The sequence below is a fragment of the Dermacentor andersoni genome, chromosome 2 (assembly GCF_023375885.2).
Source record: "Dermacentor andersoni chromosome 2, qqDerAnde1_hic_scaffold, whole genome shotgun sequence".
Classification (NCBI taxonomy): Eukaryota; Metazoa; Arthropoda; class Arachnida; order Ixodida; family Ixodidae; genus Dermacentor; species Dermacentor andersoni.
The window spans coordinates 112389395-112452220 of NC_092815.1; the positions used below are offsets into that span (position 1 = coordinate 112389395).

At 47.6% G+C, this 62826-nt stretch overlaps 2 protein-coding genes across 3 annotated transcripts in view; one reads left to right on the forward strand and one right to left on the reverse strand.

Annotated features, from left to right (window-relative positions):
• nolo (no long nerve cord) overlaps positions 1-11195 on the forward strand; it is a 264081-nt gene extending 252886 nt beyond the window's left edge. The window contains exons 20-23 of one of the 2 annotated variants that reach the window (XM_055076569.2): positions 768-920; positions 1263-1445; positions 2277-2427; positions 3450-11195. In XM_055076569.2, coding sequence (XP_054932544.1) covers positions 768-920; positions 1263-1445; positions 2277-2427; positions 3450-3562 — 600 coding nt within the window. In that variant the 3' untranslated portion in view covers positions 3563-11195. The remainder of the gene's footprint in view (positions 1-767; positions 921-1262; positions 1446-2276; positions 2428-3449) is intronic. The other variant, XM_050188130.3, reaches the window with a different exon arrangement.
• Positions 11196-25548: 14353 nt separating this feature from the next.
• LOC126541372 (cathepsin B-like) lies at positions 25549-60209 on the reverse strand. The gene is made up of 8 exons (XM_050188124.3): positions 59826-60209; positions 58780-58914; positions 41337-41546; positions 38462-38577; positions 34106-34338; positions 29513-29629; positions 26819-26947; positions 25549-25650 (listed from the first exon to the last, which is right to left on the reverse strand). Exons 1-8 carry the CDS (start codon positions 59919-59921, stop codon positions 25559-25561), a joined length of 1128 nt encoding a protein of 375 aa, XP_050044081.2. The 5' UTR covers positions 59922-60209; the 3' UTR covers positions 25549-25558.
• Positions 60210-62826: the final 2617 nt, after the last annotated feature.

Below are 62826 nucleotides of genomic sequence, written 5' to 3' on the forward strand. Positions count from 1 at the left end.
AAAGCCGCCGATGAAGAACACGGATGCGAACACAGCTCGCAGCAGTGGGTTCGGCTGTCCTCCGTCCTTGTTTTATTGCGTTGCACATTGTTTGCAGGTAAATGATCTGTTCAATTGCGACACATCGGATTTCTCGAAACGGGCGAGAGTGTTGTTGCTTATACCTCATTACAGACTATCATCATTTATATCTGTTCTGCTATACCTGCAACCACCAACACCGTATACTGTCACGGCAAGCTGCTTACTTTGCCGCATTTAGGTGTTTTAACGGCAAAGCATGGTAATTGTCCTCAGGGTGCAGAGAGGTGGAAAAAAATGAAAGATGGAGACCATGGTTGTCCGGCTCCAAATGAAATCTTGGGATGTGGTACTTTAGCCACATGAGCGACGCAAAAGTGTTTATGCGGGTAGTGAGGTCAACCAGTCATGAGCCATCTCATAACGTATAAATCTTGAGCACATTCGCACGGGAATGTTATAAGAAGACATAGCTTGATGAAAGCGTCTCCCAGTGATCCAGCTTATTAAATGAAGCCTGAGGAAGTTCGAGAAAGAAGTGTTATTAAGGATTTGGCATGCTAATATTAGAAATGTAGATAATACGGCAGGAATGCGGAAATATTGGCGAAAATGCAGCTTATTACGATTATTATATTTGTAATGTTCCTGCTTCTTTTTTCGTTTTTTTTTTATTAACATCAATTAGTCCGTGGTCATTGGAAAAGGATGCTTAACCGTGAACTGCTCTATACGCTTCGTTGCAGGTACGTGTGGCACAATGCATGGTTCGCCTGCACAATGTATCGAAGACCGTGGACAACACGCTGTGCGTGGACGCCGGCATGGAGGCGCCACTGATAATCCAGAGCTGCGGTACCGACAGCTGTCCGCGTTGGGTAACGGACCCCTGGACGGAGGTAAGTGTTTCGCTCCAGAATAGGTACCAGGGCTGAAACCGTCCGACGCGTTTCGAAACGACTGACGAGACATTGCAAGTGAGACAGCAGCAACTCAACAGCAGGACGTCCTTCCAGAGACATCGATTGTGGCATCGTAAAGCGCGGATTAAAGATGCTGGAAGTCAGCGGTGTCCCTTGAGAGAAATACTTCATTTAGTACGTAAACTTAAAGCACTGTCCTGGTGGTTGCCTTTCGCGGTTTCAGATAACGTTGCTTTCTAACACGAAACGTTAGCGACGTGCCCGTAAAGCAGAACAATGACGCTGTTATTTTAACATATATGTTCTTTTCGCGTGCAGTGCACGAAGGGACATTGCCTGGGCCTCAGCCGTGCAGTCCAAGAGCGGCCGGTGAGCTGTCGACTGGCCAACGACACCATTGTGGAGGACAAGCACTGCGACGTTTCCATTAGGCCTCAGGATCAGCAGGAGTGCTTCAGCGAACTCTGCAGAGGCGTCTGGAAGGTCGGCGAGTGGTCGGAGGTAAAGTGACTCGCCAGTTACCTCGATGCGGAGGCGGTCGACAATAGTCGAACAAGGGCTGCCTCAGCTAGAGCCAACGTTTCGTCAAGGGCGCTTTCAACGAATTCCCCCTTTGAAACGTTGACTGCAGTTTGATGTACCTCTTGTTCCACGACCATTGATCACTTAATGTATTCATTTTTCTGTGAGCCTCTATTTCGTTTGGATCCCAATGTTTGCGGTAATACGTGCTTTCATTGTAAATTCAATTTGTTAAATATCCATTGTCAGTCAACTTTCTTTCTGTTAGGTCATGCTTTTAAGAGAACCACTGCTACAAGTCAATATCGATTAAACTATTGGGCTTAACATCCACGTGCTGAATATTAGGTTATTAGGGACGCCATATATAGAGTGAGGAGTTCCGGGTTAATTATGGCCACTGTGGTTCTTTAACGTACACTTAACGCAAGCTGTATGAGCTATTTCCTTCTTCGTTTACGTCAAAATGTGGCCGTCGAAGCGCGGGTCAATATGTAAATAGACGGAGAACAAGCGCATTGATGGTTGTTTAACGAATCGAAGCTGTTTTAGTTTATGGCCAGGGATTGTGTGACCTTTTTTTTTCCTTACATTAACATGTACCTAAGGCGATGTATGCATAATTCCCACCTAATGGTGGAATGCGAGAACCATGGTTTCCTCATTTTGATGCTTGTAAAACAGGTGGAAGACCAACGTGGTGAAAATTGCTCCATCTCATAGCACGCACGTTGTTTAGGGACATTGAGCCTCATAAATCAATCTGCCGCAACGTTTGTCATTGGCTGTATTGTTGTTCTATTTTCCCAGTGCACAGCGACATGCGGAGAGAGTGGTTTCCGCACGCGTATTCTGCGCTGCGTGTGGTACGGCACAGACCGGCCCGCCGGAGACTCGTGTCGGAGTCACGACCGACCCGAAGTGCTCCAAGGATGCAAGGCTCCACCGTGCGACGCAGCCAGTGAGTGGCGCTTAGTACTTATGACTTAGCTGATTTGGAATACGTGTCATGTTTCATCAATGGCGTGGGGAGAAGCAGGGCTCCAGCGAGTTCTATTAGCCACTTGAGCTGTGTTCGCACAGTTGGACGGATCACTAATTGAGTCCGCAACCAAGAGTGACGCGCCTGAGCTGGTACGAATAGCGGCTTGCCTGCGGTGAAAATTACAAGAAAAGTACATGCAATGAAAAAAAAAGACCAAAGCAAAAAAAAAAAAAAAAAAAAACTGGCTGTAAACTGGAGTGCTATTCGGCAGCGCATTGTTGACGGGTTTTCGGCTGACGTGATGTGCCATGGCGAGTGGAAGATGATTAACAGACCCACGGCGCACTAGAATTATAGCTCTCTGTAGACAGTGCATACTACACCTTTTCTCCGTTCTGAACACGCCGTACTGTCAAGGCCGATGAATCAGTGGGGCTGCAAGCGCGTTTGTGCCGTGTGCCGTAGTCCGATGGTTCAAGACAACTTTCAGCGGCTGGTTGCTGATAGTCGTGCTTTTCGCTGAGCAGCTGACTTATTTACTTTAACCTTTGAGCAACGATTCCACCGTACGCTATACGAGCGTCATAGTTACGAAGGATACACGCGAAGGTGTGCCTCATTCGAGTGACCCGTCGTTCACTATACAGCAACTGTCATCGCCTGCATGGAGCGCAGCTCGACTAGCTGTGGCCTGCAAATATGGCACCGCTTGCCGAGAAAGATTTGTGTTGACCCAGCGACTACCACTATATGCCGCGAACGCACGCTGCCGCACAGCGCTCCCGTGCTCTAAAGACAGATGGGCTTGGGTGCGCTTGGGGTCTCTGTGAACGTTCGAAAACGCAGCCAAACCTTAACTTACAATGCCTCTGACGTAAAGAAGTCGCCAACGCTCCCTTTGTTGTTAGAGTGCTTAGGCATGCGTGTCACTGATATTTTATTCACGTGTTTTCTCTCTTCTCTCGTTCTTTTTCTTCGTTGCCTCGCCCCCTCCCAAGCAGGGCAAAACTGCGAAGATCACTCACGCAACTGCCAAATGATCCGCCAGTTTCGCATGTGTCACATGAAGAACTACCACGACCTTTGCTGCGCCACCTGCGAGCGCAGCTAGAAGCTTCTTCTACCGGTTCCGCCTTGGGACGGCTGCCGCGCTTCCGATGCCGGCTCCGCCAGCGCCTTGGCCTTGTCGAAGCAGTTGGCCAAAGCGTCGCCGTCCGACACAGCTTGGTCAACCACCGAGACCGACCGCAGCGGCTCTGTCGTCGTCGTCGTCGTCGTCGTCGCGTTTATTTTTGTCCCTCCAGCTGCCGCCGACAGATGATGAGGCCAGCTGAGATGTTGCGTCCGTTGGTGATGTTTCGTGGAAGGCTTCCCCAGTGTGTGGTCCGTGAGGGAAGCTTTAAGACGTGGTGCGACGATATAAGGCGCTGCAGGTTTCAGAACGCGTTCGCAGCAGCGCGCGCTATAGCGATGGCTGCGCGATGTTTGTCTGTCGCGTAGAGAAGTTTTGTTGTGCTTTCGTGACCCGCGCACGACGGATGCGGTGGTGACGGGATGCCCGAAACCGTGTTGACAACTGGGCTGTCATTCCCGTCTGTCGAACCATCGCCGTCTCCCTGTGAATCAGCTGAAGGAGAGATTCTACGGCGCAGTGTGTCCTCTTACAGCACTGTGCTGTAGACAGTCACATCTTTCGCACTGAGTAAGTGTAATGTTCGCCTTGTAGCAATGTTTATAGTCTCAAGCTGAAGAAGAAAATGCCGCCGAAAACGAGTAACTAAAGCTTTAAGAGTGCTTGTTAGGGCTAATTAGTTGACATATTCAGGAAAACGCCGGGGCGTAGTCGAGTGTCAGATCCGTCAACCCCTTCGGGGAGAATTCGCTGCCTAGGCGGACTCGAGTAGCCGGAGATCTTGCAGGCGTTAGCATTAAACAGCCTTACTTTTTTATATATCTTTTTGTTGGTGGTTTCGTTCAGGTGTGCCGCCATTACGGCCGCCCACTTAAAATGTCACGCGCAAATGCTAAGGTCACTAGACCATCTAGATGTGACTGCCTGTTTTTCAGAACAATGTGAGAAGCACCGAATCAGCCGAACTCTCCCCGTTTGACTACAGACATCTGATGCTCGTTTATAGGCAACATGCGCATGGTCTCCTGACAGATGATTGTACGTCGAAAGGATGGGCGGGGCGAGCAATCACGACAACAAACTCGGAGTATCATTAGAACGAGGTTTCTCAATATGATATGTAGAATGACTTGGGCGTTGTCTTATGGCGCAAGTTACATTTGTCTTGCAAAAAATGTGGCACCACTGCGGTACAGACACATTATTTAGCTGCAATTTTTTTCTTTTTGTTGTCATTTATTATACTATTTGTACAAATACCAATTATTGCATCTTTGAAAGTTGTCTGACAACTAGCGATAGCGGGGATGGCGAAATGACGAGCAGCGAGTCAATTCTGCGGTTAGTTAGGTATAGTACATATATGTGGCACCCCTGCGAATAGCTCTTCGCATAGTCCCCATCCCGTAAACTTGGAAGTCGGGACGCAATGCCAAGTTAATTTTTTTTAAATTTCTTCTATCATGACATCCAGTTGGCGTGCAGCCTACCGGAGAGAGAGAACCATGCCGCTTTGTGAGCGGTATACTTCTTCAGAATGAGGCAAATTCGAAACGTTGCCACTGGTGCTGTACTTCGTATTAAGTTCATCCTACCGAAATGTTTCCGTATGCCAGCCAAACATTTCACCTTTTTACGTCTTACTCACTGATTGTTTATGGAATTCACCAATATTCCACGCGAAGTTCACATGATTTCTTATGAATGGTGCGAACAACAATACGTGGAATTGCATGGCCGCATGCAAAACGTTTCAGTAAGGCGGTATGTATTCTCACCTCTCAGTCGAAGTTGTCAGTGCTGCGTATACGTTTGTGCCATAGGCGAGATGTACTGCGTTTTATGTGCGAAGTCTTGCTGTGTTGAACAACCAATGTGAAGAGATAACTACATTTTGTTTTGCATAAGTGCACTGCCATAACATTCCTTGGAATAGAATACACTGAAGTCACTGCAATCAAGCTATGTTTGGCAAAGAACGGGAAACAAGCTAACAGTTCTGATTACAGGTTAGCGCTCTGTTTTCCATGTTTACAGATGTCTAATACTGTATTGGTGATGATTTTTGGTCAAAACAGCAATTTTGTGCTCATGAGGCCCGCCTAGCTTAATAGCGTTATTAAGGAGGGAACGCTTTCCCATTTCCTCGCGTCAATGTTAGATCGTAAATGCTTTGTGGGACTTCAAGCACAAGGCTTGGAAGTGCCGTTATTGCTGAGTGAATTATGTTCTAGTTGATGTTAATCGCTATCTCGTTCAACTGAACGAGTTTCAAGGTAGGCGCATGTCATTGTTTACACCGAAAAATTACATCACTGCAATAATACAATGTTTTGTTCTGTATAAAGTGATTTCATGATGATTTTATATTTTCTCGAATATAGCACATCTAATGCATTGTACTATAGTGTAGCGCAACTGAAGAATCATTACCCCTGTTCGGAAAGCTGGTGTTGAATTTTGCATACTTGTATGTTTGTTGAATGTTACGTCCCCTGTCGGACGACATTACTCCTCGACAAGAAAACGGGTTTATGTGACACGAAGACATTTCGAAACGCTTCGAACTTTCGTGTCCCCTACGCTGCATTTTTGTTTGGTCATGCATCCTGGTTTTGTCATTTTCCTGTTCTGTCTTCCGTTCCGATTCGTCATTGTATTTTTTTCCTCGTACACACCGAGAAGGCGATGCTCTCGTCTGAAGGATTGTGTTTTACTTGAAATGGAAAAAAAGTATAAAGAGTGTGTTCAAGTTACTGCGACTGGCCCTGTATCGCGCGGCATAAACTTCCATCTGTCCTGTGAATTAGGCCGTTAAAATCAAGCTTAACATTGACCAAGTTGATACTTGCTCTTGAAGTTGCTTTGTTTTTATTGACCTGCTGCAAGATCGGTCACATGTCGAGCTGCATCAAGCGGGCAATACATTTTCTCGTTCGAATGACGCCCACGTTTGTCGCACCACCGTTGGAAACCTATTTCTTTGGTAGTACAGCTTCAAATATTCCGCTGAAAGTGGTTTAAGCCATTTAAATGTTTATTTTATGAGTGCAAGTATGTGAGCCTCGTCGTACTTGTAGTGATGAGGTTTCGAGGATCAAGCGCGACTCGCGGCGAGAAAATACAAAGCGGAAATGTGCGCGATGACCACGAAGGATCGATTTGAGGAAAGCGAACTTCTCAGGCTCTCAACTACGGTCAGTGTGATATTGAGGAAACAGACTGATATTGGCCCTTGGTCACATTTATTGTGACTTCAACACATATGCTCTGCATCCTGCTACCGTGTATTTCTATAGAATAAATAATTAGGCCTCAAATGGCTCTACTTTCCTCTCGTGCTTAGCCACATGGACCTGAAATGGTCTTAGACACGTGAACGAAAATATGAGCAGATTTTTGGAAAATACATCTATGATGGCTAGCACTGCACCATCCGTTCATGGAATTTTCTTACGTTCCGCGCCGCCTTGCGTACTTTCACTTCGAACAAATCTATGTGGTGCCTACTGTGTATAGCTGTATACAGTAGTACATTCATATTGTTACCTGTCTCTGTAGGGCACTCTAGATCATTTTAGCTAGCTGTCTCTCAAGGTTGTGTCAAATATTTGAGAATGAAAGCTTCGTGAACATTAACAGTTGGTTGTCACCTAAAGTAAATGAAAATGGCATACGTTTCCGGAGACACTCAGTCAAAAAATGTCATTAAAATTACATTTGTCCGTCTTTTCGTTCATTATGGTTGTTCGTACGCTTCACTCGGAAAAATGTCGAAGGGCAGGGCACAAATATTTCGCCGTACACTACTTTGCTCCATGTAAAGATTTGACACTTGAAGGAACCATGAAGGGCTGAGTGGTATGACTATTTAGGTGGAATGAAACAGGCATATCGGTGAAACCACGAAAGTTACCTTGAATCACGAATGATGCTAGGTCGGTGGTCATGCGTTTCTTTTTCTCTCAGAACTCACCTAATAACGTTGCCCCCCCCCCCCTTTTTTTTTTCTTATTCTGGCAAGTGCTTCCAACTTGTCATGAGTTGGGTACGTAGCATGTCATTCCTGCAGCTGCTTCAGGAGGTACGTGATACCCTAATGTTCCTGTAGAACATTCCGCGTTGACGTTGCTCTTGCGGGAACTAGAGGAAGATAAACTAAATCGCCAAGATCGCTGGACATGAGCCTACATTCCATTTGTGCGTCGCTTCTCTTGCGAGAACTAAACGTGCGGTCGACAAACCTTCGGTCATGTTATGAGAGAGTGCTTTGCACGAACAGCTCTGTCCTCGTGTTGCTACTTTTGCTTAGGAGCAGAAGGCCATTCGGAGGAAGGCTTTCGTTTTGCTCTATGACAACACGTGTGCGTTATAAGAACGCGTTCTTCTCGTGGTGACTCTGGTGGCTGCATGTAATCCTTGGCGCGAAATTGGAGAACGCGCGAAGCTTCCTTAATTATACAGCTTTAGTGCCTCATTGAGAAACATTAGTTTACCAAACATACAAAACAGACACTCATCGCTGGGTAACAGAGCATGCGCGGTGCAGGGAAAGCAACTTAGCCCCAGTCGGACACCCACAACGTTTCAAATTCGAAAGAACAACAAATTGCGTTCGCTGAACACCAGCGTTGGATTGCGTTCCACACCCGAAGCAAATATATTGTGCCAGCAAATTGGTGCGTAATATTGACACCATTACATTTGTCACGGCTTGTTTTGGCATCTCCGTTATGCAGTATGACTTTGGTAACTGCACTGAGATATGAGCTCTTAATGTTTTCTTCAGCTTCGGTCAGTTCCATTAAGTCGTGGAACTTGCGATACGGGACGAAAAAGGGTGTTGCGAAAAAGTGAGAAGCTTATCTCAGTTGAGTGTCGCGAGCATGTCCTGCGTCTCTCGGGAACTGGGTAGCTTCTGGATCTACAAACCTTTTGACCCAAAATTCATTTGCCATCAGAAAAGAAAAAGTCTAGAAGAGAAAGACGGTAAAACCATTAAAAACGTTCAGTTGCACGGGTTACTGCGCAGTTGAATGCATGCCATCCATAAGAACAAAAATTATATACGCACTGTTCAAGCTCAAATTGAGGACTTTTTATTTTGCTTGGCCAGTTACAGCCGGCAGAGGTGCAGGGTGTGGGTCATTTGAGGCATCTGCGACTTGAGACAGGGTATACATATCATTTTCGGTTTACGTGCACTTCATTTAGATGCGCAAGTACCCGCATTCACGACTACTGTGCGACACTTGAGCCATGGTTTGTATATATGCATTTCTCGGTCGATTGGGGCTGTATGAAATTCGTAGCAAAATTCTCGAAGGGGACTGAAAACTTGTGTTTCATTTCTAGGACCTAGTGGAAAAGAAACGTAGACGAGAGATTAATGGTGATTTTCTCGGCAACGCAGCAACAGATTGATCCGTTTTTACCCCGGAATGTGCTGACTAACGTAAAGCTGAAACAAAGTGATAGTAATTTGCCCAAGGTACAGTGTTTCGTTTTTATATCCTGCTTTGTGAGTTACATATTAACTAGTTTTTTTTTTTCGTGCACCTGCGAATAACTGAGCACACCGTGCGGCCACCAAACCATTCAACGCATGTCGAATAGATTCATGGCACTCAGCTGGTGATTGCTCCCTTTGGTATTACTTTAAGGAAATTTGGCGCCAAGGAAAGAAAAACAATAAGCTCTGGTTCTTTGGATGCTTGAAGTATTTGTGGCTGCTCACGTATCGCAAAGGATGTGTAGTCGGCTCATTGTGTGAGGCGTCATTTATTGCCAAGAACATCAGTGAATTGACTCTGTGAGGTAGCATTTTCTTATATGTATGTTTCAGAATGGGCGTTAGTGCAGTAGCTGTTTGTCCATATGGTTAACGCGTCACTGAAACCCACACGGAATGCACGCTTAGGCATGTTCCTGTGCCGCAGTACCTTGCGGGAAGTGGCACGCACGATTCAGAAAAAGCGCATGCAAAGCACTATTAACAGTGTGAGTGGATCTCTACTTTCGTTAATTTCTTGCTTCTGCGCGCACGTTTTGCCAAGGCTAACTCTCGTGACTTATAGGATGAGATGACAACGCTTAGTAAACTAATCAATGGGCGAGTGAGTAAGCTTTCTAGCGCTCCCACCAACAATTCAAAACAGCAGAGCGCTCCCGTCGACGACACGACGCAACGGTTAAGATACGTGGCGTTATCATCTACGTTTAGCTAAGCGAAAGGAACAAACACGATGAGCATGATGTATTGCTGTCAGAACGACAGAAAGCTGAGCTAGTTGGTAAGGATTCATTATGCAAAAAAGAAGTGAGGCGTGCAGACAGGACACAAGAGTAGAGAAGTGGACAACACGAACGCCGTTCGTGTTGTCCACTTCTCTACTCTTGTGTCCTGTCTGCACGCCTCACTTCCTTTTTGCGTATTGCTGTCAATAGAATTAAACTGGGAACGTTCAAAACGTGTTTCCTTCATCTGTATAGAGGGAGGAACGTAGCACATGAAGCAGGGCCAATGTGTTCCCCAATGTTTACCACATGGGTAAAGTTTTCTGTGGCGCAAAAAAAAAAAAAAAGGAAGAGAAAGAAATAAGAAAAGCGTGTGAACGGGATGTCAGGATTTGTTTTAGTTCAAACTCACGCCTGCGGGAAATTATTTGTGCACATTCATTATTTCAATACGGAGAGTCATGACCCGCGTTTCCCCGAACGTATCAGTGTATATTTATTTTGTTTGCCTTTGCTGCATAGACAAAGCCCGAGATATTAGAATAACAGAAAGTTGAGAAAATCGGTGTGGGAGACAGGAAGCATACAAAATACTAGCACGAGACGAAGTCGGCCCTCTCAGCCTTTCTGTAGTTTTTGGGTTCAATTTCTAGCATACTCAGAGCGCCTGCTACTTATTTTCCAAATTATCTGACCAATCCCACATCTTTGCCAAATGCGTTTGCATCGTCCTTTTCACTCCCTGTGTGTCGTGTTTTTGTACGCGTACCTTTTTCAAATCACGCTTAAGATTTAGTATTTTCTTTTTGCATTTGCCAGAAAGTATCACGAAGTGTTTGAGAAACAACTCGTGCTTTCTTTTTTTTCTCCTATCTCGCAATTCTGCGCATTTCTCTTTAGTTATATTTTCGAATTTTGTGCTCTGCCACCTTTATTACTCATTAGAGTCAGACTGTTGTAGATAATATTTAATAGCATATGCTCTCGCCACGCTCATTGTCACTTCTTTCCCAGCTGTCGCTCGGTCTTCAAGCGAACACTGGCACCAAATTTGACTTGACGCTTCTGAGTTACAAATGGATATCATGTTGTCAAGCACGATGGATTGTCTCCACTGGACAAATGTCGTGGCACCCACTATGTTAAGCAGCTATCACGCGTCAGCTGTGTAGTGCTCTGTAACATAAAACTCACGTGTGTTCACTTGAAAGTATATGAAGAGCCGCCTGTTGAAAAGGCGTCACAGAGAGCTATTCCCCCGAGGTGTGTATGAAAGTTCACTACAAGAGCAATAAGTTTTTTTGTGTGTGTGTATGTGTCTGTGTGACATGTTATTTATGATCTCGTAGTGCCAATAAATTATGACCTAGAAAAACTGAGTTGTCTTGCGTCTTACAGCATGCGGGCGTAAAACTGCAGAAAACTGTACCGATACGTATTATTTACAGAGTGATATACAACGAAGACCTGCATTACTCATGAGTCCTGAACAGTCTTCTGCAATTATGTGGCAAACCGGATGACATGTGATGCTAAAATTTTAGCTTTGTGCCCAACAGATGCGAAAACTGTGTGTTACGTTTATTATTATTATTATTATTATTATTATTATTATTATTATTATTATTATTACTACTATTATTATTATTATTGTTGTACATAACAGCAAGTATTACAATGGAGGGAGTGTAAAATATGGAAGGAGCAAGTTGGCAATTTTCATCAAGAAGCGCCCAACTCCTGTCTACTCCTTAGGAAGAAGGGGCTACAAGAACAAGTTGATGATAGGAAGGGGAGTAAACATAAAAAAAAAACAAGATGACGGGTCATCAAGACTGAAATAAAGCAAGGACAAGAGAGAGAGATAGCAGAGAGAGGAAAGGCAGGGAGGTCAACCAGACGAGCGTCCGGTTTGCTACCCTACACTGGGGGAAGGAAAAGGGGGAACAAAAAGAGGAAAGCGAGATAGGGGGAACACTGTCTGCGCACGCAGCAAAGCGCCTGGAAATCAGTCAAGTCAAAGCAAGTGCTCCGTCGATACGTTAGGCTGCCGTCAATCTTGGTGGTTCATAGCTGGTGATACACGTTGAAGTCACCAGTAAAGACCAAGGATCCGGTGGGCATCATCAGTACGTTGCAGTGCGTGGCAGTATATTTATAAGCTAAACCCCAGCCGTTCTGACTTCAGTGCGAATATAATGATGTGGGTGAGCCATGATGCTTACGCAAGAGTAGCCAGTACCGAATTGAGAGCATCCAGCACTTGCATTGCACTTCGCGCTGACGGAGTGTGCAGGTTATTTAAGAGCATTCGAAAAGTATTCATCAGAGACCGGAGCATCAAACGACTTGCCGGTCTTCTACCCGCCGTGGTTGCTCAGTAGCTATGGTGTTAAGCTGCTGAGCACGAGGTCGCGGGATCGAATCCCGGCCACGGCGGCCGCATTTCGATGGGGGCGAAATGCGAAAACACCCGTGTACTTAGATTTAGGTGCACGTTAGAGAACCCCAGGTGGTCGAAATTTCCGGAGTCCCCCACTACGGCATGCCTCATAATCAGAAAGTGGTTTTGGCACGTAAAACCCCATAATTTAATTTTTTTTAATTTTTGCCGGTCTTCTTCGGGCAATTTTTCAGGAACCCGCGCTGTTCGCTCTACAGCCGCGCGCAGCTGTATCACTCGACGTGGCTCCGGCTCCGGCTGTGACGTCGGCTGCGGTATCGCCTCCAGCTGTGGCATCTCCTCCGGCTGTGGCATCGGCTGTGCTACCGACTGTGGCATCGGCTGCGGCATCAGCTGTGGCTTCAGTTGTGACTTCCGCTGTTGTTCTGGCTTTGGCTGTTGCTTTAATAGTGAGAACCAAGTTGTGTTGTTCTCCGCCATGGCCTTGTCAGATTTAGATTTAATTGCCCCAAGCCTAGGGGGCAGAGGAGGAGGTGTTGTCGGATGGGGCGTACTCTTCACAGAGGTATCAGCGTTCTTTGAAGTCCGGCGGCGTCGGGAGCGTCGCTTTCTAACGACCGCTACAGTTTCCCGACGAGACGAATGGTCTCTCGCCATCTGCTTCAAGATCGCCTTTTCCTTCTTCATTTTGGGGCAGTCCTTCGAGGAAGCATCATGGGACCCAAAACAATTGGTGCACTTGAGAACCGTGGCTGCACAAGTCTGCAGCGTGGGGCTCGCTGCAGCGTGAGCAAACTCTAGTGTTCTCGCACACGGCGCTCACGTGTCCCAGCCTCATACAATTGCGGCATTGCAGTGGCCTTGGGATGAATGGTCCCACAGGGTGTCTAAAGTGGCCCACCTTGACGTGCGAAGGGAGAGTCTCGCCCTTGAATGTAATTTTCACACAGCGGGATGTGCCGAGGCGATACACATGTGTTATGTCGACGCCATCAACGGCAAGCTTCACTAGAATCGGCAAGTCGGCGCTGGAGATGGAGACGTCCACGTCGTAGATGACACCAGTAGTTGAACCACTGTTCTGGGGGATGTACGAGCGGAGATTAACGCTACATAGTTCTGCAACTTTAGTCAAATTTCTCAGCGCAGTCTCATGTGTGACGTTGATAGCCAATACATTTTCTCGTGTGTTGACTCTAATGTCTGCTATCTGTCTTGTGCAGTACGGTACGCGGTGCACTCGATGATATGGGTTGCGCATGCAGGGAGTGCACTGAAACAGGTAAATGAGCCATCGACAGGTATTTGTTGTAAAAGGAAATTCTGCGCATGTACGTGCAGAAAAAAGCAAGACCTGTGGACATGTTCTGCGCCACTCGCAAGTCACACATTTACACTGCTCTACGCATAACCATTCAATGTACCTTTCTCAAAGCGCAAAGAGGCATACAACAGGCACGCCACACGAAGCAGTAAGTGAAAATACAAACCATACTATTGATGAAATGATCGCATTACATGGACGACCCTGTTCTGCGAATTATTCTCTCGTTTTTCTAGCTGCGGGAAAAGAATACTGTATGTATGGCCTCGTGTAATGAAATGGTTATTTTCTTCCAGGTGGTTTTTTTTTTTTTTTTTTTGCTGTTTACGCGTCGCAAAAGGTGATGCTGGATAAAGCTTCTTCAAAGTGCTCTATGCTGGCAGATTCTCGCAGGACATCATATGGAACGAAACCTATTATGACGTCACATTTTGCAGCAACAAGTCTCTAGCCCAAAAGGCGAAGTGGTGACAGCGACAGCAAATAACTAGGCTATTACACGAATTAAGGCCCATAGTTTCGTTGGCAGTATACATTGCATGTCAACATTCTCTTACTAACTAAATAAGAGAGGAGTCACGTGCCGAAAGACAAGCACGAATAGACTTCATTCGATGACCGCATGCACCCGTGGTCCGAACGCTGGCTTGATGAGGAGCGCCGACAAGTGGGCAACGCCGGCGCTTGTCACGAAGCGAAGGTCCCATGTTTCCACACCCTTTGCCACTTCATGTGCGCTACGTCACCAGAAACTGAACCGATCACGTGACCTCCAACACTGGGCATCAAACTAAACAGACTTCTCCGTTCACCCTCGCACGCTCGCCTTGCACCCTGACTTCTGCGGTAGATCGTGCGACCTCCGAGATACGGCGTGCGGGCGGAACAGATTCGGCGGACTGCGTAGCGCATACTGCGCGTGCGATGACGCTGCATAGACAGCACGCAATGGAAAAAGCATGCCTCGACTGTCCGAATGATTCCAGCAAAAAAATAAAAAAGAACAAGAAACTAAGCAGTGCCACGCTTGACTGATGCTTCGAAATACCGGGATGAAATTATAGATGCACGTTGTTAAGAACGGCCCGCTGAGGTGCAAGTTTTGCCAGCCAGTTGCGACAGCGGCGTCAACTTTTCCTGGAACGTCACCGCAACCCTCTAGCCACACGGCGTCACTAAGTCTACTGTGTACGCAGGACAATGCACCACGTCCACCACTCTGCGTCGCGGGATTGCCGAGATGAGTTCGACAAACCAGGCTTTATGACTGAACACGCCACCGCCGATCTGGTCTGCCGCGAGCGGGGGAGTTTCCGAGGGAACGTCTTCGGAGGCCCCTTCCCACGCGCCTTTCAAAACGCAAGACAATGGAGCACCGGCGGCCGCGCTGCGGGGGTCAGCTCGGGGAATAAGATGCGCCTTTCCTGACGTAAGCCCCGAGTTCTGCGAAGACCGTCTGACGTCGGTGGGGACCGTGAACATGTGCGGAAGTGTGTGTGTGTGTGTAAGCCCTCCCGCAGAGAGGCGGCTGTTCTACTGGTCGAATGTTGCCCTCACCTAGGGATCGAGGGAGGACCGAGTGTTTATAAATCGCTGTTGGGCGGCTGCTCAGTGTACTTTCTCTCGCAGTCATGCTAGACTGATGAACTGCAACGTCCTTATGTAAATACTGTAAATAAACCCATATTTCTCGTTCTCGATGAGAAGCAGTCCTTCCCTTCAACAATGTCCTCAGCGTGGATAAGTTGGACGACGGCATGGGCCAGCTACCACCTAATTCATGCCCGACTCCAATCTTGACAACTGGTTACGAGTGGTGGGATTGACCTCCCAATCCTTACAATATGCACGTGTACAGAGAGACGCGCGTAGACATATATATATATATATATATATATATATATATATATATATATAACCACAAACACCCAGGCATGCCCTGGCGCACACAAGCACATGCAGGCTCTTACACTTCAGAAGCCTGTATATATTGTAAGTGGGAATGAGCCATCTTCGTCTCATTTCATTCATTCATTTTCATTTCCTTAGAGACCAACAACGGTATTACATCTTGACTGACACGCTTCAGAGACGAACGGTAAGCCGGCTAACGCATAGTCATGTCACCGGTAGTTACGATAACTGCCATCAGGTGCAACAACGTCTGGGAGCGCGAAAGCAGGCGTTGTTAGCTCACACGTACATGCGTATTCTCCGGGTTACTCTTCAACAGGTAAGAATTCTCCAACGTGTCCAATGAAAGGAACGCAAGTTCAGCCTAAAGCTTACTATAGAAAGGACAGACGCACGCCACGAGAGCGTGCATCTTTTCAACGACCGAACGACTACGTACACAGCAATCATGCCCAGTCGAGTCCTAAAACTTGCTTTATAGTGCACACACATTTAACCCGTAAGTGGAACACTTTGTAACTTATACGTAAAATTTGTTTAGCCTTTTTCCCACGCTTGCTATAGTAGTTGCAGAGAAGGGTCGAGCTTTTACCACATAAAAGTGGGAAATGTAGAATAAATGAATAAAAAGATCCGCCTCAATTCCACCATGTGAAAGTGGATGTATAGCGAGGCTGCTGCCGACGTTCGCCAAGCACAACCGACGTCAGACAAGCGCCACCACCACGAGCGACGTATGTCACACGCGCACGCACGTGTGCGAAAGTGCAGCATACATCTTCATTCTTCTAGGCCTTCCGACAAGAGCAAGTGCCTTATTGAATTGCGTGAATTTTTCAAAGTAAATTGTGCCAGAAAATTCGTATAGTATGACCTACACACAAGCTGTAGGCGTGATAGCTTCGGTTTGTAATTCGAATATGTGAGAAAACACAATTGTGTTACGTGGAAAATAAAAGACAAAACCCTTTTCCAGCTGGCGTTTGAGGTCTGTCTGAGTGGCCGCTGCCGTTAGGTGGCGGTACTGCTTTTGAGTGAGCGACAGAAAGCATCCCGAGAGCACAGGCAGGCAAAGAACACGCAGTTGCCGCAGGATGAAGTATAAATGGCTTATATACCGTGAGAAAAAATCTATCGTTCAAAAACTGGCGCAAGCAAAGTTAAAAGGCGAAAGTGAACGTTGGTTGACAAAAAATACGTGAGAAAAAGAAGGCCCCACCTAGAATATTTTGGAACCACATAAAGTTATTAGGCAGGAAGTCTGGAACAACACAACATATCCTAGACGAAGATGGAAACGGACTGGAAGAGGACGCGACATTAAGTTACATCCGAAAAATGACAGCCGAATGTTTCCAAGGCAATGACGAGGTTGTAGTTGAGGAAAAAAAGAGCATGAAAGAGAACCAGATGGAAGAGGATCTGGTGCTGACATATTTCTACTGGAAGAAAGCCTAAAAAAATTATGAAGCGCACAGCTACAGGACTAGACGTGGTTCCCGTTAGGCTCTTCAATGAACTAGGCCTAAAAAGTAAGGAAGCTCTGTTGAAAGCAGTAGAAAAAAATCTAAAATATGGGCGAATACCAGACAGTTGGCGACAAAGTAGAATGAATTTAATTTATAAAGGTTAGGGGGGGGGGGGAATAGATCTCACTCGCATAGACCGCTGACCATTACATCGGTAGTATACAGGTTAGCAATGCAGGCAGTTAAGTTAAGTCTGCAAGCTTTGGCAGAGAATACTGGCCTTTGAGGAGAACTTCAAAATGGCTTCAGAATAGGTAAGTGTTTGGATGATAACTTATTTGTCCTTACTCAGTGCATTGAAATATCGAGAGTAGAAAGGAGACCATTATATGTGGCCTTTTTTAGACATTACATCAGCGTACGACAACGCCGACCGCAACATCTTGTGGAATATTCTGGAAAGGGAAGGCTTAGGCGACAATCGTCTGCAGCTTTTGAGAAAGATTTATCCAGAAAATACCGTTTGCGTTGAATGGGAAGGGATTAGGAGCGAGGAGAAAGTTGATATTCACAAGGAAGTGAGGCAGGGGTGCCGTTTATCCCGACTGCTGTTTATGATGTACATGGTGAGGATGGAAAGGGTGCTAGAAGGAAGTAATATTGGGTTTAATCTCTCATACAAACAGGCGGGTGCCGTAGTAGAGGCTACCAGGTTTGTTTTATGCGGACGGCATTGTGTTGCTAGCTAGCAAGAAAAGTGACATGCAACGTCTGGCTAATATCTGTGGACAGGAAGGCGATAAGTTACGTCTGAAATTTAGCGTTAAAAAACCAGGTGTTATGGTATTCAGTGAAAACAGCCAACAGACAGTGACAATATAGGGCCAGGAAGTACCTCGCGTAAAAGAATATAAATACCTTGGTATATGTATAAACGAAGGCAATAGATATATGGAAACACAGGAAAAAACAATAACAGTAAAGGGGAAGAGAAGTGCGGCCATAATGAAACACAGAGCGCTATGGGGATACATAGGTACGAGGTCAGTGGGACGCCTCCCATTGGGCGCTCACGGGAAGACTACAAATGAAGCTGCGCAGGGTGATATGGGCTGGACTAGTTTTGATGTGAGGGAAGCTCACAGTAAAATTGAGTATGAAGAACGACTGAGGAATATGGAAGAAAGTGAATGGGGCTGGGATAACGTTGATGTCTCTGTACAGGAAAAACATTGATTCACAGTGGAGAAAAAGAACTAGGAAGCTTACCAGCAAGTAGGCGACCTGTAGGGTAGGCAACACAGCAACAAAGAACGTCAAGCGGAAAGTCAGAGAGGTTGAAATAATCTCATGGGTGGCGGCAATGGAAAAGAAACCTGCCATGAGTAACTACTTAAGAGGAAAAAACGACATCAGGAAAGAAGCAATTTACGATAACTCAAAGGGAAGCTCACTACTTTTCGAAGCGAGATCAGGATGCCTTAGAACACGCCCCTATAAAGGGAGATAAAAGAAGGAAGAAGGAGCATGTGCTTGCTGTGCTAAAGCTATAATGAAACGATGGAGCATGTTTTTTTAGAATGTGAAGATGTCTTCCCAGCTATCGATTTAAGATTCACTGGCCTCCTTAAAGCCCTTGTTTTCAGCGAGAGCAGAAGGAACGTAAACATGTCCACAATAGAGATTAGTAAGATGCGATTGGAAGATTGGTGGAAGTATGGAAACGACAAACAACGGAGGCGTACAAAAACAAAGTTCACAATAGAGGTTCCGAAACTTTGGTTATGGGAATTCATCGTGTTTCTTTCTTCTTTCCTTTTTTTCTTTTTTAACATAGGTAGGAAATTAGGCAATAAAATAACAAGAGCTTGGTGGCGCAACCCACCACCCCGTGCAAAGGGGATGTTCATAACATCCATCCATCCATCCATCCAGCACGAGCCCACGAAAAATTCCAACCAATTAGAGGCTGACTGCTTTGCTGCAAAAAATAACGCGCGCTAGTGGGAGCCTTACTCATGCGCTTATATACGCGCCAATTTCGGATTGTTTTGATTCTAACCTAGGTATTTTCGACTAGTGTTCAATTTGTTTTTTTTTTTCTTCTTCATTTTTGCTGTATTGGGCTAAGAGACTCTCGGCCGATCCCTGAGAGTGGTCATATGCCACTGACGCTTAAGGCTTTACATCTAGAGATCTGCACTTCTCGCGCAGCGCAATGTTCATCCTACGATGGCTGATACTTCCTTCAGCCCCTGTCGCAGCTCTTTTACCCTGACGTAAATGGTTTTAAGTTTAAGGTAATTCCATGCGATGCTTCGTCATGTTTTCGCATGATTGTCAGTGTCATCAAAAACTCTCCTTTTAAACACACTTATTGTTAATGGCCGTGCAACTATGTAGATGTAGCGGGTAGGATTTAGTGGCTCATACCCACTCTGGGTAATTGGCCAAAAGCTGGATAGTTCAAAATAAAAGGAAGAAGGAACGTAAAAGAATTCAAACAAAATTTGAGAATAGGTAGATTAGAATAAAGAGATAGGTTGTAGAGAATGATTTTATAAAAATTAAGGACGAAATGAAAGCAAAAATACAAGTACTGGTGAAAACAAATTGGTGAAAAGAAAATTAAACATTGGCGTCTAAATGTATACTTTGAATTTCATTGGCCCTACAAGAAAATTCTGAATGGTTGCGCAAACCTTCGCTTCGCTGTGCTCAAAAGTCTAAGAAGGCGGAACGGTGCTTCTAGGTTCTTAATATTTAAATGAGAAAATGTTTTCAAGCATTTCGAAAACTATTTGTTGTCTCAGCTTGGCCACAAAACGAACATGTCGGTCAAAATGCCAGGCCAGTTTTGTGCGAGTAAAAAAAATTCAAATGATATTCGAGAGGGTATAACCTGGTAATTACGACTTCAAGTGTTCGCGTTTGACAGAGTGTAGTGTTCCGAGGACGTGACAAGTGTTTGAAATATGGGAATTTTGTTGGAGACGGGCAGTACGATTCACGCAGCATTGGTTGTCTCCGAAATAGTGTCCCTATGCTAATAGCTAATGACTGCCGGATTTGAATAACCGGTCCATTCAGCACACGTTCACCGCTGAATCTGACAGTTCATTCACCTACACGCCATTATTCCCAGAGACCCGAACCGACGTACTGAAATCTAAATAAGTATATTCGCGCTCCTATGTTTTCTTCTTCGAACGCTCCAGCAGTAATCAGGCATCATCAGTGACCAGGTACTGGCATTCCCATTCCGCGTGACATCAGTCGTAGTGCAATCCACGCGGACAACAAAGAAGACGAATGACTGCTAGATTCAGATGAAGCAGCAAGCAAGCTAGCAAACGAAACCGTCGGCCACCATGAGACGCACCGCCAGCCATGCTTCGTCAACGTTTGAAGAAATGCTCGAGAATCGGGGACCCAAGCTTGACGTTGCCACCACCAGACGGTTGAGCTCATTGACGGACACTCCGGGGGGCCTCGTTGTTCCAGCTTCAAGGGCGCCGCCGTTGAGCAAGATACGCAGCACTTCTCGTAGCGCGCTTTCTCAAAGGGGCGCATCTCCAGGTAGTCTGATTCCTTGGGGTTCCGTTGATGCGACCATGGCCACCCCATCTTTGGCTCCCAGCCATGCGCCTTACGCCTCGACGTCGGTCGCTCATGTGTCGACTTCGGCTCATGAAAGAAGCCCAGCATCGCGACACGCCAGCCAAGAGCAATTCAAAACGGCGGCACCAAGACCGGTAATTTATTCACTAAGAAGCCAGAAGTTCTCGTCGAGATCATTGCCGGAAGTGAACGTGGATGCGCAAAAATTTGTAAGCTGCGGTGTGGAAGGTCGTTCTATGGACTGTGTTCGTGTAGAAAACAGCAACAAAAGCACGGTCCAGGTTCCAGACGAAGAGCATGGTAGAATGGCTGCCACTGAGTACGCACTAGCGCCGAACTATGCGCGTTCTGACTTCGATGGATCTCCTTCGAGCACAGGCGTCGCTGCGTCAAGTTCAGGAGTAGTCGTGCATCAAGAGTACAGTGGTACGACAGCAGCGTCAAGCCTGGAAGCCTCGGCTAGTCTCCAAAACGGCGGCCGACAGCGGCAGGAAGTGACAAGAGAGAAACCTCTAATTTTCCCGCAGCCTCGTTCGAGGGAAATCTTCGTAATTCAGGGCCATAGCGAGTCAGCTAGCAGAACCTATTCGGATGCAGCTACTGGGCACGACGCCTCGCTGAAAAACTTGGTTCCTGCAACGGTGAGACCGGAAAGGGTAGTGGCCAATCCTCGAGCGGTCAGCGACCAAGTACGTGGACTGAAACACTCGAAGAAGGAAATTCTGTTGGGGGATCCTGACGTGACCGCAGGAGTCATCGGGACGGCCCTTGGATGCAGCAGAGAAAGGCCAACTTCGCGACGCTTAATATCGCCACCTGCTCAAGAAGAATCTTTAACAACCATAATGCTCAGGGAGGAGATTCCAGCAGCAACAGCGCGCATCAGAGCGCACCCTTTCACGCTTACAAGCAAAGGTGAAACAGTGAAGAGACCGGACGCAAGTAGAAGCGAGGTGCGTCAGAAAATTGTTGCGGCAGAAGACCACCCGAAATATGTCGCGCCGTCTATCGCGCCACGCGATAATTCTCCAAGCAGTAAGAAAGCAGTACTTGTGTCAGAGGAATTTTCACTGCCGAGCGACGCTTCGGAAAGCACAGAATTGCCATCACTCGTTACGGCACCGTTAAATCCCATGACATACCGATTGTCCAGATCGCGTGCTCCTGATGCTCCGCGGCTCGTTCCTCCAGAGAAGAAACAATCAAAACTGAGTCTCGCAGGAGGTGGGGAGGCTTCGTCGGACAGTGATGATGTCTCGGCGAAACGAAAGAGCTCGCAGCGCTCGACCAAGGACAGTCCCAGCAGACAAAGAAGTAAAAGGACTGCTCAAACACCCCGCCAAGGGGAAGTACCCGCAAGTGCCGCTGCTGATGTGCTTGATGATGGCGAAGCAGAGCTGGTCGCAGCCGAGGAATACCTCCTTTACCCAGTTGCAGTGTGCCTCGCATTTGTTCTTATTACGGTGCTCGGCCTCCTATTCTTGCCTGCTAATTGGCAATCTTTTCAGAACGCAAGTGGAGCAAGAACTCTGAAGGGGCGATCTAGTGTAACATGCAGGTCCGTCGGCTGTCTGCAGAACGCCTTATATCTGAGTGCCCTTCTATCGTGGGGTAGCAAAAAGCCTTGCAACGATTTTTACGCCTTCGTGTGTCTTCGATGGACAAATGCGTTTTCCTCACCCTTCGAGAGTTCAGTCTCAGCCAACGACGACTACGTAGCATTTTTGGAGCAGAGAGTCCACGCGACGCTTCAAGACAAATATCGGAAATCTAAGGCGATCCGACCGCTCAAGGACCTGTACAAAAAATGCGGCAACTACGAAGTCATTGAAGAATCGGGCTGGGACGCACTCAGGAATCTTTTCTCCGAGTTATCTTTAGTTGACTTTCCGCTGACGCCCCTGACATCGACTAACCTCTCGGTCTGGAAAATAGCTGCTGAGTTACTCCGGAAAACCGGCACCGCTGCACTGCTTAGCGTCGGCGTCGCCTTCCATCCTGTGTTTACGGCCATAGACATAGCCTCGGTTGAACCACCCGAGCTAATGACCAGAGAAAACGTCGGAATCGGAGATGCAGTCAACCTGTATGCCACAGCCATTTTCTGGGCGACGCGCTTATCCCAGGGCAGATCTTCGTGGCCGTCAGTCGCCGTCGCCACGGAAAAATTTGCGGGGGACATCGAGAGGCTTACTCAGCTCAGGACAAAAGGCAGTAGGGCACAGCTCCAAACTCTCTCCATTCGATCGCCTTTGCTGAAATTCTTGAGTGAAGCTATCGGCGGATTTCAGGTGAGCTTCTTCTCTGCCGAGACACCAGCAGTTCTTATCCACTCACCCGACCTCGTCAGTCTCGTCGTGAACATGGTGGAACGCACAGAAACGCACGTCGTCGTGAATTACCTCGGCCTACGAGTTATGATCCAGGTGGCACCGTTCCTACCCTATTCAGGGCTGAACGACATCGACGGTGCTTTCATTTACGGTAAGCGCACCACCAAAGCTCCCCGTTCGCGACTTTGTGTGCGGGCCGTCGAGAGAGCGTTGTTTCCAGCCGTACATATTCACTTATTTGGCGAGACAAAACTAAAGAAGTTAGCGTCCGTGTTGGTGAATTTTGTCCACCTCATCGTCGACGAGTTCAACGCAGTGGTCGATGATTCTCTGCTCTTTGACAACCGCTCCAAGAAGGCCCTCAAGCACATACTGGCGAAGACCGATTTCCAAGTGCTTGCGCCGAGCTGGACGAAGAACGCGGCGTTAGTACTAACGTACCTCGATAGCTTACCTGCTGTCGAAGCAAACAGGTCGGCCCTCAGCACCTACGTCGAATACCACCAGCGCACTTTCGTGTACGCCTTGGAACGCGGAGCGAGAACGCGCTGGAGTGGTTCGGCATTCAGCGACGACTGTTGGCACGAATCGAACCCTTGGACAGTGTACGTACCGCTTCTCGCCTTCAATGGGACGCAGGTCTTGGACAAGGGCCTCCTGGACGCCATGCAGATTGCGCGACTTGCACCGAGACTCGGACGATGCCTCTTCGACATGCTCCTGGAGGCAGCCGACTCGAACAAGGACGACGAGCGCTGGTTGACGGACAGCACCTGGCGGAACCTCATCGATGCCGAATCGATTTTCAAGCAGCAGCTGGTTGATATGCGATTTGGTCACCTGCGCGACGTATTGGCATCGCGCACCGCCTTCAGGGTCTTCAAGAAGGTCGTCGCCAGCAGCGACGTTGTAGACTTTACCGTTATGCGCAAGGGAGGTAGCATGTTCACCTCCGCGCAGATGTTTTTTGCAAGCCTGATGCTGCAAAACTGCGAAGTTAACGGAACATCTCGTAAAATGAGGCCCTCAGCTGACGGTGAGAGGTGGAACACGGCCCTCCGAAACACCAAGGAATTTGCCGAAACGTTCAACTGTAGCCTGGAAACCCATATTAACTGATGGTGATGCCCGAGCAGTTGGATATGAGTGCGTCATCACACTAATACCAGAGACTGTAGTGTCCCTGTTAAGAACTGAATTTTCTAGTCACGAAAGAGGTAACCCTTTCAATTATGTTTAGAAACAACTTTTTCATACTTGTTGTAGTTGTGCCATGTCATTAGCTGAATGCTTCCTCGTGATGTTGGCTCGTTAGCAACGACGACACCCCGCTTATTGCCGCTGCATGTGGCGATCGGTAAACGTACTAAGAAGCCAACTCTGCGATTTGCTTTGCAGAGTAACCTCTTGGTGGTTGCTGAGTCATGGTACTCGAATAATTGCCTCTTAAGCCTATAAAACAGCTTGAAACATCCAGCCTCATTTGCTCTCTTAAACAGCATAAACTGGACTGAAGTTGTACACATTAGAAAGCACAGAAAAGCATATGTCAATACTTCTGTCAAAAATCAGGCTTTTTACGATGCACGTCGTAGTGGGAGACCCCGAATTAATTTTGACCACATGATTTTTTTTTTTTTTGACGTATGTGCAATGCACGGTACACGGGCAATTTTTTTTTCTTTTTTTGCATTTCGTCCCCATTGAAGTATCGCCGCCGCGACCTCGTGCTTAACACTAGAACACCGTAGCCGCTAAGACACCCCGGCGGACATCTCTGTCGTTGTCCGCTTTACGTTGTCTCCTTTGCTTCAATACACGACAGCGTTTTCTTTTTTTCTCTTTTTTACTTTGATAGTTTGTTCCAATTTTAAAGCGAAACTTTCTTTGCCTACCACTCCATGCTTTCACCTGGTCGGCCGCTCGGTCTCTTGTCCCATTTGACGCCCCCACCCCCACCCCCTACCTCGCAGTATAGCAGCCTTCTACTCCAGACTGTAATTAAGATGTACCAACTAGTGCACCAAGTTCTGCTAGACTTCATTTCTGGTGTTGTGGGGCGTTCCTTCTGTGTAGGCGCTCCGTTTGTCTATCTCTTATTTTAGAGACAGACAAACGAGCTCATCGATTTTTAGAGCTAGTGTTGTGATTCGGTCACAATCGCACATTTGTTGTTGTTGCTGTTGTTGTTGTTGCTGCTGCTCGGGGTGGTGGTTGTGTTGTTGTTACTTCAAAACATGACTCATACCGCGCACGACGGGGATTCGCCACAATGTTACTTGTTCCTAGGCGACGTGGTACATCTGAATGACAACCTGAAGAGCACAGACACATGCGCATACCGTGTATAGCGAATAAAAATAGGAGACGGACAAACGGAGCACCAGCGCATATGTTTGCGTCTTTCAGGCAGTCGTTAAGCTGTACCAAAAATTTCATGCGCATGTATTTGCACCTTTCAGACTGTAATTAAGATGTACCAACTAGCGCACCAAGTTCTGCTAGACTTCATTTCTGGTGCAGTGGGGCCTTCCTTCTGTGTAGCTTCGTCGGTCTCTTATTTTGGAGACAGACAAACGAGCTCATCAATTTTTAGAGCTAATGTTGTTCCTTTTACGCTTGGCGATAACGCGAAGAACGACACGGTAGCTTTGAGTTTTTCTTTTATCTTTATTAGTCGATCGAAGTGCCTTGCCTGGGGATTCCAGCGATGATGTCGTTTTCTATACCACATTCGTTCGTTCCACGAAGAATTTTGAAGTACCCTGCAAGAACGAAAAGAAATTCTGGCATAAACCATCGTAGGTGACTGTCAAAGTCAGCAACAACTTTGTTGCATGACCCTGTTTCCCATAGAGTTTCCTACGATAATGATGCTGCCGATCACCGTGTCATTCCGTGATGCGCGACAAGCCTTATGGGCACATGCGCCAACACACTTACTGCAACGCGATATCTGCTAACTACAAGACGCGCGAGTGGTCACATAATTGAAACGTGATCCGGTGCGCGCCATGTGCTCGCCCCTGGTAACGTGTTGGAGACGACGTCACCGCACGCATCTGTGTTGGACGCGCGCTTTCCTTTCATCGCCAGCGCTTTATCTAGGTTTCATTATCGCTGGCGCTGCTCTCCAATCGCGCGCTCCACTCTCTTCGCCTGCGCACATGTGCGTAATCCTCTAGCCTCCCGCTCTTCTTCTCCATAAATCTTGTTGTGTTCTACGCCTATATATAGACCGAGAAAAAGCCATGATGTAAAGTTGGTGAAGTAGTTCGAAAAAAAAAAAATCTATCACTTTAAAACCGCGCTATTAAAGCAGATAACATGCGTAGCTAACGTATTCTTATTTATTTATTTGTTTATTTATTTACTTATTTATTTATTAATACTGGAGGCCACTACTTTGGCTGAAGCAGGACGGGCTCTTCAGCAAGCAATAAGAAAGTACAGACAAGCGTAAGTCATGTTGCATAATATGAACATAATGTATAAACAGAAGCGGGGATCGTACTTCGACATTGCTAAAATTCACAGGAATGCTTTGCCAGTGCATCCAAAAAATAATTTGACTCAAACACAGCAATGGGAAGTGAATTCCACTCGCTCAGTTCCAGGGGAAAAACCGTACTGTAATATAGATTGAAAACCAAGGAAACATCACCCGGAAAAATTTCGATAGAACATTTTCAGCACTCATGTTTTCTAAAAAAGGCTTAACGAAAGAACGACGGAAGGAATCTCATTCACTCACTCACTCACTCACTCACTCACTCACTCACTCACTCACTCACTCACTCACTCACTCACTCACTCACTCACTCACTCACTCACTCACTCACTCACTCACTCACTCACTCACTCACTCACTCACTCATGGATCGAACGATCCATCCATAAATTATTCAAGGAACTAGTTTATTTTATGTTTACCTTTGTCGCCCCAGTTTGGATTCCATGAGTTGGCTACAAGCCAGTAGGGCACGCCATTTTCCGTGCCCCATCCCAAGATTTCGACGGCGTGTCCGCTCTGCTGGTCGCTGCTAAGCCTCTGGTAGACGCCTGCACGTTATATTAGTAAGGCTCATTAAATTTATTTTCACACCCCATGACATACACAGGTATCGCGAGTTTAGTCGTGCGTCATTTCCTCCTTTGAATGCCGCTAACCTATGCGCGTTGTCGACGCTGGCTTCAGTGTCAAGGATTAGGGCGAGTTAGAACTACTAGAAGGATTACACGATTCACACAATTTCACACAATTCATCATCATTACCATGACAATCATCATCCTGTCCGCTGCAGGACGAAGGCCTCTCCCAGCGATCTTCCTGTACTCCCGCCTTGCTCCAGTTCATATGCTCTAGCTCGTATCGTACGCCCATCGTATGACCCCGTCGTATGAAGACACAATTTCTTGCCGTCTATTTATTATGCGGCAGTGGGCTTTGGCTGCATTTACTATTTTGCGTAGGACCCATAGTACTTCCAGCTCTCCCCTTCAAAAGAGATCCTCCCCCTTTCCAGTTGCAAACTACCTTTGGTTGGATACATTTAGCAGCAGAGTGACCTTCCTAATTTATCGTTGTGTATGTTCTGGCATTTTTGTGCTTTGCGTACCCTCCCACCTCCTATCGCCATTGTTCTTCCTATCCTTACCAACACCATGGCACCTGCTCGAATCATTCGCCAAAATTTTACCATTTAGGTCCCCCGCAGGCTAGCACGCTCCTGTGGCTGCACCACTGCTATAAAAAAAAAAACTAATTTCAGAGATAGCTTTTTGTAGACCTTGCCATTAAAGTCACAATTATGGCTCTCTGTTTATTTGAAGCCTTTATCTGAACCGCGGGAACGTGACTTTCATCATTGCGGATTTCATTAACGCGCCATATCCGTCGGGAATATGTTGCCTTTCGCGCTCCGCAAGCAACACGCTATCATCGGCCACATCACACTGAATGAAAAATGTGGAGGCAAAACCGTCAAATGGCCCATGGAGCGAAAAAGCCGGCGTCTGTCGTCTGTAGCAGCGGAACGGCACCTAAATTCGCATGACATTGGCTGCGACGCCACGTCACGAAAGCACCTCGACGGAGCAAAGCGGGCGAGAGGGAACACCTCCTGCTGCGATAGCGTGCCAGCCGTTACGTGAGGGGAGAGGGCCTCGCCGCGACGCCTCGTCACCCTCGCTCTCGGAAGCCGGCACGCAGTACCCGAGCCAGCACCGCACGTAGCGCTATCGCCTGCCAGCCTTGGTCGCTGCTCCTGCTTCCTCGGTCTCTCGTCACGCAGGACGTCATGCAGGCTGCTGCTGCTTGCTGGCCCTGGCAGCGCGTACCGCTATGATACATTACTCGCAGCGCAAAACTCAAAAGACCGCTCAGCGCCGTTCAATTGGACATTAATGCTTTCGCATGCACAACCGATAAGAAGTACTTAAGTGTCCCCGGAATTTCGTGATGGATGAAGCGGACGCGAATACTAACCAATGTTGTTAATTACGCACCGCGTGCCCTCTGAGAGCACGTGGTTGAACCACTTGCTGCCCACCATGAAAGAGCCTTTAGATACAAACTGGTCCCTTGGTGTCGTCATCTTTAACAAACGGTCACTGCGATAGCAGTTAGATGCTCGAAATCGAGTTTGCTGTGTCCATCCGCATTTCTCATTATGTCGACGACGACGTCGTTGTCATCGTATCGTCCTCAAGTTACCACCTCATCAACATCACCCTCGCCACAATGCGAAGGAAAACTAAACTCTGCCCTGCACCGCCACTGGAAGAGAACTCATGTTCCTGCAACAATGTGCAGCTGGAGACCGGACGCACTAACCACTGTGTTATCCCGCAGCATTGCGGCATGTAAGTTTATTCGGGGCTTTCCGCCCCCGATAGGGTCTAAGAGTGATGGTGTTTGTTCATGTGTTTCCGATTCCACAACAGTCACACAACAGACGAGGACGACGTTGTGCGCAGCACAAAGATGTTCTTCCTGGGAATGTGGTGGTCTCCGCCGTGAGGGCCTGGTGCTGCTGCAGCAAATATGCTCAAAACCGGAGGAATCGCTGCAACCTTCTGAGTTATTTTCCAGTCATGTTTACAAATTCTTTTTTTTTATTTCTTATAATCGATTTCTTTCTGAAAACATGAAACTTTATACCAGGATTCTTAGTTTTATTTGGGTGTATACAGTTTTCTTTATCGCTACACCCTAACTCATCCTTTTGTTTTTAGATTACACACCCGAAATCTTATCTAATACACATAGTGGATATGAGTATTCATATCCGCAATGCGTACTGTACTTCTATCCACTCAGCTCTTACTCATATCACGTGAAGACTCAGAGTCAAGAACACCGACATGAAAATTGAAAAAAAAAGATGCTTGCATATAACAGATATCTTACTTACCGTAAAATGGAAATAATTAGAAAAGTTGAACATATGATTGGGTATACTAACGACACCAAGAAAGGGAAGGCGCCAATATAGTATGCACGCATATTCGAGTTAGGGTTACAGGCTATAGCGCGTACGAAAATGAGCGCAAACGAAAGTCTTTTCAGTGTGCATACGTTAACCTTCTGAGTCTGTTTCTGACACCCTCGAAATAGTCCTTACCGCTTTTGTAGGAGAAAAAGTCAGCGTAGACGTCGAAGTCCGCTTCGACGGGGCCATTCTTGAATATCTCGGTCTTTATTTGCGTCTCGTCAGCCGCAATGGAGTAAACTTTCTCCCCTGCAAAGAGAGCGGACGCTGAGAAAGCGCAAGCCACAGCTTCTGCAAAAAGCAGTCACAGGTGTTGTACCATGCTATGATGAACCAGTTGGCAAAAAGAAAATGTTGCTAGTCAGTTAAAGGGCTCAGTGTGTCTACAGTGGTGACACATTTTTGTTTTCACTCTCAAGGAGAAAGCAATGTGAACATCGACGCATGCGCTAATACCTTTCTGCTGTGCACTCTAACACCAGCGTTGTAGAACTTCTGCAGTGCCCTCTAACATGGCTGTTGAGGAACTTCAGCCATGGACGCGTATGATCAGCATTTCACTCTGAGCTCCACTCCATAAGTCTCGGCTACGGCGTCTGCCACATCCTCATTATCATTTCCAAGCGCTAAATCCGACGAATCAATCAGTCAACCACTTTTTGATCTTTGATCTCCAGACCATTTCCCCCGTGTTCTCCTCGTGTTAATCTTGCCTCGACCATCTTGCTGTCTTTTGCTAATTGCACGCTCGTTAGCTTCATTTCGACTATCTTTGTTAGCCTCAAAGTTTGGCTTTCATGCCTATACCGGTAGGAATATAATCTTTTTCTTTTAATGCAAATGATGTTTTGCCTCCCATCAGCTATATTGTGGTAGGTGGGTGCTTGTCTCATCTCGTTTCGGGCCTCTCTAATAAAATACAGCGGCGTATGCACCAGGGTACCCCAGAGTAATGACTCCCTACTCTACTAATTAGACCACAAACGCATGCACACTTCTCTCGTGTCAACTAATGCTTTGAAACGACATGGGTCACGTCACGTGCCGATAACCTGCTTAGAAAAGCGAATGCACGTGCGCGCGCGCAAGTTCTCGTTACTCCACAAACGCACCAATGGATGGCGTTAATAATTGTCAACGCAACCGAGGTCCTTCGCGTGCGTTACGGCGCGTAGCAACAAGTTGCTTTCAAAAGCGGCAGCGCAAGAGTTTCTCTTATCCTCGACTTCAGTTATACTGGATGCTAAATCCTGCGCTTCCGCAAGGTCAGCGACCTGCCTCATTCGGTCTGAATTTAACATTTGACAACAAGAACGACAGAGAGGGCGAGCAACTAAACGTATTTCTTTCTTTCCACCATCTTTTTTAAATGCAGTAACTTGAACTTAAGCATGCCAAAAGATTTAATGACGAGTCGACATCACTCCTCTAACATCATTGCCATGATGGTCACTAAAACAGGATTGTGTTGGCTGATATTTGCTACATATTTTCCGTAATAAAGCAACAGATTGTTATCTTATTCACAATGTTTTCACCCATTTCTAAATATTAGTGTACCCAAATGCACTCTGTACTCACCGGCGTAACTTTCCGATGCCGCGTGACGACGCTATGAAGGCCGTCGGTGTACGGCGACATCCGGTTAAATGCGCTCTATTGGGGCTCGCGTTTATTATTGGCTATGCTAATAATTTCTAATAAAACACTCAAGTAAAAACTTGAGGAGCTGATTACCTTGTCTAGATGTTCCTCCATCGACTCAGGAAATTTTGCGTCCGCGCAAGTTCTACTTACGGCTAAGACGCTTTCCTACGAAGGGGAAATACGTGCAAGCACAGAGACCGGTATACCACAAATTCAAAAATGTTTTTCTTGCTTAAAACAAAAATTAATTTGATAACAGTTTCTCAGTTTGTAGACAATAAATGTTTCTAATAAATACACTATTTAGCGTATTATTACCCCGACCACTTCAATGCTAAATTTACGACTAAACATAGGCTAAAAGTAACTTTTTTGCCACTTTGTCGCCAGCTGTACAGGCCATTTCACGCTATGTTCGTCCCGAATTATTTTTCCCTTACAGTACAACTTTCTGGTAATTAGTTACTATGAAATCTGACCTTTCGGTAAAACTTATCTTTCTGCAAAAAAAAATAAAAAAAAATCCCGCTATGCACCAAATGTTGCATATTTAATGCCGTATAAAAAAACTCACGGAAACGTAAAGATGATAAAACCTTTTTTAAGTGAAAAGTCTATCTTCATTCTCAAGGGAAAATTGTGTGCTCGCCTAATTTAAACCGAAAATTTTTTGACAATGCATTTTACGACTTATACTTTCGAGCTTTCTAAAAAATTTCACATGTTCCTAGCGCTGCTGAAAAGTTTTTTTCGCAAAAATGTTTTACAGAAAGACTTCTTGCTTTAAATAGATAGTCCTCAATTTTTTTCAAAGAAATCGCTGACGGTCGAGTGCCAAGGTTGGGACAGTTAGCGCGGAAAAACCCAGTGACTTTATGGCACGCTGGGCACAGTCAACTCTTCTCCACGTGCCCAAAAGTTTTTCTACCGAAAAGCTGCGGGAGTCCAAGCAGTCAACAGCAGACTTGAGTGTTCTTCGTTCGGCCGCACATTGAGGGCAGACGCAAAGTACGTGAGCTATTGTCTCGGGAGTGTGACAGACTTCCCTTCTTTTCATGCACGTCACTTGCCTATGGTAGGCAAGAAAGCACTAGCTACCATTGTAGCAACATCCGAATAGCTTCGTTGTGAACTTTGAGTACTCGGCGATGCTAAACACGTTAATGGAAACTGTTTCGCACCAGCGTGCGTCGAGTTCCTTTTGGTCTCGGACGCTTCCATGTATGATCCGGAACGTGATGCATAAATGCCTGATGCATATTTAGGACATGCGTCAGTGTCACGGCAGTGCACTTGGAAAACGTATTGGATGGCACAGGTTGTGTTTCGCAAAATGTTCATTCTTTGTTATCATTTCTTCGGCAAAACAGGCATTCTTTAAAAATATGTCAATACGTTTATTGGCCATTAAAAATGTATAAACATTTGTTGTCGTCGTCGTCGTTGTTGTTGTTGTTGTGATACCGTCATCACTCTTTCGCACGCGAGCATAGCATGATACATGCGAGCCTGAACATATTCCAATGGAACATATTTCAGAGTCGGCTTTTCCACAATAGCCAGCACTACGTGGAGAAGCCGACATCTTTAATTACCGTCGTTTTATCGATGAAAGCAATATTACTGCGTGGACTCGTATGTGCCCGTAGAGGAGTATACGTCACCATGGGAACAACGATTGTCGTCGTGAAACGAAACAGCAGAGCGTATTAGCATAACTGTACCATTATATCGCTGCCGTTGTCGCCGCCGCTAGATGCGATGCGCGCATGTGCTATGATGTATAGCCAACGAATACAGCTGAAACATGGCCGGTGTGCTAACGGTATAGAGTTTGCGCTATGCCAGAATAATAGTCCGCAAAATAAATGCGCATTGGCTGGCGTCGCACACAAGCCATCCTTATTCTGAAACTGACGTTGAACAAATTGAGCGATAAGGGTACCTCCGTTGTGCCATCAAGACATTCGGTATGTAGTGGCGCACGACGAATCCCGAAGGCGTTTCATGCGCGGTGTGCCGAGCCGTTGTGGCGATATTCGTGTCGTAACAGTTTCATCATTTGTTACAATTTCTTCGCGGCACTGACTTCGTTCAAATATTTCTGAACACGTCGTCACAGCCTCTGAAACTGTATAGGCTCTTCTTTTTTTTTAATATATAGCCAAGCTGCAGTAGATGAGGTCAGTAGCAGATTAGTGATGTAAAAAATTGGACGTATGGAACACATGGAAAGCCGAACAAAATGTAGGAATGTAGGAAAGCACAAATTAAAGTGTGAAGAACGTCGGCAGAGTAAATAATAGAATCTTTAGATGATTAAAATTATCAGAAAGAATATCAATGCGCCGTCAATGGCAGTCTCATGCGAGAAGAGCATTATCATTGTCGCTAGGGCATTTCTTCGGAGTACTACTGGGCGGGGGCGGCTTGTAAAGTTCCGAAGGTCATGTTGTCATCGCCAGTCGGTTCTGTCGGGCGGTGGCACAAAGCAATCACAAATAATTTCTTGTCTTTCTCTTTTTTTCTCATTTTTGCTCTCCTTCGTCTTTTTAGCACCTTATTCGTGCGATTCACTTACGGCTCGTGTTCAGTATCAAGCAGGAATCGGTGGGTTCGTAGGCGGTGACGCGCCAAGATTACGTGCTTTTCGATTTCGAGATCGATCTCTCTCGTCATCTCCCTCTTTCTCCCATATTGCCTTGGCGCCACGTTTGGCATTAAACGGCGTGATCAACAGTACAGAGCGTTGTTTTTGATTGAAATGACAACCTGCCACATCTCACTGCAGGCCTCCCAGTACTACGTAACCGCTGAGCGACAAACTTTTAGAACTGGCGCCGTGAAACTCTTCAAAAACACAAATAACAAAGAAAGAAAGAATGAACACAAACCAGGAATAGGTCAAACTTGTCCGATTTGTGTCATTTTCTCATTACCTTATTTGTCCTTCAGTGCTCGTTTAGCCAGCAGTTTAGAAGAATTGCGGCTTGCCAAGTAAGACCTACTTGGTGAGCCAAATTAAGCCTTTGAGCTGCTTTTAAACGCAGACGCTGTCAGCCGCGTCGAGCATTTTACCCTTGTACTTGTCCTCGCTGTAGTCCGTCTCGTAGCCCTTGCGGCAGGCGTGCGTACAGCGGGGCGTCGGTGAGATGTGTTCGCTGCAGTTTGGCAGTGGCCCCACGGTGTGGTGCTCGCAGGGCGGGAAGTCGTACGGCTGGCAGCCGTCGTCGGTACCGTGCAGGCCTCCTGACACGATACCCCGGTCCCTGTAGAACTGCCACGCGGCTGACGGGAAACCGCCGAGGCAGCTGCGGAAACAGCGCGGGAACGTTGCTCGGATGAGCGGACAACGCCAGCAAAACGCTACAACGCCTCTGCGTTGTAAGAGAAAGCCAGCTCGGGGCCAACTCCGATTTTACTATTGGAATATGCGTGAAGCGGAGAAATCGTCTGGTTATACAACCGCTGCACCAATTTGAATTACATTTGTTGAATAGAAGAAAGAAAGCGTTATGTGCATCAAGTGTAGCGAGCAGAATTTTGATTTAGGACTTTATAGTTTCTGCAAACATTGCATAAAATTGGCAGGCCTAAAGAAATAAAAGCGAAATTCTATATGAGGCACGGAACTTGCGAACTTGCACTAAAAACAAATATCGCACTTACGTAGCCGGCATCTGTTAGGGCATCTGAAGTAGACATATTTGACACTAAGTTTCTAGCTTTTGTAACATTTTTACAATATTTTCGAAGTATTTTCAAGTCTTACTTACAAATTAGTGGCATATATTTGAAAGCAGTGTAAAGTATATTGGTTTTGCCCGCTTTGGCATGATGAACAGCGGCACCAACAGCGAGCGCACTTTTCATCATGCTGCCTCTCGCTTCAGCGCGAACTAGGCGCGCAAGAGCACCGCGCGCATGACGCACTCCGCTATCTCGGATTGCTTGCCTGCCTGCCTTTGTATCCATCGCAAATTACCTCCAAGATAGGACACGAACTGGACCTGAAAAGCCAACTGGCGACCCTCGACCAGGCCCGGCGAGCCGCGGTCGCCAGTGCAGCTCTGTCAGAGGGAACCATCCAGGAATAAATAGAGCGACGATTTCTGCAATAATAAAGTTCTATCCTCCGCCTCCTCCTCTTCCTCCTCCGCCTCCTCCCGCGGCCGCGCTCAGCCGCACCATGTGTAGCCGTAGCCAGAGTAGAATAGAAGCGGCCTGACCTGCTCACCTCCCTCCAGCCCCTTCAAGCGCGTTCCCAAAGCCCGCTTTCCCCCTCCCCCTCTTACGCGCGCAAGAATAAGGCGCGCTTCCTCCCAGCTCTCCTACCTGGGGCGCACGGGATCAAGCCACACGTTCCCTCACACGTTCCCTCGTTCCCTCACACCTTATCGCACTTGCGCTTTATACAAAACCTCACGGCGACGCCGACGACGACAACGGCAAAAATTTGCCTGGAGTGTGCATATAACTGCTATCGCAATAACGAAAGAACAAGACTTGCGGCAGTTATCAGATTTCAAACGCAGCGAGAAAGAACGGGTTAAATGTCTAGTTATAGCAGGCACGCATTTCACCAATCCAATGAATCGCAACAAATCAACCGACCATATGTCAGGCTCAAATGAGCCTCTATTTCATCAACTCATCAGTTGGAATGAAGCACCAGTATATTTAACTGTCTTCTGAACTTGTGACCCCTGATTCTAAGACTCCTCTCCTGCTTTTGCTTTTCTAGAGAGAGAGAGAGAGAGAGAGAATGAAGAGGAAAGGCAGGGAGGTTAACCAGATATGAGTCTCCGGTTTGCTACTCTACACTGGAGATGGCAGATAGGGGTTAGAAAAACGACAGAGAGGAAAACGCTAAAAATAATTAAAAAAAAGGAACACGCACACATGGAGACACACACACACAAAAGGTGTTCGAGTTAAAGGCGTTCGTAAAGGCCGGTAGATCGCAAAAGGCGCAATAGCACTTGCACGGCCTTCTTCTGTGACGTTAGCTCCCTTCGATGTTGTATAATTATTTTTTCGGATAGCGGTTGGTGGTTCGGTTGGTCAAGTTCGTGGCGAAGGCATTTCCTCTGTGGACTGTATTGCGGGCAGGCGCACAAAATATGGCCAATTGATTTTTCATGGCCGCAGTGGTCACAGGTTGTGGTGTCGGTCATCCCTATGCGGAACACATAGGCTTTGGTAAAGGCAACGCCCAACCACAGTCGATGCAAAAAGCGTGCCGTCTCCACGGCGAAGCTGTGATGGCGCTCGAAGACTTAATGTTGGATCAAGTGAGTACAGTCGCGTATTGCTTAAAAGGGGTTCATTCCATTGTGACATGGTGTACTGCCGAGCAAGCAGGCGGAGCTTCCGTGTTGCGTCAGTTCTGGAAAGTGGAATTGGTACGTGGTGGTCCTCAGTATGGGCTGAACGGACAGCTTTATCGGCCCGTTCATTGCCGATAATCCCGCAGTGACTTGGAAGCCATTGGAAAGTTATTTTATGGCCTGCATCACTTTTATGGCGTAACGTCTCTGTAATGTGAAATATTAGCTGTTCGTGCGGTCCGCGTCGTAAAGGTGACAGTAGAGACTGCAGTGCCGCCTTAGAATCACAGAATATCGTCCACCTGTTTGGCTGTTCATTACCAATGTAGTGAAGGGCACTAAAGATCGCTGCGAGATCTGCTGCCGTCGACGTTGTCGCGTGAGTTGTCTTAAATTTGATTTTTGTGACTGTCGCTGGTACCACGATTGCCGCAGCGGAGCTGTTTGACAAGACAGATCCATCAGTGTAGATATGTGTAGAATCACGGTAGTTCTCGTACAGAAGCAGCAGCGTGAGCGGTTTAAGGGCTGGTGACGATAGATCAGCTTTTTTCGTGATGCCAGGTATAGTGAGATTGATTTTTGTCTGAGCGAGGCACCATGGAGGAACCGAAGGTCTCGCAGCCGGAGCGAAACAAGTTGGCAATGATTCATCATGTGCGGTAATTGTTTGGCTGAAAGATGTGCGAGGTCTGTCCGCTGGTAGAGAGGCTAAGTGGTGAGGAGGAGACCTGGTTAGATGCCTTATATGCTTTTCTATAAATTTATAACGAACCAATAACGGTGATTTGATTAAGTACATATATTTTGTGTGTCCTAAGCGTTACAAATTTCTGCACTTACGACGCGTGGCGTGCATAACTAGTGCACCAGAGGAGTTTAAATTTATTGCGATAGCAATTATATGGACACTCCAAGCGTATTTCTACCGTCGCCGTGATGTTCCGCATAAAGCCTAAGCACGATAATATCGTCGCCGCATGCCGTATGCTCTATGTGCCAGGGAAAGCTTGCGAGGGTCAGCCTCCACTCACTGTACATTTTTTTCTCCGTATAGATAAAGAAACGAGCGTAGACATACAATCACAGTCGGTCACTGTCGCCTACTTTGTTATTCCTTTACCTCCCCCCTCCCCTCTCTCCCCAGCGTAGAGTAGCAAACCGGATCTTCCCCTCTGGTTACCATCCCTGCCTTTCCCCTTTTCTCTGTCTCTTTCTCTTTTCTCCGTATCTTCTTTCGTCCTCTTTTGTGAATAAACGTTTTCTACTACTACCGACGATCGCAGCTGAATCTCGCGCGCGCGAGGGAGGAAGGCGGAGCAGAAGCGCGCCGTCTTCTGTTGCGCGCGAGGCACGGGAGGGAGTTGGGGGGAGGGGCCCCCAGCTCCGGCGGCTTCTGCTTACGGCGCGGCCGCGCGGCCGCCCTATCATGGCAAGCGATCTACGACGTGGACAAAGTACGCGAAGCGCCGGTAGCTTCGTATGCGCCTTTCGACGCTTAGTTGGCGTTGCAGAAACAGACAGCACGAAGGTCAATTCGCTCACTGCGGCTGCCGTGCTTACTCACTCCAGCGTCTTGACAGCAAATTTCCGCGGTCATCCAGCGACATGTGTCCATGTCTACCTGTGTGCTTGACACCGTGCTTGTCAATGTAGTTAGTAAGCGAATGTTTACAAGCTCATACGGCCAATAAAACTAATATGCTTACTGTGTGTGGCTGCCTACTAGCTTGCTGTCGCAATCGACGCTTCGCCTTTCAGGCGAAACTGCGAGTTTTTTTTCTGCACTAAAACTAAAGGCGCACATATGCACCGTGGTATCGACAGGCACCATTGCTTTGTAAAACAGTGATTCGATATGAAAGAGAATACCTGACCAATATTCGAGTGACATTTACTGCACAACTCTGAGTTAGATTAAACTGCAATATTTCATATCTTCTGCGTAGTTTTCGCCCTTGAAGAAGGTCCGCTGTGGTAATTTATTGATTTGGGTTCAACGCGAAGTTCAACTCAAAGTTCTTCACGCGACTATAATGCACCGCTGAGAGGAATTTCACAAACGAGTCACCGAGTAAATTTCCCGTCACCTGACTCAACTTACCCACGACCGCAGCTGCCGCAACACGTCAGGATGTCTTGGGCAGAGATGTTCACTTGCACCTTGCCCTGGCTGTGGATACAGATGCGGTCAGATATGGCTTCGACCGCTCCAAAGGCCTGTGTGAGGCAAGTTTCTGCTCAAGCACGCGTGCTCTCGTTACCTCGTTTGAAAAGCTACAGCCGAGATTCACAATGCTTCTCGCATGCAAGAGGGCTTTGTGATCGGCCATTGGCTTTTTGCCGAACATCTGTGTTAGCTTTATAGCGATATGATTGCGGCAAATTCTTAACTGTGTTCTTAAATAATAATGATATTCTACCAAAGTGTTGCCACTGTGTGATATTTCCTTGCGAGTTCATATTATTATTCTAAAAAAAAGAAGAAATCAGCATGAAGACACACAGGGCAAGAAGCATGTCCGTACCTTGTTTGTTTTACTCTGTTTGTAGATTTGTACCTATCCTTTATTTTTGGCCTACGTCTGGCGCAGGTCGCCGTTTTCGGCTTGCCTACCCTGAGTGATGGTGAAGCTCTTGGATTATTGTTTCTTTTCTCTTTGTTACATAAAAACTGCAAAACGCAGTCTTTCATCGTGTTAAATTTCTTTTTTATGCAAATGACTGCATTGCTTATGCTGAAATTATTGATTTATTTCTGTAGTACGCTCGTCGCGCTTGCTCTTTTGGATTTAGCGATTCAAATATTCATTGCAGTCGATCGGGCGTGAGCACGTTATTTGCATATTTTTACGACTTGATCGAAATTACTGAATGTATCGTTTAATAAACACATGGTTGCAGTAGGCCGGTGCAGAAACCCCACTTGCATAACAGAAGTTAATGGAATCTTGGTCCGCTTCACTAATCCGAACAACTATCTAAGTATTAAAATTGCGCGGCATGACATGGTCAACATATTCGCACGCGTGCTGTCTGTTGCAACAAATGTTAAGAAAAAAATTACCGATAGAATCACTCGGCTTGCAGGCAACTAAAATATTATTGGAGGTAATGACTCGGTTGAAAGCAGCCATCGAAAAGCTTTTCGACACAGAGATTATGCGGCGGCATTTATAACTAAACGCTGTGCAATGACGATCTGCCGCAACTTGTCGCTGCCTGATAGCAATGTTTTACCACAGTGATATAAAACAAAACGCGGACATTTGCCCACGTGCCATTCCTTGCAGAGAAGTATACATAAGAAATAGCCGTTTTACCCCCAATACCCTTTATACGAAACCTGCACTACATCGCGCAGGTTTCGTAAGGCTTCCACTGCCACTCTGCATTCGTGCGTGTCGCCGTGAAACTATTTTTTCAGCACTTACATAAGCTGCTTAAAGCGTTGAAAATGACAAATGTAAGCTTCACTGGGCAGTACGTGCCTGTAATCGAACGCCTTTCCAACCGGCTGACTCTCCCAGGCAGTGTGCTGGTCCACTCCCGAATACGGGGCTATTTGTACAGCGCGCACGGAGCGCTAGAAAGCAGTTCAATAATTGTTAAGTGGACTGACGACTGGACAGAATGTGTTGTGAGACGTTGATCGAAACGAAATGAACATGATTTATAGTGGTAGAATCCAGCACGCTGTTCGGGATTTAAGTAGGAAATATAATTTTAAATAGGCAAGGAAAGTCAGAAAACCCAGTAAGTGGCGAGGCCTGGCGGTGAAATCTTTATACTTAGAAATGAAGTCAAGAGATTACTGTGCGTAAACCGACTGTCACTAAGTACAGTATAATTATTGCTTAATATTGCAGTTAGTATAATATTAGACACTTGCGCTTTATTCTATACGTATTACGAGGTAAAGAAAGTCCACGCTAACAAGCGGGGCTCGCGTCGTCCCACATGCGTGGCGGCGCTCATGCTGTTGTACGCGCGCAAGTATAGCGTTAGCTTGCGAGTACCCACAATTTTATGATCTCCCTTTGATACAATATGCCATCGACAAGTTGTGCCGTAAATCGATGAGTTTCTCACCTTCATGTCGGCGCCTTTGTCACACTATACCGACGCCGAGCTCTCCGCCAACTGTCGGCAGATTGTCAGCGTCGGTAGAGTGTGACAGGCGCCGACGCGGAGGAAGAAACGCTGTCGCCGACAGTCGGCAGACTGAAATCGGTGTCGGGTCGGACTAGTGCGAGTAAGCATTTACCAATCGGCATTCACCAGGCACGCTGCTTGTGGCGGGGACGATGGTCCATCGAATAAGTCGGATTCGTCGCTTCCGCTGCCGCTTTACGTACATTGAAGCATGACGTTCGGGTGCTACTTCGTAAGGATCTAAATTCTGAGCGCGGACGCGAGCTTACATCTTTTGTTGCAGCTCACTTAGGTGTTTGAGAGACGATATCAGAAATCAGAAGCACACGCTTGTCTACAGCAACGCGAACTACGTATATAACGTGTAAAAGCGTCGTTTTGTTTTCGATGCACTTGGTTTCGTTTCGACTAATCAAATACCAAAGCAGTTGGACAGGACACCGCAAGAACACGTACCAATATCGCAGAAATATTTTAACACTTTGGAAAACATGAACTGCAGGAACATCGACTCGATAAACAAAAGAATGCTTTCTCCCATTTACGGCCGCACTCGTCGTCTGCCTCCCACTAGTGCCGGCCTATAATCGCTATCGCGCTCATCTTTCAGAGTTTTCAGCATGGTTCCAGTGAACGAATTCATTCTCACTGCGGATCGAAAAATTCTGATAAAAAATGTTCCACGGCGTTTTTCGCGTTACTACTTCAACATTAGACGGTCTGGTCGTTAAGCTTTCCATTGCACTAAAGAAAGTTGGTACCATGACCATTAGTTGTCAGTCCCTTCGACAACTATTGCCTATAAAAAATGAAACCAAACTTACCCAGCAAGACCCACAACTCGACTGGTCACGGATAAGCCCGATGCTTTTGCACTCCGGCCACTTCTCGCGAGCGTCGAAGGATTCTGGCAGATCTTTGGGAATCTCAGTGTGGCGAAAAGCAGGTAGCCTGTGAAGCCGGTTGTCCGGGTGGACACCCAGCAGGCCTCGCAAGAACATGGGTGACACGTTCCTATTGAAGTTTCTTCCGGCCTGTTGAGCGCAGAAGATGAAGGTTACAAGTGACGTATTGAAAAGATGACTTTTGAACAGTTGGGGCCGTATAACGTAAAACTATTCATTTATGGTTTTATTCCAATCTATACTGAGGTCAAATTTACGTAACCGCCGACGGAAGCATCGGGAGGTGACTTACAGCGTTGTTTGAAAAGCCCAATCAAACGCTCCCCTTGTTTATAAGAGGTCACTTCTCTTTGCTTTGAAAGCGAATAGCATTGCCTACATTCAGCAGTTTTTCTTATCTATTTGACTGACAAGAGGCGAGAAGCGCAGCGGAAGTAGATAACCGGATGCGGAGGGTGGTGCCGACGTCTGCGATTGGTCCGGAGAAATCGATTGCCTCGAACCAAGTCAAGCTTCCCAAGAATGGCTGGAGGATAATTTTCCGCCCCAAGAGAGGCATGGTAGTCAAAGAGTACGATGGACCGAGCCTGACCGAAGCCATATATGTAACTGCAAAGATTGAATCGAACGAGGCGTGTCAGCTCGTGAAGAACGAGAAGCAAGGAATTTTTGTCTTCTTCACCCCCAGCACGGAGGCAAGAGACAAGCTCCTACGCCTCACACACCTCGACATTGAAGGGAAAGTGCACGGGATGACCGTTCACCTGGCAGTACCCGACGACTTCTCGAGAGGAGTCATCAAGGGAATAGGACTCAACATCTCACTGCAAAATATCAAGCAGGCGATAACAGAACATGAGGAGAATCTCAAGGTATTGGAGATCAGACGACTAGGACAGAGCAAGACCATCACGCTCACATTCACCACTAAGGAGGCACCGAGGAAAATCAAATGCCTAGGTGCCATCCTGACCCTTTACTTGTACTAAAAAAAGTACGAATATGCTATAAGTGGGGAGACCTAGGACACCGATCCGACGTATGCGAGAGCAAGGAGGAGAAATGCAGGGGCTGCGGCATCCGCATCCGAACCGAGGGACACGACTGCAACCCCACCTGCAAAATGTGCAGCCAGCCGCACCCCACCAGCGACCGAACCCGCAAGGAGATCTTCCGAACCCCATACATCGTTAAGAAACGACAATTGGAGAAACTCCAGCAACAGGAGGAGGAGGAGAAGAAACTATCGGAACATCGCAGCAGGCGGGACGAGAGCAAGACGCGGGCCACGAGCAAGGAGCGACTCCGGTCCACATCCTTCCCGAGGCTACCGCAGCAGGCCACCACCACCCCGCTCAAGAAGCAAGGGGCACCACCCACCAAAAAGGTAGGCTGGGAAGCGGGTAATTCTCATGACTCAGACATAGTAAGGGAGCTCAAAGAGCAAATGAAACAACAACACGAAATGATGAAACAGCAACAGGAGCAATGGAAGCTTTATCAGGAGCAAGTACAAACTCAGATGCTGGAGCTCCGTAATCACGTTATCGAGCTGCAAAGGGAGAACAATGAGCTCAAAGCTCAACTCCGACAACCGGAAGCGCATCAGGAGGCCATGGACGATAAATCGTCCGAAACCGAGCCAGAGGCAGCTGCATCGCCAAAGAAAAAGCGAGTTAAAAAGAGCGATTCGGGCCTTGAGAAAGCCGAGGACAGGGTAGACAAACTTGAGGTAGACATGCAGCAACTCAAAGAGGTAGTACAACAGGTGGCCATAGCTACCCAGCGTAACGCAGAAAGGATAGACCAACTCTCAGCCCAGCTTAGCCAACTAGTCACCCCAATGGGAACTAGAATGGACCAACTGGCAGAACAGCAAAAGCAAATGCTTCTGCGGTTGAATCATGGCCTGACTCAAGACTAGGGCAAACACAATATGGCATTGGAACTGTAGGGGCTTCACACAAAAAAGGAAACGTTCTCCAAGCCTACCTTGCGAGACGCCATGGTCCCGACATCATCGCGCTGCAAGAGTGTGGAAAAACGCCAAACTGAGCGGGTACAAAACGTACCCAAGCCTGTCGCCAAATACTCAGACAGCTACCCTGGTGAAGAGAAATATCACTCTCATGCAGCATGAGGTAGGATGCACACAGATTGACTACGTGTTAACGGAGATTATACCGCAGAGGAGGAAAGAACGCAGCCTGCTAGTGCTGAACGTCTACAGCTCTCCTAAACTAAGGAAATGCTGTGGCTTCAGGGAGCTCTTTGCCAAAGCGGAACCACTGGCACAACGGGCAGCAGCGTCTCGTAATAGTAGGAGATTTTAATGCGCCCCACCAAGCAAGGGGGTACAAGCCCTACCAGATAAAGGGGAGGAAATTATAGGATGCCATGATATAACGCAAATTTAACACTGCTCAACGATCCATTCGCACCGACGAGGCAGGGGAACAGCGTGTCATACTGCACGACCCCCGACCTGGCCATGATCGAAGCGGACGTTGAGGCCACATGGCACAACACGAGAGAGAACCTAGGCAGTGATCACAGAATCATAGAGATCGTTGCCCAAAACGGGGTCAAAATCAGACGTGAGAGCAAAACACTCAAATACATCAATTCGCATTCCTTCCGCGACAACGGAGGGGGTTGCGGGGAGGTCACCGACATAGCTGAATGGACCAATGGCATCAAGCAGGCGTGCAAAGAGGCTGAGGAGGAAATAGAATTAGATGAGGAACAAGACTGGGTTGATAGCCACGAGAGACAACTGTGGCAAAAGAAAAAAAGAGTCAGAAACCGAGCTCGCCCAAAAAAGAGGCACCGTAACCTCAGAAGGAGAATAGCAGCTCTCAACAAGGAAATTGAGAGCCATGGCCAAACACTAAACAAACAACACTGGAACGACATCTGCGATAGACTAGACGAGCAATTAAGCTCCGTCACCACCTGGAAACTATTGAGACACCTCCTGGACCTAGACAGCACCAAAGCTGAGACCAGGAGAAAAATGCAAAGACTAACACACAATTTCCAGGGGTTGAAAGAGGATATGATCAACCAAATAAAAGAGAAGTACATGGGGAAACAAACACCGAAACATTCCCCGACTATAGCGGTGAAAACAATGAGGAGCTAGACCAAACAATCACCATAAGAGACGTCCAAGCTGCCTTAAACAAGCTCAGAGGAAAAACCGCATCTGGCCCAGATGGGGTCAACAACAAGATGCTTAGAAACCTGGATGACAACTCCCTCCAGCAACTAACGGCATTCATGCAAAATTGTTGGGAGCGGGGGGGGGGGGGATACCCGGGGAGTGGAAGAAAGCAAATCTAGTCCTCGTCCCCAAACCAGGGACAGAACTCAAACTAGAGAACCTTAAGCCAATATCGTTAACTTCCTGTGTAGAGAAGCTCATGAAGCACGTCATACAGAACAGGCTCAAGGGATACTTGGAAAGTAAGGAACTCTACCCAGACTGCATGGTTGGATTCAGAAAACAACTATCCACAAACGACGTCATGCTGCAATTCAAAGAACAAGTGTTGGAAACGAAGACTAGCGACTCGAGAGTCATAGTGGAAATGGACGTCAGCAAAGCGTTTGACAACGTCAAACACCAAGCGATCCTGTCATACCTCAATCACCTAAATGTAGCAAGCAAGCTATACAATTATATCAAAAGCTTCCATACAGACCATAGGAATCGGGGGCACAATAAGAGAAAACATTAAGCTAGGCAAGAAGGGAACACCGCAGGAATCGGTGCTATCCCGTACCCTTTTTAACATTGCAATGATCGGGCTGCCAGAAAGACTCAGAAAGCTAGAGGGCCCCTGCCACACTCTCTTTGCTGACGACCTCACCCTTTGGGTCGACAGAGGCGGGAGCGATTGCCAAATGGAAGACAGCCTACAAAGGGCAATCTGGGAAACGGAAAGCTATCTGAGACCCATAGGGCTAAAATGCTCGCCAGAAAAATTGGAGATGCTAATCATGAGCAAGCAGCAGGTCAATATCCAGCTCCTGGTCAACAACAACCCGGTCCCAAGGGTGGACAAGATCAGGATACTGGGTATGTGGATACAAGAAAATGGGAGAAATACCGAAACGATAAACAGACTGGAAGCCACGACCAACAAAACTTGCAGGCTTCATAAGAGGAAAGCAAACAAAAACGTGGGGATGAAGGATGCGAACCTACTTAGGTCTGTCCACTCTTTCATCATTAGCCGAATCACCTACGCTATCCCGTACTTAAAGACAACTAAAGCAGAAAGAGACAAGGGTAGAGATCCTCATCAGGCGAGGTGTCAAAACCGTCCTAGGTTTACCACCGTGCACATCAACCGAGGCGATCCTCACCCTAGGAGTGTCAAACACCCTAGAGGAAGTGTGCGAGGCGAAACTCACCGCACAATATGTCAGGCTAACTGGCAGCAAAACGGGCAGATCCATCCTTAGGAAACTGGGGTACCAAAGCCCAAAATCGCGAGAGGGGATAACCGCCACCTCCAAATAAATTGCCAACAGGTTAAGAATACCCCCCATCCCAAGAAATATGCCCCCCATACACAACGAGGAACGCGGGAGGAGCAGAGTCCAAAGACTCCGAAGCTCCCTCGTTCAAAAACAAGGGGTAGTATACACCGATGCAGCAGAGTACCCAGAAAGGCACTACGCTGCAGTAGTAGTGAGGGACAAAGGCGAGCTAATCTCGAGCTGTAACGTGAGACACTCTACACCAGGGGAGGCAGTGATGGCGGCGATTGCTCTGGCAATCACAAACCCATCAACCAGAATAATTGTCGCCGATTCTAAAACTGCAATCAAAGCCTATGACACCGGTAAGGTGTCCAAAGAGGCCGGCAAAATTTTGCAAGCAGGCAAGGAGAACGCAGCCAACGACCTAATTAGAATAATATGGGTGCCCGCCCATAGTGGAGTCACAGGGAACGAGATCACCATTGTTACGTTTCGCCTACAACGCGCGGTAATGCCGGCGCGGATGCAACGGACGCCGGGGCTTTGTTCAAAGCGGCGGACATTTTGGCCCGTTCAACGACGCCGCAACGCCTACCCGCCAAGCGTGTCCAGGCGTGTTTCAGTGCCACGTGTCTTCGTGTGTGCGTGTGTGTGTGTGTGCCCTCGCTTGTCAAAGCGCGGCAGCCGGGGAGCGGAGTTCCCCGAATGAGGGGCCTGGAGGTCTCTCGGCTCAACCGCTCGCGCCGTCGTGGGCCCCTGCTGCGCCGTCCCGTCACCTTCATCCCGTGACCTTCCCTCCTTCCCTTTTGGACCGCGACGCCGAGAGTATAAGAGCCGCTGCCCCCGGACGCCAGGGGAGAGGCTCCGATTTGTACTGTTGAGTTATGTGCTCTCCCGTCTCTCCACTTCGGTCGACCTGACCGGCCGCTCTTTTGCTATGTTAGAATAAACAAGTTGTTCTGTTACCAGTCGTCTCTTGCTTTGCCGGGACCTTCGGATGCTTCCAGTGCCCCAGGCCGCCAGGCCAACGCTACCCTTGGGGCTTACGACCCATTGGCAATAACGGGCGTCAGCACCGAGACCCCAACAACTCGTGCCAGCGGTGCGATTCCAACATCTGGTTGCCAGCGGTGAGATCGCGACAACGGAGGCCAGCAGCGAAGAGATGCGGTTGACTGTATGCTGAGCAGCACAACGACCATCCGGGAGCAGTGCAACGAGCCCTGTGTGATGACTGGTTGCCTGCAGCGGAACGACTGCGCGGAATTCTTGGCTGCAAGGTTTGGTGAGTGCGGGACTTTCTTCTTCTGAGTTTTGCCAGGCTTTTGTTAGTGTTAGAAACAGAGCTGGTAATTGTGGTTGTCGTTGCTGCCGGGTTAGGTTGCGGCAAGACAATAGTAGGCAGTAGAGAAAGCAGCATTCAGAGCAGCCATGGATTTGAAGTCGTTGCGCAAACCGAAATTGCTGGAGCTTGCGAGAGAGTTGGGTCTGGATGTCTCAGACAAACTCAGAAAACCAGAACTGCTAAGGGCTATTCTTGAGTTAGAAGCTGAGGATGACGAGCTGTCGGAATGCCTTGAGACCATTGAGGAGAGGGAGACGGCAAAAAGACAGGAGCGCGAACTTAAAGAGCAAAAAGAGAAACAGGAGCGCGAACTTAAAGAACAGAAAGAGAAAGATGAGCGTGAACGAAAAGAACAGAAAGAGAAAGATGAGCGTGAACACGCTTTGGAAATGAAGCGTCTCGAGTTAGAGATGGAACGCGCTCGTAATGGAAGTCAGGCACACGGTGCAGGAGAACGAGTATTGTTCAAAATGACTGACCTGATGCGGCCGTTTAAGCTTGGAGAGGACATTGGTTTGTTCCTGGTTAACTTTGAGCGAACGTGCGAGAAGCAGGGGTTCTCTCGGGAAACGTGGCCACAGCGCTTGCTCACTTTGCTACCCGGCTAGGCGGCCGACGTAGTCGCTCGCTTGGAGAGAGAGGAGGCAGAGGATTTCGACAAAGTGAAATCAAGTCTGCTAAAAAAGTACCGGCTGTCAGCGGAGGCGTTCCGTCGGAAGTTTCGGGAAAATGAGAAAGGCAGAAGTGAGTCATATACAGAGTTTGCGTACAGGCTTATGTCAAACATGCAGGAGTGGCTAAAAGAAGAGAAAGCGTTTGGTGACCACGAGAAAGTTCTGCAGTGTTTCGGGCTAGAACAGTTTTATAGTCGGTTACCTGAGAACGTGCGGTACTGGGTCTTGGATAGGCCAGACGTTAGTACGGTGGCTCGAGCCGCTGAGCTAGCCGAGGAGTTTGTGACGCGTCGGGCTCGCGGAGCTAAGGACGGTCAAAAGGGTGAATTTGGCTCCAAGTTTGAGAGGCCAAAGTTCACACCCATGAGAGCAAAGGGGGATACACGTAGTGCGGATGCAAGTGAAAGCAGTCCGACCGAACGTGAGGAGACGGCGGCAGCCGAAGCCGAACGCGGAAAGCGGTTCGAGATGAGGCAAGTGCGCGTGTGTTATACGTGCCAGAAGCCGGGACACTTTTCGGCGCAGTGCCCAGAAACAAAACCAAAAGTCGTGTTTTTTTCATTAGGCAGCACTGACGAGAACATGAAGCTTCTCGAGCCTTACATGCGAGACCTCCTCGTGAACGGGAAAGAGTGCCGAGTGCTTCGCGACTCCGCAGCTACAATGGATGTAGTTCACCCCTCTTACGTAGAACCCGATATGTTCACGGGCAAGTGCGCATGGATCAAGCAAGCAGTGGAAGCTCATAGCGTGTGTCTGCCGGTAGCAAAAGTGCTTATTGAAGGACCTTTCGGAGCACTTGAGACGGAGGCCGCAGTGTCATCTATGCTGCCCCCCCAGTACCCGTACTTATTTTCGAACAGGTCCGATCACCTCCTGCGCGAGAAGGGGCTTTTGTTTGGTGAGGCTAGCGTTCAGGCCTTAACCAGATCGAAGGTTCGGGAGCTCGCTGCAAAGGCGGTAGTTGCGGGGCCGACGTTGTTGAACGATGAAAAAGGGTCAGAGGCGCAGCAAGCTGGTATTCAGAGCACGCCCGAACAGAATAAAATTGAGCCTGTAGCGTTAAAGGCAGCAGATACTGGAGAGGAAATTCCCGACACGGGAAAGTTAGAAGAGCTGTCTCCAGATTTGCTCATCGCGCCTACGTCAGACGGACTTAACAGGTTGCTAAAAGTCAGCCGCTCGGCTTTGATAGCCGAGCAAAAGAAGGATGGCAGCCTAGAAAACATACGCTGCATTATCAAGGAAGGTATCGCCAAGAAAAATGCTCGCTTTGTGGAAAGAGGTGGGGTCCTGTACCGGAAGTATCTAGACCGCAGGGGAGTGGAGTTCGATCAGCTGATCGTGCCTCAATGCTATCGTCAGGATCTGTTGCGCTTGTCGCATGGGGGTTCGTGGTCCGGACACCTAGGAGTTAAGAAAACTAAGGACCGTCTCTTGCAGGAGTACTATTGGCCAGGGTGTTTTCGGGACGCAGACCACTTTGTGAAGACATGCGACACCTGTCAGCGGGTGGGCAAGCCAGGGGACAAATCGAGGGCGCCGTTGAAGTTGGTACCTATCATTACGGAGCCTTTTAGACGGCTCGTTATTGATACAGTGGGACCTCTGCCGGTAACAGCCACGGGGTACCGACACATTTTGACTGTGATCTGCCCAGCGACAAAGTTCCCTGAAGCAGTGCCGCTTAAAGAACTCAGCTCAGTTGAGATAGTCAATGCACTACTGTCCATATTTGCGCGAGTTGGTTTTCCTGCAGAAATCCAGTCAGATCAGGGTACAGTGTTTACTAGCGCTTTGACGACAGCCTTTCTCGAAAGGTGCGGGGTAAAGCTGTTACACAGCTCAGTGCACCACCCCCAGTCGAATTCCGTTGAGAAGCTCCACTCCGTCATGAAGCGCGTGTTGAGAGCATTGTGTTTTGAACATCAAACTGACTGGGAGCTGTGTCTGCCTGGAGTGATGTTTGCATTAAGGACCGCGCCGCATGCGGCTACGGGGTTTTCGCCAGCTGAGCTGGTGTACGGTCGCTCGCTGCGATCTCCGCTTCGCATGCTTCGAGAATCATGGGAAGGCAGGGGCGACGACCCAGTCGTGGTAGAGTACGTGCTTAAGCTCCTCGAACGCTTAAGAAGGGCACAGGAGTTGTCAGGTGAAGCAATGGCAGAGGCCCAGCAGAGGGCCAAGGTTTATTATGATCGGACAGCCAGGGCCCGTCGTTTTGAGGTGGGCGATGAGGTCATGATATTGCGCACATCGCTAAAGAACAAACTCGACGTGCAGTGGGAGGGCCCAGCACGGATTGTTCAAAAACTGTCGGACGTTAACTACGTGGTGAGTCTGCCAGGAAAGCGGAAAGCACAGCAAGTTTACCACTGTAATCTGCTCAAACCCTATAAGCAACGGGAAGCAGTGGTGTGCATGATGGTAAACGTGCCCGAAGAGCTTCCGGTCGAGCTTCCGGGACTAGGCTCAGTGACAAACAGGAAAGACGCCGATCAAGTCATTAGTGACTTAATAAGTAAAGCATCGCTGTCGCCTGAGCAGAAAACAGAACTACACCAGCTCTTACAAGAGTTTCAAGGTCTGTTCTCTGAGAGGCCTGGTAGGACGTCTGTCCTTACTCATGACATAGAACTTACCTCCCCAGAGCCAGTACGATCCAAGGCGTACCGGGTGTCACCCCGCCAGAGCGATATTATGGAGGCTGAGGTAAAGAAAATGCTACAGCTCGGTGTTATTGAAGCGGGTGAGAGTGATTATACTTCCCCTTTGATTTTAGTTGAGGTACCGGGCAAGGAACCTCGTCCTTGCGTCGACTACCGCAGGCTTAATTCCATCACTAAGGATCAAATTTATCCGATCCCTAACATCGAGGAGCGCCTTGAGAGAGTGAGTAGCGCTCAGTTTATTTCCACCCTAGATCTTGTCAGGGGTTATTGGCAGGTTCCACTTACAGAAGAGGCTAGTAGGTATGCGGCGTTCATTTCACCAATGGGGACATTCCGTCCTAAAGTTTTGAGTTTTGGTTTGAAGAACGCGCCATACTGCTTTTCAAGCCTCATGGATAAAGTGTTGCGGGGACAGCAAGAATTCGCTTTACCGTATCTAGACGACGTAGCGATATTCTCCGCATCCTGGCCGGAACATATGGCGCACTTGCGGGCAGTGCTAACCCGCCTGCGCGATGCGGGCTTGACAGTCAAGGCTCCCAAGTGCCAGTTAGCACAGGCCGAGGTTGTCTACCTCGGACACGTGATTGGTCGGGGTCGACGCCGCCCCTCTGAAATAAAGGTGGCCGCTGTGCGAGACTTCCCGCAACCGCGTACGAAGACCGATATTCGGTCGTTCTTAGGTGTCGCCGGCTACTATCAGAGGTACATCCCCAGGTACTCTGATATCGCGGCTCCCTTGACGGATGCTCTAAGAAAGACAGAGCCGCAAACAGTCGTCTGGGATGAGACGAAGGAAAGAGCTTTTAGCGCCCTAAAGAGCGCCCTAACAAGCCAGCCTGTGCTACGATCGCCCGACTACACAAAAGGGTTCGTTGTTCAGTGTGATGCTAGTGAGCGAGGCATGGGCGTTGTACTGTGCCAACGGGAAAATGGAGAAGTAGAACACCCCGTCCTGTATGCTAGTCGTAAGCTGACCAGTCGTGAGCAGGCGTATAGCGCCACCGAGAAAGAGTGTGCGTGTATCGTGTGGGCCGTTCAGAAATTGTCATGTTACCTAGCCGGCTCGAGGTTTATCATTGAAACGGATCACTGCCCTCTCCAATGGCTGCAGACCATCTCTCCCAAAAATGGCCGCCTCCTGCGCTGGAGCCTCGCTTTGCAACAATATTCCTTTGAGGTGCGTTACAAAAAGGGGAGTCTCAACGGTAACGCCGATGGCTTAAGTCGAAGCCCCTAACGTGAGAATCAGCCTCAAAATTGCTTGTTACTGATGTTTTTCTTCCTGAGGCAGGATTTTTAACTTATTGCTTTTGTATAGTGTTTCAAAGTGATGATGTGCTTTCTAGTGCAATTTTCCGATTTGTGGACGCGTTCTGAGTGCTGCTAAACTACTGTAAGGAACTAGGCAGCAGTGTAAAAGGGGAAAGAGCCTGGCAGGGCTTAGAGAGGGTTGTGCCGTGCTTGCTGACTGAGCGGTTGACTTTCGGCGTAGTTCTAACGCTTGCCGGAAACGAGAACAAAATGTCAACTCTCCCGAAGTCACTTTGCAGTGTCCTGTGTGCACCTGAACGTGAGAACGAGGCCTTCTCTGTGCACTGCGCTCAAGAAACGCCAAAGGACGCCCGACTTCGGTTATGGGCATCATCGAGCGACATCCCTCCGGACAGCGGATGCAGTCCCCTGACCATCGGGATCTCCTTCCCCCGGCGGGGCGGTCTGTTACGTTTCGCCTACAACGCGCGGTAATGCCGGCGCGGATGCAACGGACGCCGGGGCTTTGTTCAAAGCGGCGGACATTTTGGCCCGTTCAACGACGCCGCAACGCCTACCCGCCAAGCGTGTCCAGGCGTGTTTCAGTGCCACGTGTCTTCGTGTGTGCGTGTGTGTGTGTGTGCCCTCGCTTGTCAAAGCGCGGCAGCCGGGGAGCGGAGTTCCCCGAATGAGGGGCCTGGAGGTCTCTCGGCTCAACCGCTCGCGCCGTCGTGGGCCCCTGCTGCGCCGTCCCGTGACCTTCATCCCGTGACCTTCCCTCCTTCCCTTTTGGACCGCGACGCCGAGAGTATAAGAGCCGCTGCCCCCGGACGCCAGGGGAGAGGCTCCGATTTGTACTGTTGAGTTATGTGCTCTCCCGTCTCTCCACTTCGGTCGACCTGACCGGCCGCTCTTTTGCTATGTTAGAATAAACAAGTTGTTCTGTTACCAGTCGTCTCTTGCTTTGCCGGGACCTTCGGATGCTTCCAGTGCCCCAGGCCGCCAGGCCAACGCTACCCTTGGGGCTTACGACCCATTGGCAATAACGGGCGTCAGCACCGAGACCCCAACAACTCGTGCCAGCGGTGCGATTCCAACACCATCGAGGTCGCCCGAGGACTCACACACCAGGCCCCAGCGCAGGCAGACTACTCCCTGCCCAAAAAGCAAGACTTTACCACATACCGAGAAATTCTAGAACACTATAAAATGGATAAGAGTACCTCCCCCCCCCCCTCCCCATATATCTCTCACAAAGAAGGAAGAAGTAATCTGGCGAAAACTGCAGGCGGGTGGGTACCTTACCAGACCCGTATATCCTACACAAATGGGATCCTGAGGTGCACTCTTCCAAATGCAAGAACTGTGAAGGCATAGTGACCCTAAATCACATGTTCTGGGCTTGCCCAGCGCTAAACGGTCTACATGGGAACAAACAGTCATGAGAATCCCCCTCCATAGCCAGGAAGAACAAGCCCCAAAACAAGTCATCGGTCAAGCCCAGGCCGCCGCCGGAAGCCAACTGATTCTGGCCGACGTCTAGGGGGGAGGTAGACGGTGAAAGGGGGAGCTGCATCTCACCCTGATCACCCATACTCTCTGACAGGTATAAATAAAGTGCTTTATCTCTCTCTCTCTCTCTCTCCGGGAAGTCTTGTCTCGCCGATGTAGGATACCGAGCAGTATGCGTAACGTTCTCTGTGCGCCAAGCGTCTCACGTTTTCTTCGATATTCCTTGGGTAGCCACATTAAGTGCCCAAATTAAATTGTAGCTAGCATAGTTTCCCTTGCGTTTTCTTTTTTTTTTCATTTCGGCACTCCGGCCCCACAAAAGAAGAAAAGACATTGTTGCGGCGCCGCGAATTTCCGCATGGTGAAAGTTCGATTTCGTTACCTCTTTTGCGGAAAGTAAAAATAAAGGGCCACGGGACGCATCAGTTGCCGGATACACTTATTATTGCGAGAGCGATTATATGGACATTCCGGGCACATTCCTGCCATTGCCATCGCCCTCATGTTCTGTATAAAGTCCAAGGGCGATAACATCGTAACCGCGCACATGCCGCAAGCTGCATGTGCGAGTGAAAGCGTGGCTCAGTCTTCTGTACGCAAGGAAGAAAAGTGGGGATGACGCACGACGCCTTCCGCCGCGCGCGATACGTCGGGGGTGTGGAGGGAGGGGCGGCGGGCTTTAGGATTCTGTGACTTCTGAATCTGTGATTGCCCAACATGTTTATTTGCCTTCTTTGACGCATTATATACAGTGGCCTTTTCTTAGATAGGTTGATTTATTGCAGACTTGTACGTGTATTTAAATATCTTGTTGTGAGGTTTTGTGTGTACATGCATACAACTTTGTTTCCGGTGACACTTTTTTACCCTTTATCAAGCTATATCTTTATATTTGTATATTTCATTGTATCTCCGCATTTCTAATGCACGAGGGCGAGTCAAATGGCAGTGAGCCAACCCACCCCGCGCAATAATGGGTCGGTCCATTATCTGCGAGGAATGCGCGTAACACAGAGACATCTCTTCTCATTTACAAAAGTGACACGAAGGTGCGAGGATAAATGTTATTTATTGCTCTCATACACTGGGTTGAACATGGTTGCGTGACCTAATGGACGCTCGAAAAGTTGAACAGCGTGGTGTCGTGAGGTTTTCGACAGCTGAAGGTGTTTCCCAAAAAGAAATTAGTCGCCGTATGGCTGCCGTATTTGTTAAACATTTCATTTCATCGGTCACTGTGAAGCGTTAGAGCAAATGGTTCAAAGAAGGACGTGAAAGTTGCAATGACGATCCAAGACCGGGCTAAAGCCACCGTGCAATCACCCCGAACGCTATTGCAAAGGTTGATGACCTGATTAGACAAGAACGGAAGATAAGCATCGGTGAACTGGCAGAACGTGTGAACATCACTCACGGTTCGGTTCATACCATAATTCATGAACATCTCGGTTATCGGCTGTTGTGTGCGCAATGGATGCCCAAGATTTTGCCCGAAGACTAAGAGGTTCGACTCTGCCTTGAGTCATGTGATCCAGTATCACAGCGAGGGTGACGACTTCTTGTCTGCAATTGTAACCGGGGACGAATGCTGGTGCCACTATTACGAGCCTGAAACACGACGGGAATGCTTATAGTGCAATAATTCGAATTCACCATCCCCAAATAAAGCAAAGGCCGTCATTTCCACGGGAAAATTGTTGTTGACTTTTTTTTTCGGTCGCCAGGGGCCATTACTGATCAAATTTGCTAAACTTGGAGAGACTATCAATCGTTTCCGATACTGTGAAACGCCGGATCGGCTGCGTGTCGCAATCAAGAACAAATGACGTGGAAAATTAACAAATGGGGTAATCTTGCTCAACGAAAATACGCGTCCCCACGTCGCTGATGTGGTTAAAACAAAACTGGCAAAGTTCAAGTGGGAAATGCTGCAACATCCGCCATACAGCCCAGACCTTTCGCCTTGCGCCTTCCATAATTTGGGGCAATTGAAAAAACAGCTCAAAAAAACCAGATTTGTGTCCGACAATGACGTGAAGGAGTCAGTTACAGACTTTTTGAAACAGCAACCCGAGCAGCAACCCGGAATCTCGCAACTCGTTAGTCAGTGGAACAAATGTCTCAATGCTCATGGAGACCACTTTTAAATAAAGTGCCACATTTGTCATATATTCGCATTGGCTCACTTTCATTTGGCTCGCCCTCGTATATTTTGCAGAACTCCTGCTTTTTATATGTGCTCTCTGTTACGACAATAATTTCGGTGCAATTACTCACAATACACGACTTATGACCGCTCCTCCTGCGCAATACATTGAAACGAAGGACAGCGTCAATGAGATTCTTCCCTGGCAGATGCATATGTACAAAAATGAAACAAGTTTCTTACAGGACAAAGCTTCATTAAAATATTTGTCCTTAACTTCTTCATTTTACGGCCTTTACATTTTTCGTATCAGTGGCATGCACTGCTTTGCTGGTTTCGAACTGATATAGTTCTAAAGTTGGTATGATATTTTCTTTACTTATTAAATAAACAAAACACATGGAAGCATTGATATCAGTTATTTCGGGCGCAATTTTTGGGGCATACGAGTATAGTCGTTCATGAAAAGAAATACATATTTTACTCGTCTTGACAGTGCGTAGCGTTGAAAAAATCTTTGGCAATTGCAATGCAGTTATTATTTATCTATTTGATCCCTCGAGAAATTCTATAAGTAGGAGGCCGAGCTGTAACGCGAGCCTCCCCTCCCCCGCCTCCCCCCCCTCCCCCCCCCCCCGCGAATGAAATTTCTGGCGACGCCACTGTCAAACACGCATGCTCCATTTACCTTGCAATCCCTGACATACACAAAAACTCTAATATGTCGGTTTCGGCAATGTTCCAATTGGCTCAATCTCGCATGTTCAAAAGATTTCCACATTATCTTCAAGTTTTCACAGAAGAATCTGTACACAGCGACGGTCAAGGTGCCCTTGCAACTTTTTTCTGCCCTTCGACTAAAGTACGAGATATCTTTCTCATACCCCGTCCAGCTTCCTCGACAACTGCGGAGCTAGCAGCGATTAATGTTGCACTGAAATACGTGCCAGAGGAGCTAACCGCATCGAACATTGCCATATTTATGGACTCCCGCGCTGCCCTTAGCAGGTTACAACACAGTCAGATTGATTGTCCAGTTGTGCGCAGCATTACTGACTCCGTAAACAAAATTTCATCACGTGGGGTATCTCTCGTTGCTCAGTGGATACTTTCACACGCAGGAATCATCGGAAATGAAGAGGCCGATCGACTGGCTTCAACTTGCGCTCATAACAACTCTGTCTGCCCTAAAATATTGTGCAAACTTGATGACGCTTGTCTGCTGATTCGTCGTCACCTTCTGAAGTAGCATCCAGACAAGCGCATCGCAAATAGAATGTTCCCGCCCGTGTTCGCGGTCGAGGGTTGCCTCGTCGCACTGAAGCACAACTACTCAAGCAGAGGGTTGGCTGTTTGAACGTGTGCAAACATCTATACAGACAAGGTCGTGTGGCCAGTTCGTCGTGTATGTCTTGCGGTTACTGCGAAATACTTCAGCACCTGATATCGGAGTGTCGTGCTAGTGAGGGACTATCATCTCCTTGGCCTGCGGTGTACGATATTCGAAGAATGTTTGTACCCCAGTAGCTGTGCGTCTCGACGCGATCAGGCTCATCGCGATCTCTTTGCTTTTGTAAAATTAACTAACTTAGGCTCACGTTTGTAGTTCAGACATTAGTACATCTATTTGAAATTCTGTAGTAGCATGACCTTCAGTGATCGGCCCTAATATGTATGACCTGTATTATGTATCCTCCTTTATTCTTTTAGATTTGTCCTGCTGCTCTTTCTTTCCTCTTTCCTTCATTCCTATCTTCCATTTCTGTGTTTCTGTCGCCTCCTTTCTGAAGACTAGGCAGGCGTTGTGCCCCTTCCGGTGGCAGTTGCCAGCCTGCTCCTCGCTTTCCCTTTCCTGTCAAATGTATATATGTTTTCAAAACAAAACAAAACAAAACAAACAACAACAACAACAATAATAATAATAATAATAATGATAATCATAACTATTATTTGTCCAACTGTTACAAACACGTCTTAACTGTGAACTAGCTCAGTTAAATCATATTCCCATGTACTGAAGTTTCGAACGAGTATTTCATGATCAGCCCATTTTATGTCCACTGCAGGACGAAGTGCGTCAGCTGATTCCATAATATACGATCAAATTGCCTATTTTTATTGCACCATGTATAGTTCCTTGCCGTCCTTTGCTGCGTTTCTCTTCCATTGGTAGCAATCCTGTAACTCTAGTGCGGCAGCTGCTATCTTCTGTACTTGTTATATGGCCTGTTAACTCCATTTATTCTTTCTAATCCTAACTGGAATATTGGCTATGCCACCTCTTCTCTTTTCCACTCCGCTGTCTTGCTGTCTCTTGATGATAAGATGATAATACTTCATTCTACCCTTAGCTTCCTAGTCCTTAGCGTACTCGCAAGCTTGTTTGTTTACTTCCAAGTTTCTGCTCCACATGGTAGTGCCTGTAAAATGTAGTGATTCTACACTTTTCTTTTCAAGACTGACGGTAAGCTGCCAGTCGTGGTTTGGTGACGCCTGCCACATGCGCTCCAGTCCATTTTTATTCTTCTGTAGCTTTCCTTGTCACAATTTCTTGTGTCTCGTTCATCACAAGGAACAAGTTTTCTTTACTAATTGGCAAAGCGTTGCTCAGTGCACGAGCAAAATGGTCACTGAGGATACATGGATATGCTAGCTTGGAAATAAGGGATGGAGATAGAGGTTGTGCGGGATGTTATCAATAAAACTTATTGTTATCTTCAATATAACAGTCCTAAAGAAATCATAAAATGCACCTAGGAGTAACAACACGCATACGCGCTTTGTATAGTTCTCACAGTTTCTCAGTTTGTAAGTCTTTACAACGGGATACAACAGTTTGAAAATATGACCAAGCTGTTCGCCGTTAATGAAATAAAGAGAAGCTTTCTTTGACTGTTGCCCCCGTTTGGCGTAGGCCGATGTCTTCTCAAGTAAATTTGGCCGATCATGGATTCAGTGTTATCAAAGCTGAGCTGACCCTGACACCAATACACGATAAGTGTCCTCGCAAAGGTTCTACTGTTGTTTCTGGCGCGAGCTTATCCCGGGTAGTGTGAAACGTCACACCATCCACGCGCCTCGTAACATTAACCAATAGAGATAACAAGTAAGCCTCCCCAACAGCATATCTCAGCAGGTCTACCAGGAAGTACTCGCTTGATTTTGACAATCATTCTTCAATGGTTTATGTCCATTCTTTTCTATTTTTCTCTGTCGTTATATTCTTATGCCAGACGGCGAAAAAACAGTGAATAGCAGTGCTCACCTTCCACGTAGTGTTGAGCTTGTTGATGAAGGACACCATGCCGTCGGACACAGGCCTCAAGTGGACTGGGTGGAAACGGCGGCCGTGAACGACCGCCCCAAGCAGTGCGCACGCGAGCACACGCTTCCACATATTCTGCAACCAGATCGATACTTTTTTATGTGTCGTTTGTTACAGCAATGATAGGTCATCAAAACTTGCGATCAGAAGACGTTATGTTCAGTGGGCCGGAGGGGGCGATCGTCCGGACAATTAACACGCGATCGGCGCCGAAGCATCCGAAACTGTTCATGCTCTTGTTGGCGATGTCGTGCTAAGGTTACCTTTTCGCGCCGACGGACTGCATTTACAATACAAACTTAATAGTGAAGTGATCACCAGTGGACGAATGTGCGAAGCCTTAGCCTGGCGCCAACTTTTCGACTAGGCGCTTGTCTTCGTCAGTGCCTCGACGCAGACAAGTTTTCGTTGTCGGAACGTTGACATCAGGCTGGGGCTTCTCACGTTCGCTCGCTGTTAATAACTTCCGCTCTCCTCCGCCCTGTGAGACCTATGTCTTGCTCAGAAATTTAGTTCTCTAGGATACGAGCAACTTGTTCTAAGCAATCATCAACAACGATCTAACAAAGAAATGTTGCTGGAGCCAGCTTTTCGACAAGAGGGCTTCTTTTCTTCAGGGCAGCACGATTGCTGCTCTGACGAAGACAAGCCCTCTTGTGGAAACGTTGGATCCAGCAATATTCCTTATTTAAGCGCTGTTCATCGCTTGAAGACCACACCTTACTGTGAAGTTTCGTCTCCTTCGGACGCTCTGATTTGTGGTTTCTTAATGCTCATTGTTATCTTCAGATTTCAACTTTGCATGAACCATAGTATACACGGTCACTGAAAGGGATATGTTAACATTATCCGAGTTCTGGACATCTGGAGACCTTGAACCTTCAACTCTGGCGTTTAAAATGATTTTCCGTCAGAGATTTATTACAGCAAACCAAGCTTTACTTTTCGAAGTGTTAACGAGACAAGCAGCGCGTTAGCTTGCTTACCTGAGATTCTGTCGGCGGCAACCAGTTGAAGATGTTGTGCCTTGCATCCCACTTCTTATACGCACGGATGAAGAGAGCAGTTATCGCCGTTATCATTTACGTTCCGAGTCTCCTTGTGCTCATAGCGCACAACAAAACCTCGATGTACTTATCTGTAGCTACACAGCTCGGGCACGTGAGCGTCGTGTCGTTAAAGGCCTGTTAAAGTGACAATCTCGTTCTCCGAACGACTTCTTAATGCTTATAGAGAAGAAAAAAAAACAGGCGAGAGGCAATGAAGGACGAAATAAAGACTGCCATTGCAGAGAGCTTCAGCTGTTTCCTCGCGCTGAGTAGGGCACTTGCCTACATGGCATGAACAAAGTATGGTAGACACGTTGTTGTTCAAGCCTACCGTCGCTGTTCCTATTTGCAGAATTAACATATACATATAGTACAGACTAAACAGACCAATATAATTTTAATTTACGAAAGTAAAATTACCTAATGATCGTTGTCGCGTACCTCTAGAACCTGTTTCCAAGCAGTAAAAGATGTCTGTATTCAGTTTTCTAATTTTATCTGCAGAATGTGCTCTGTAGCAAGAAACACTGATGCAGAATTCTGCTGTAAGTGACTGGCCTGCAGTAAGTGCAGATGGAAGCAGCGTACATAGTCAGTGCAGCGGGAAAAAATGCCAGAAATGCAGCAATGACCCCACTGATTAATCGCTTCTGCTATAGAATATAGTGCGGACAGCTTTATATTTCTATGACGCAGCACCAAGTCATACAACAAAACGCCAGATGCGATCCTATTCAAATACGCAGCCCCGTTTTTCCGCCATACTGGTGCCCCACATACTTAGCAGTGGTCCCTTTCAATGCCCCGAAAAAAAAAATAATTGCCATCAGGACAGGTGCAGTCAGGTTTATACTCTAATTAGGTAAATTTGGAATCCAGGAGTTCCCTCTTGTGTTTTGCACGTTCTCATGTTTTACGGCATCGGATGCACGCAGCACACCAAGCACATTTCACTCTAGACACTGACGGACGTGGCTTGCCTGGACGGAAAAATCTCCTCTGCCGTGTTTGCTCTTCTGAGAAATTCGCGCACTGGGTCCGTTCCCGAAACAGCACGATTGCATGTCTGTTTTCCCCTCTTCGTCACACTGCGAGCTTTGCAACACTGTAGATGGTTCATTTTCTTTCTTGGCAAGCACTGTGTGCTTCGAACAATGGGCGTCATCCAGCTCGCTTGAACGCGGAGGTATGCGCGCTTCAGTATTTTGTCGTTGCCACTATATGGCAAAGGCGGCTGCATAAGGGTGCCTGCTTCTGTGATTTTACACATAGCGCCAACTGCTTCGGCGACAGTTTAGGCACCTGCTGCACCAACGGATGCCTTCAAGGAGAGGGAGTTCGGCAGGTGGAGGGCAAAATCCAGTGTGCTTCCGAGATGCTGCCTACGCCTGTATAATTAATGGCCTCAAATACCGACTTTCTCATCAACCGGCGCTCTGGACAACGTGACTTGTTATTGAAGCATTTTAACGCAGAGACTTTGTCAAATAGTAAAACTGCGAGAAACAGTAATTATACACAATGTCTGCACGCCTGCATTACTACCACGACTACTGGCCTCGCAGGAAAAGAGAGCAACGGAAACAGGCAGTGAGAGTTGTAAAACCGCTAATACAATACGAGCAGGGCTGTCATTCCACTCCTATCTTCCGTCAAATCTTGGGTGGCACCGTAAGAAAACAAGGCGACCCTCTTGTCGACTTCAGCAGGCCGGCGACTCAGTCTATGACTGCTGATATATGCGATTTGTTTTGTTGTTGCAGCAAAACGTCTCGAGTGCCCGCTGGCACATGCACATGTAGGCATACTGTAGGAGTACTACGTGCTTACGATAAGCTGTGCCTTCTTTTACTCAAAGATACTGGCGGTATGCGAGGCCACACGTTCCTACGACGTATTCTCAACTTCGCTCCACCGAAGCATGTTTGTGTCACTAATTCCAACGTGTGTGTATGTGTTTTCCTCCCTTCTGACGATAGTAGGAGACCCCAATACAAGATGGGATAACAAATAGGTGCTACATTAGGATGCTCCCCGTTGTTAATAACAACGTACCTTACAGCAACCCTTCACTAAACACGTGAGGTTCTTTAGTGACTTCTTTTGAAGATGTGTTACTTTCTCGTTCCCCAATTCCTTCCACTCGCATTGTTTTGTGTTTCTTCCGAAGAAGGAAGATAAAACTGGGTGCAGATAGCACCGAGGTGCGCCATTTCGTGACTCGCAAACACCTTCCTTAAGCTATTATCGCAACAATACGGGCAGACTCTGCTGGCGTCTCCCCAACAAGCACTGGAAAGAACCCCTACCTCACCTAGAAACTACTGTGGTGAGTACTTTATTTTGCGAGTCTCTCGATTGTGGCCGGTTGCGAAAAATGACAAATAACGCATGTGTTTATCTTCGCTGGCTTATTCTTCAACCCCTATGCTTGAGCGGCCTCGCTAGCATCCTTCTGCAGCGCTTGAGGTCACGGGTTCGATTCTTAACCATTACTTGCGCATTCCAATTCGTGCGACAGATAGCGAAGAAAAGAAAAAAAAAACAGGAAAGAAAGTTAACCAGATGCCCGTACGGAATGCTATAGCCTGCACTAGGGGAATGGGATAAATGGATAAAAGAAAGAAAGAAGGAAACAGAAAAAAGATATTTGCGCGCCCTCGTCAAGATGCGCAGCGACTCTGCAAACGGTTGCAGAGACCTGTCGACTTGAGGCACTGCAGCAATAGTCTCGTTGCTTTATGCGCCAGCGATGCACACGGCCATAGTGCAAGGATCTTTGTTCCTGAATACCATTTTGAGACCAACGGGTTTAATTCTGCCCGAAGAGGTTCACGCTCGACGCCATACCGGGAACAAAACCCGCCGTGGTTGCTCTGTGGCTATGGTGTTGAGCTGCTGCGAACGAGATCGCGGGATCGAATCCCGGCGCGGCGGC

Bases quoted from the DNA above. Each gene is read 5' to 3' on its own strand.
- LOC126541372 (XM_050188124.3), bottom strand. From the start codon at position 59,921: ATGATAACGGCGATAACTGCTCTCTTCATCCGTGCGTATAAGAAGTGG. The intron at 58,915-59,825 runs GTAAGCAAGCTA...ATCTGGTTGCAG, and splicing joins TGCCGCCGACAGAATCTCAG to AATATGTGGAAGCGTGTGCT. The intron at 41,547-58,779 runs GTGAGCACTGCT...TGCGCTCAACAG, and splicing joins AGCTCAACACTACGTGGAAG to GCCGGAAGAAACTTCAATAG.